Source organism: Prosopis cineraria, unplaced genomic scaffold (genome assembly GCF_029017545.1).
Source record: "Prosopis cineraria cultivar Desert tree isolate PC_DT_omini unplaced genomic scaffold, ASM2901754v1 PC13, whole genome shotgun sequence".
Classification (NCBI taxonomy): domain Eukaryota; kingdom Viridiplantae; phylum Streptophyta; class Magnoliopsida; order Fabales; family Fabaceae; genus Prosopis; species Prosopis cineraria.
The window spans coordinates 13,092,849-13,164,937 of record NW_026555344.1 but is presented as its reverse complement, the minus strand read 5'-3'; the positions used below and the strand labels follow the sequence as shown (position 1 = coordinate 13,164,937).

The 72,089-nt window shown below is 31.1% G+C and overlaps 1 pseudogene; it reads right to left on the bottom strand.

Moving 5' to 3' along the window:
* Nucleotides 1-54,685: 54,685 nt before the first annotated feature.
* LOC129289910 (probable LRR receptor-like serine/threonine-protein kinase At1g05700) lies at nucleotides 54,686-62,959 on the bottom strand (annotated as a pseudogene).
* Nucleotides 62,960-72,089: the final 9,130 nt, after the last annotated feature.

Here is a 72,089-nt window from a genome sequence, read left to right as displayed (position 1 = left end):
TAGATTGATGGTTGATTGCTCTTATGACTAAATCCCAAACATTGGAGAGCTTAATTAGTTTGAGAGAAATTAGGTTTGAGATTTAGTCACAAGAGCAATCAACCATCTTGTCATTAGTACAAAGTGGGTCTTTAAGAACAAACCTAATAAAGGAGGAGTCATGGTCAGAAATAAAGCTCTCCTGGTAACTAAAGGATACAATCAAGAAGAAGGAATAGACTATGAAGAAACTTTTATTCTAGTTATAAGATTGGATGCAATTCGTCTGCTTCTAGCCTACGCTGTTGTGAAAGACATGAAGCTTTACTAGATGGATGTAAAAAGTACATTTCTCATGAGTACATCCTTAAAGAAGTGTATATTAAATAAATACTTGGTTTTAAAGATTCTCAGAAGCCTGATGTAGTATACAAGCTTAAGAAGGCTCTCTGTAAACTCAAGCAAGCACCTAGAGCATGGTATGACCTATTGAGCTCTTTCCTTTTAGAAAAGGATTTCAATCAAGGTAAAATTGATACTGCCTTATTTATTTAGAGAAAGAAAATTCATTTACTTATTGTTGAAATTTATGTTGATAACATTATATTCGGTGCTATTGATGAAACTCTATACAAAGAATTTTCTGAGTTAATGCAGGGAAAATTTGAAATGTCTATGATGGGGGAAATGACATTCTTTCTTGGTCTACAAATCAAGCAAAGAAATGATGGAATATTTATCTATGAAATGAAGTATCTCCGAGAAATGCTCAAGAAATTTAAAATGGATCAAGCTAATAGAATCGACATACCTATGAGCTCATCAATTAAGATGGATGAAGATACTGAAGGAATTGACTTTAATTGTAAATCTTACAGAGGAATGATTGGACCACTTCTCTGTCTCATTACAAGTCATCCTGACATATCATTCATCATAGGTTTGTGTGCAAGATTTTAAGTAGCACCTAAGGAGTCACATGTTGTAGCAGTAAAAAGGATATTCAAATATCTCAAGGACTCCTGTACCTTAGGATTATGGTATCTTAAAGCAAGAAAGGAGTATCTGATTGCAAATTTAGATGTTGACTTTAGTGGATGTAAGACTAAGATAAAAAGCACAAGTGGAACATGTCACTTCTTTGAAGGATCACTTGTGTCATAGGCTAGCAAGAAATAAACTATAGTTTCTCTATCTTCAACTGAGTCAAAATATATTGCTGCTAGACTAAGTTGCACTCAAATTCCATGGATAAAGTAGCAACTTGAAGATTTTGGAACCAAACTTATAGAGATTCCAATCAAATATGATAATATAGGTACAATATGTTTGACCAAGAATCCAGTGCCAGTCACTCTCGAACTAAACATATGATATTTGTCATCATTTTATTAGAGGCCATGTTCAAAAGAAGGATGTTACAGTTGAATTCATTCTAACTGATCTTCAACCGGCTGATATATTCACAAAGCCTCTTAGTGCAAATCAATGCATGTTCATTAAGAGAGAATTGGGTTTATTAAATTTAAATGAATTGTAAGATCTCTCAATTTTTTATCTTATAATTTATTTGTGATTAGTAAACTGACTTAAGCTTTAAAGTCTATTAAGTTTGTCTTTGCAAGAACTCAGCTGTGTAGAGTAAAAGTTATAGAAGTACATACCAGTATGTCTTATACCTACTAGTAGAAATCAGACATTTAGGTAGAAGAAGAATCTACCAATATAAATGAAGGTACCAGAAACAAGAAACCTGCCGATATCTCTTATATTTACTGATATATATATGTTATCTGCTAATATATTAGGCACGTATTGTAACCCTCCCTTATATCCACCAAATATAGGAGAAGATTAACTAAATCATCACTCTAAAACACCACACAGCAATGAAATACTTTATTTGAAAAGTTTAGGCCCAAGACTTATTTTGAAAGATTATCAAAATCATATTACATTTGAACAATACGTAGTGGAAATAACCCATATGCATTCATATAAACTCTTACATGCTTCCAAAATAAAGAAATAAAGTTAGTTTAAGGGCTATGCATATGGCATGTGGCACACAGGCACACACCCAGACCTTCTCTGTGTCATGCATTGTGACATGAAACACCATGCGTTGTGGCACACAAGTCCATATTTGCTACTGTCATTTGACAATAGAAATGACAAACTTCTGATATGCATCATTTTCACATATAATGTCCGATCGGAGTGATTCAAGCGCCCACATGTAGCTTATCTCATAAGTTAACTAATGAGATAATTTGGACACGATCTAACAATCTGATCAAAATTTAGACACCCGAGTGCAAAAAGTCACTTTTACAAAAATTTAATGCACCCAAGTACTCAAATCAATCTTGTTGTCTCATTAAACCATACAAGGCCTTGAATCTAGTTCAAAAGACCTAGTGCACGTAATTGACCAAATTATATAGCAATACACACACACACATATCATAATTTGGCCACTCAACAGCCCATTTTCATAAAACATAAATTTGTACAACTTAGCTCAAAACTTCCCTTTGGCCCTTTTCACTACATTTTCACTATAAAACTCTACTTTACACATTCAGAATATATTCACAACTTAATCTTAGCCCCAATTACTCATTTCATCACATACTTACACATAAGGGCTAAGATTCATAAAAAATCACTACAATTCTTTACAAATCACCACTTAGACTTGCATGCAATCCTTATGGTAGCTTATATATATAGAATATTCACATCTAGTTAGTTCATTACATAAACTCAAAGGATCTCATAGCCACAGCACCCCTATACCAATCTAGACTCTTTTCCCTTGCCCAGATCACTGCTTTATCTTGTAAAACTATAACCACAGGGGTGAGATAGTAATCTCAAAAACTGAATAACTCACTACTATTGACTATCACATGCAAAATATATGAAACTAAAGCATAATATATCATTTAATATAGCATATATCACATGTTCACTTTAAATTCCACCTATATAAATCATTACATAACTTTTACCACTTGTTTTACCACTTTTCGACATATAGCATGATCACTACCGACCGAATCTCCAAATCACCTTGACATGAAACCATAGACTTACCTTAGACTAATATACACTCTCATTGGTTTGAGATCACCTTCAATAGTAGAATCACCTGGCTAAAGGTGTTTTATCTCACTTTTGGACTATGGTTTCTCCCAATACACACAATGGGGTGTTGTTGACTCCAAGTCTATATCACTTTAATACTAAGAAGTCTAAATCTCCAACGCCACATCTCAATAGGCATTAAGGAGATAATCTCCAACACTGTACCTTGAAAGACACTAAAGAGATATAATTCTCTAACACCGCACCCTGTCGGGCACTAAGGAGAATGACATCATATAGTCTTATCACTACACTTCATATAGGTGAACTCCCACCCATATGATCATGCTTTTCAAATCAATTATAGGTTTCGAATCACCACAAATCTCATTTATACACATATATACATTTCTATATCAAATTACATAATTTTATTTACTTGTTTAACCAAAGTTTCTTTTCATGCAATGAATATATAATGTTACAAAACCTGCTCAGGTTAAAATGATTTCCTACACTATATGTTGAAAATTGTGCCCTAGGCCAATCATTGTACTATGCATATTATTATTTAATGAATTTTTCTTTTGTTATCAAATCAATTGCATGTTTACTATGATAACTATATCCTTGGATAAACTTTAGTGATTGTCCTAAATATCCCTAGTCAGTCATCTATGAGGAATCATAAATGAAACAAGACTAGTATAACTTAATTAATTATAGAGATACAAATCAAAGTAATAGGTACTTGAAAGAGTACAAGTTACTGGACCAACCTGTTATAAGAAAGTTACATGGTACAAGTCATAAGCTTATCTCATATGTAACCATATCTCTAAGCCCTTTGACCTAAGATCATCATAGATTCTTACATGATTACCACTGAGCTTTGACCTAATCAAAAGTTACCTTTGATTGGGTGATCATAAAGGCTATGATTGAGTTTAGTGATATTCATGCAGAGAAATATGAGTGGTGGAGGTAGAATTTATCCCTTACATTAAGTGAGAGATATTACTAGGTTCCTCGATGAGTATGACTGAGAAAATATATGGCCATACTACAATGAAAAGGGTTTTTTCATTGCTACAGTCAGTCCACCCAGAGATTAAGAAAGTACTGGTCAGGTAAAGGAGAATGACAATTTCATATTTCATACTTAACTAAAATATCACATGACAAAAGGGATGTGATACGGTTACATGATAGGTTATATCGGATCATCGATCCCTTTATGAATTGGATAGTTGCAATGTCTTGCTAAAGGCCACTTGTGACTTGTGAGCTAATAGCGTAATTAGCCTATTGCTAACTTCATATAGGCCTACAAGGTCGCACATAAGAATAGCCCAACTCAAATTATAATGTTTAAGTTTAATGAATCTGGAATATGTCTAGATTTAATGAATGTAATATAGGGTGAATGAATTATATATATATATATATATACATATATTTAAATATTTATTTGATAAATATTTATATATATTTATATGAAATATAAAATTTAAAATATTTATAAAATTTATATAAAATTTAAAATATAAAATTTCATATATTTAAATAAATATATTTCATATATTTATATATATTTTATAATCTATATGCTATTATATGGCCGCTTTTCAGTAATCGAAGGGTAGCCTTATCCTAATGTTTGTCGAGGGACTTAAACCTAACTATTTTCACCTATTTATTGAGGAGACTAGCTTAAGGTTTACGACACCTCAGGGATTTGAAAATAGGGAAAACCATGGTCCAAGAGTGACTGTAGTAATCTTTGGCTGAGCCATTCCACATAACTGGTGAGCTTGAATAGTCTATTCACATGAATGGAGCCCTAATTGTATTGTATGTTAAATCATGTGTTTTGATGATTACAAAACTAAGAGAAAAGATATTTGTTACTTGTGCATATATTAAAGATCCATAGATGTGACAAACCCTCCAAGAACTTGAAGAACAAGAGAAGAAGAAGATCTATAAGTTTAAGTTATTTATTTCTCTTAGATTGAATGTGAAAACTATGAGAACTTAATTACATACTGTCAATTTAAAAGTGAATGCATTGTCTTAAGCTCATAAGTCTTTATTGTGTATTATAGGATTTGTCTTAGTCAATTCAAGTTTGAAAGTGATGTAAGTCATGCTTGAATTGGATTATAGAAGTTAAACTTTTCATTGCATGATGTTTCAGGCCTGAATCAGAATGGATCCACAAGTGATTTATCACCTTAGGCATACTACCTGGCGTTTCATGCTTGAATAAGAAATAGTCCATGTGTGATTTTTCACCTTTGTATCTGTGATACCTTGATGAAGTGTTTGTGCTTCAATTCATGCTTGAAAGGTTTTTATGCATATGCTTGAATTGTCATATTGTATTAGATTTCATTTTGAGCAATGATGTTTCATGCTTGAAAGGAAACTTTCATGCTTGATTTGTCACTTGGTCACTTGAACACATTTCTAGCTTAAGTGAGCCTAAAGCTAATACAAGCTTGATTTGTATTATGTACTTGCATGCATGTGTAAGAGGTAGAGTGTTCCACATATGATTTGTCATCCAGAATGGCTTAAGTTTTACAACCAGCTATCTCACACGTGTTAGATAGAGTGTTTCATATGTGATTTGTCATCCAAAATAGCTTAGTTTTTATAACTAGCCATTTCATGTGTGATAGATAAACTATTCCATGTGTGATTTGTCATCCAGAATGGTTTAAGTTTTGTAAATAGCTATTTCACATGTGATAGATAGAATCTTCCGCACTTGATCTATAACATTCTGATTTCCTAACTTTGAAACTAATTGCTACTCGAGGGTAAATTAGTAAATTAGTGAGTGATTAGGATTTTAGGTGACAATTTAATATTTTGACTCTTCAAAATGTTGGATGAGCATATACTGGTGAAAGGATCACATTTCAAAGTGAAGCAAAAGCACGTGGTGAGGATTTTTCTCACTATGCCATATGTTGTGGCCCATAACATAGATTAAATGATTGATATACACGGTCAGCTTGTGAATTCTGAAGAAGAAGGGAGAGGAAATGCGAAAGGAGAGGAAGAGAGGAGTATTGGCTAATAGGGCAAGAAGATTTGAGGCCTTAGGAGACATTTTTGACTAATAGCTTATTGGGTAAGTTTTGTACCGCCCTTCACTTTAATTCTACATTAATTTCTTTGTATAAGTTATAGAGAAATTGAATCGAAAAATTTTAAGGGGTTTGTTTCATACCCTTTGGTAATGAATAGGTTCTTGGGAATCAAACTAATGTTTTGCAACTAGTTTAGAGTTAAACGATAAAGTTTTGAAATTGTAAGCTTAAATTAACTCTTAACTAAAGGGAATTAGAAGTGATGTTGTGAAAGAGGTTTGATGGGATTGGTTGAAGTGATAGAAAGCAATGATTGGGTTATAATGGACTTAAATTTCTCACTTGAAAGTAAATAAATAGTTAAATGTGATTTCTCAACTTGTAGTCAGTTTGATTAATTGGCTAATAATGCTAATTGTGCGTAGATTATCACGTTGCGAGTATGGTTTAAGGAAAGGAAGCGTGTGGTGACATTATATGTATAATAAATCCACAGGTAACCCTTTTCTTGTGACAAAAGGGTTGAGATAATTGAATAGCTTTCTCTATGTGATTATCTATTGTCACTATTTGTAAGTATTATAGCTATTGTATGAAATTGCTTTGGATTGTGCATGTTTTTAGAAACAAATATTTATGCATGAAAAAGAATTTTAAGGAAATAGATTTCAAAGAAATGGTTTTTCTAGAAATATATGACTATACAACTATTTATATGAATTTGGAATTCAACCTACTTGTGGTATGTGAGCATGATCATAGAGGGTGGGAGTTCACCCATAAGGAGAAGTAATGAGAAGTCTATATAGCATCATTCTCCCTATTGTCTGAGGGGGTATGGTGTTGGAAAATCTCATCTCCTTAGTAACAATTGAGGTACGGTGTTGGATATTATCTCCTTAATTCCCATGAGGGGTGCGGTGTTGGAGATTTGAGCTCCTCAACATTAGTGAGATGTAGTGTTGGAGTAACAACACTCCGACCATTATGTGTGATAGGGGAAATCATAGTCTAAAAGTGGGATAGAACACTTTTGGCCAGGTGATTCTACTATTAAAGGTGCACTCAGGTTAATGAGTGTGTGTTGGCCTAATAAGAGCCTATAGTTTCGGTCAGGGTGATACGGAGGTTTGGATAGTGGTTGATCATGCTAGTGGTGGTAATCTATTATGAAAAAGGATTTTGTGGAATTGTATCTCATGAAATTATATTATATACTTTATCTAATTACATATATGCAATATTTGTTTATAATTACTTGTGATAGTTACTTTGTTACTAAGATTATTATTTCACCCTATGGTTACATTTTTACAGGTGTGAGTAGTGTGATGAGCAAGGAGGAAGACTCAGGACTGGCTTAGTATTGCTATAGCCATGTGATCTTAAAGTTTGTATAATGAATCTGTTTATTTGTACATTCTAAATGGAAAGTTGCTATAGGAAATCATGTTCATGTTTTAGGTTGTGACAAGTAGTGATTTTGTGTATCTTAGTTTGGATTTGTGAATGTGTGTTATATGTGGTGAACATATGGCAATAGGCTTAGATTTGGTTGTGAATGTGTTATGGATATGTAAGTATTAATTATATGATGACATGTGAATCCTAGCCCAATTGTGGTGAAAAGTGATTTGCGGTTAGGATTGTATTGTATGAAAGAGTGTGTGTGTGTGTGTGTGTGTGTGTGAAAATGTTTGAAGTGATGATTATGTTGTGAAGCTATGAGTAATTTGGTCAAGAAGGTGCTTTTATGTAAAGTTATCAAAAACAGCCCTTATTGTGTAAAATGTTGATCGACTAGCTAAATCTTGGCATGTGTATATATATGTTGATATTATTGTTCAATTAGGTGTAAATGGTCCTTTTGGACTTGGTTATAGGCCCAAAACAACCTAATGAGACAAAGTGTGCGATTTGAATGCTTTGGTTCTTAAAATTTTTATGAAAAGTAACTTTTTGCACCCTGAGTATCCAAATTTAGATCAAACTATTGGAGCATGTCCAAACTTATCTCATAAGTTAGCTTATGAAATAAACTTTGTGTAAGCACTTGAATCACTCCGATTGGATCTCGTGTGAGCACTGCACACTCACCTGTGTGTGTGATTTGTGGGAAAAGTCATTTTAGAAGGTATTAGCCTTGCTACATCTGTAGTGGCATAGGCCATTTTGTAAAGGATTGCCCCAAGAATTGAGGGGGAGCTTCTGATCAATGGCTGGTAGTGCCAAGTTGAGTCTACACTATTTCTCAGGAAGAGGCTCAAACAGTACTGAATCTAATCACAGGTACAATTTATATATTTGAGCTAAGAGTTAAGGCTCTATTTGACCCGAGAGCTAACCATTCGTTTGTGTTGCATGATTGCATGAAAAGGTTAAATTTTCTTGTGCATGAGTTACCTTATGTGGTTAAAGTGTTTACACCTTCTAGGTTACTAGATAAGACTAGTAAGGTGTGTAAAGGGGTTGAGTTATGCTTTGAAGTCAGAACTTCTATGATAGATCTAATCCTGATTCCTATGCAAGGACTAGATGTGATCATTATAATGGACTGGATAGTAGGGAACAATGCTACCTTGGATTGTGCTAGAAAGATGGTGTTAGTACCAGTTCATATGGTACCAACTGTTATTTCTACAATAACTACTAATCAACCAAGATTGTTATCAGTGGTGCAAGCTGAAAGCACTAGTGCAAAATAGAATTTTAGTGACACATTTTTTGTCACAGTTTCTCAAAAACCTGTGGCAATATATGCGCAAGTGGTTTTTTCGTAATTAAATACTTATGTATTCCATTTATAGCCACAGTCCTAAGATTAACTGTCGCCATAAATAAAATTAGTTAAAGTAAATTAATTAATTTAATTTTAAAAAATTAAATCATTTAATTTAATTAATTAGTTAAAGTAAATTATTACTCAATTGTTTATTGCCTAAATATAATTAATTTTAAAAATAACTATAATAAATTAAATTTATTAAGACATAAATAAGTAAATTATTTATTAAAAAAATTAATTTTAATAAATTAAAATAAAATTTAGTCATTAATAATATGATTCTAATAAATTATGTTCATTAAGTATTTCTTATTTTAGGTAAATTAATTTTTCTTAAATAAATTAAATTAATTAAGTATTTCTGAAATTAATTTGTCTTATTTTAGGTTAATATGTCTGAATTTCAGGCATTTTTAGGTTAATATGTCTGAATTTCAGACATAATTAATATGCCTGAAATTCAGACATCTTCGGCGACAGGCTCCCTCATGCCTGTCGCCAAATATGTCTGAATTCAAACATCTTCAGACAACACAGCGTCGCGCCTTCGTCCATAGCTCCATTTCCCTCAGCTCGTTTCTCTCAGCTTGTTTCCTTCAGCTGCCGTTACTACCATCATCCCTCAGCTCATTTCCCTTTAGCTCTGCCTCTTCTCCAGCTCCGCCTGTAGGTTTTAGCTGCGCCGTCCAGCTGCCTTTCCCACAACTCACCTCCAGCTGCATTTCCCACAATTCGTCTCTCTACCTCTCTAGCTGCCGCCGCTGCCAGTTGCTATCTCTTTCGGATTTCTTCTATAAGGTTTTTTTTGGCAATTTTTTAGCTACTTTTTTGTACTTAATTATTTTTAACTTCTAATTTTTTTACTATTTTTTATTTCCTTTTCCTACTATTTTTTTTCTTTTTAAGTTTATTTGTTGGATTAAATTTTGATTGTTACTAATTATTATTTATTACTTAATTATTTTATTTTTTTTATTACAACTCGCCTCTTGTTATTTTTTAAGTTTTTTTTAATTTTTTTCAAAGAATTATACTATTGATTGTTGATTAGAGTTGATAATTATTAAAATTTCAATTAAAATTTACTTAAATTGATCAAATTAAGAGTTTGGTGCTTGAGAAATCTCATTTTATAAGTTGTTATGATGCCGATTTTTTTTAAAATTTTCATGATATTAATTTCCTTATGTTTAGTATAATTAATTTCTTTTTATGTTTGTTTGTTGGGATGAATTGTGAACCCCATTATCATAAATTATACTATTAATTATTTATTAGAGTTGATAATTATCAAAATATCAATTGTGGTTTACTTAAATTGATCAAATTGAGGGTTTAGTGCCCAGGAAAATCTCAATTTATAAGTTGTTATGCTGCCAATTTTTTTTTAAATTTTCATGATATTAATTTCTTTATGTTTAGTATAATTAATTTCTTTTTAAGTTTGTTTGTTGGGATGAATTGTGAACCCCATTATCATAAATTATACTATTGATTATTGACTAGAGTTGATAATTAATTATCAAAATATCAATCATGGTTTACTTAAATTGATCAAATTGAGGGTTTAGTGCTTGGGAAAATCTCAATTTACAAGTTGTTATGTTGTCAACTTTTTTTTTTAATTTTTATGATATTAATTTCTTTATGTTTAGTACAATTAATTTGTAGTTGAATAATTGATATTTTTAAAATTTGTTGAAATTGGCATTTTAGTAACATTAAATTGATAGAATTGAAGGATTTAGTATCTCAAAGATCTCACTTTATAAATTGTTATGATGCCGTAGTTGGATAAGATCTTGCTTTTTTGGAATAGGTAATGATGGACCGTAGTTGGATAGATGCTTTGCGAACAAGTGATGAATATGAGAAGGGGGTAGATCAATTTTTGGAATTTACAAAGAACAATGTTCCTAATAGCAAAGGATTGTTCTATTGTCCTTGTGTTAAGTGCTTGAATGGGTTGCGACGAAGTTCTATGGAGATTAAGGATCACCTAATTTGTTTTAGATTTTACAAAGCGTATAGATAGTGGGTATCGCATGGTGAATCTAGAAAACATAGTACACCACAAGTTGAGAATGATGATATGGATTTTGGTGATCAAATGGAAGATATGTTATGTGACATTGGCATTGAAGCTGTTGAAAAGGTGCACAAATATGATAGCTTATGCACTGATTCAGAAACTCCTTTGTATCCAGGGTGTACAAAATATACACGACTGACAGCGATGCTAAAGTTGTTTAACTTGAAAGCCAAATATAGGTGGAGCAATAAGAGTTTCACAGAGTTGGTTAAATTATTGAAAGAGATGCTTCCCGAGGGTAACACACTTCCGAGTAGTTACTATGAAGCCAAAAAAATATTATGTCCAATAGGTTTGGGATACCAAAAGATATATACTTGCCCTAATAACTGTATATTGTACAGAAATGATTTTAAAGTGTTGGATGTGTGCCCAGTTTGTAGGGCATCACGTTACAAAGTAAAAGAAATAGACGGTAGTGATGATTCCATTACTAAGAGGCCTCCAGCGAAGGTATTGTGGTATCTTCCTATAATACCGAGGTTTAAGCGCTTATTCGCTAATCCAAATGAGGCCAAGAACTTACGATGGCACGCTAATGAGAGAAAAATTGATGGCATGCTCTAGCATTCAACCGATTCTCCACAATGAAAAGGAATTGATCAAACATTTCCTAAATTTGGCAATAAGCCTAAAAATCTCAGGCTTGGACTATGTACAGATGGCATGAATCCTTATGGCAATCTTAGCAGTCAACATAACTCGTGGCCTGTTCTGTTAGTGATTTATAATCTTCCTCCATAGTTGTACATGAAACGTAAATATATCATGCTGTCTTTGATGATTTCAGGCCCTAAACAACCAGGAAATGATATAGATGTTTACTTGCCACCATTGATTGAAGATTTGAAGATGATGTGGGAGGTAGGTGTGGATGTGTTTGATTCATATTGAAGTGAGTCTTTCAAGTTACGAGCTATGATTTTTTGCATAATAAATGATTTTCCTACATATGAAAATCTATCTAGATATAGTGTGAAAGGGTATAAAGCATGCCCTATCTGTGAAGAAAATACATCCCATCAACAACTAAAACATGGGAAGAAGACAATCTATCTTGGTCATCAAAGATTCTTGAGACGAGACCATCCTTATCGTAGGCAGAAGAAATCATTCAATGGCTATCAAGAGTATGATGAAGCTCTAAAGTCATAAACTGCAAGCTTGGTATATGAATGGGTCAAAGACATTAATGTGGTATTCGGTAAGAGCCAGAAAAGGCAAAGCTCAAAAGAATCCGTGGAAGAAGAGGTCAATTTTTTTTATCTCCCTTATTAGAGCATCCTTGAGGTGAGACACAATATTGATGTGATGCATGTAGAAAAAAATATATGTGACAGTCTCATTGGAACACCGTTAGATATAAAAGGGAAGACCAAGGATGGAGTCAAAGCAAGACTAGACTTACTTGACATAGGAATACAAACAAACTTGGGTCTAAGAACAGAAGGAACAAGGACTTACATGAGCCCAGCTCCTCATACTTTGTCTAAAAGAGAGAAAAGAAGTTTTTATGAGTGTCTACATGGTGTTAAAGTGCCACAAGGATATTCTTCAAATGTCAAGAACTTTGTATCAATGAAAGATTTAAAATTGGTTAGTTTGAAGTCTCACGATTGCCATGTACTAATGCAACAATTGTTACCAGAAGCCATTCAAGACATATTAGAGGAAAAGGTTAGAAAATCAATCATTAGACTATGTGTCTTTTTCAACACAATTTGCAATAAAGTCATTGATCCTGAGAAATTAGATGAGTTGCAAAATGATGTTGTCATTACATTGTGTCAGCTAAAAATATATTTTGTTCCCTCCTTTTTTGACATCATGGTACATTTAATTGTACATTTAGTGAGGGAGGTAGAGTTTTACGGTCCTGTCTATCTACGTTGGATGTATCCATTTAAGCGGTACATGAAAATTCTTAAAGGCTATGTGAAGAATCCCCTTCGTCCGAAAGCCTCTATTATTAAAAGATATGTTGCTGAGGAGGTTATCGAGTTTTGCACTGAATACCTATCTGAAGTCAAATCTATTGGTGTTCCTGAATCTCGCCACGAGGGATTAAGAGTTGAAGGGCAAGGGACACGAGGCATGAAAGTAAAGCGCATGACTCATGAAGAAATGCAACAAGCACACTTGTACATCTTGAATAACACCAATGATGTGCAAGATTATTTGAATGCGCACAAAAAGGAATTACGAGATCAGTATCTTAAAAAGGCTGATAAATGGTTGCTAAGTGAGTATAATAGACATTTTTTACTCTGGTTTAAGGCGAAGGTAAAGGAGGATCGCAAGAAGTCTAATGTTTCAGAAGCAATAAGGTGGTTAGCTAGTGGGCCTAGCTTTGATGTTACTACTTGGAGTGTATATGACATTAACAGATATTCATTCTATATATAAATACAGGATGACAATAGCACCATGCAAAATAGTGGGGTAATGATAGTAGCTGAAGCAACTCATTTTTCTAGTACAAAAAATAAAAATCCAACATTGGCATCCTCATCATATTTTGGGATCATTGAAGAGATATGGGAAGTTGACTACTTCAAATTTAAGGTGCTTATTTTCAAGTGTAGATGGGTCAATATTAAGAATGGTGTTCAAAAAGACAAGTTGGGTTTTAATTTAGTGGATCTTAATAAGGCAAAACATAAGGATGAGCCTTTTATAATGGCAACTCATGCAAAACAAGTTTTTTATGTCACTGATCCAGCTGATAAGAGTTTATCTATGGTTCTATTGGGAAAAAGTCTCTTTAGTCATGGTGAGAATAATGAAACGAGTTTTAATATTGAAGAGATTCCTCCTTTTGTGCCACGCCCCTATTGGATATGGAAGATGAAGATGATGCATATGATATTAGAACTGATCATGACGAAGGTTTATGGGAGAACTAAAATATTTTTATAATGGTTATAGAATATAATAGGACTTTTTTGATTTATTTGATTTTATTTTTTATACTTTCATTTTTACATTAATTTAAATTTATTATATTTCTTGCCACTGACTTTATTTATCTTATTTGTTTCAGGAAAATTATGAAGAATCCAGTCACTGACAAAAAAAATTCTAAAAGAGGTAAAAGAGGGGCCACACAACTTACTAAGTTAGCTCAAATTCATGGAAAAATTCATCTTGATTTTAATGATAATGGCCAACTAATTGATAAGAAAAAAGGAAACATAAAGATTTGTGGGTTTAGTGGCACGTCAAAAAATTAGCATCTTGGAGGAAGAGTGGGATGATGTCAATGAAAGTGACAGAAATGATGTTTGGGAATCCATACTGATATTTCCTATTGCTATACGTTATATCTATTTTTTTAAATATATGTTGTTACTAAATTCATTATTGATAAGTATTATTTTGTAGATTACTTATGACATCAAGGAAACTCCATTTTTAAAAGACAAGTGGTTAAAGTATGCTGGGAACCGATGGAGGGACTTTAAATCCAAGCTTACTAGAAAATATGTCTTTCCTAAGAATGGCAACAAAAATGATGATAGTGACAATGATGCCAACATAGAAAAACCTTGAGAGAAATATCCATTTATTGATTATGACACATGGATAAAATTTGTTCACAGTAGACACGATCCCAAGTTTTTGGTAAGTAAAGGAAGAATATGACAATTTATTTAATGTTAGTGAAGATTTATTTTTAACAAATTCTTTTCATTATTTGTTAATAGGAAAAAAGTCAAAAAGGTCAAGAGCGTTGAAAGAAAAATCTATACAACCATACTATGTCTCGAGGAGGGTATGCATATATTTATGATATAATGAATCAAGAGAAGTGGGAAGCTAAAAGACAAGCGGCGGGAGTTAATAATATTGAAGACTTTTCTCCTCCATCTCCTATTAATCATGCTCAAGCATGGAAGAGAGGATGGATGAATAAAAAGGGAGAGTTTATTTCCCAGGAGGCTAGAGAAGTAGCTGAGAAAATTGTAAGTATTTTTACAGTCAATATCTTAATCATATAATTGAAATTTATTACTTACATTGATTTCTACTTGCTTGCATGTTCCAGGATGCTCTTACAGAAGCATTATCCGAGGGGACCTTTATGTCTACTGGTAGAAAGGACATATTGACCACGGCCTTAGGGAGTGAAGAGCACCCTAGCCGTGTTAGGGAGGTTCTTAAAGGTATGGGTATAAGACAATATTTTAGACCTCCACCTTCTAATCTTGTACCAATCCAGCAAGTGCAAATGATGATAGCGGAATGCAAGTCAAGCATGATGATGGAAATGCAATCAATGATTAGTAATTTACAAATGCAACCACAACAAACATTAAATTATGGTGGTGCTACAAAGTCAGTGTGTGATCTTAGTCTATCAGATCAAGGAATGCCATGCATACTTTATGAGAAAGATCATAGAAAATGAGTAGTTGCATATGGAAATGTGTATAACCATGCAACTATAGTCCACCATCAATAGATACAACATAACCAAGTAAAGGTGATGGTTGAAGAGGTTGTGGATGCTAATGCTCCTGTACTATTTCCTACTGAGGAGGTGGAAACAATAGGACAAGCTCAACATAATTTTATTATTTGGAAAAAGCTAATCCGACAGGTTACTGAAGAGGTATAAAAATGTTATAATTTTTTATTTTTTTAATTAATAACATAGGTATTTTTAATTTTTATTATATGTTAATTATAGGAACTCTTACAATCAAAAGAATCTTTGGGTTCCAATCCCCAACCGATGCAAGATGATTTGAAACAATTAGCTTCAGTAGTGGTTGACATGAATGAATTTTCTAATGAAATTAACGTAATCGAAAAGATTGTTAGGAAGCCTATTACTTTTAGAGTTGTCAGAAAAGATATTAGTGACCTCATTATTTTTGAGTGGTTGGACTTTTCAATAATTCAAGTTTTTATCATGTAAGTATTCTTTTTTATTTCTAAATTAATATTTGATATTTTTATTTTATTACTAATGTATGTCTAATTATCAAAGGTACCTTCACAAGATATGCACCGAACTCAGTATCGATGAGAATTATGGGTTCTTATCTCCACTTTTGACCTCCATTGGCAAAGTGAATCAAAGAGCTTCTTATATTGGAAAGACGATGTGTAAGCAAAAGAAGACATGCTGGTTTTTACCAATTATTGAGAGGTATCAAATTTTAAATTCGTCGCTCAATTTATAAAAATATTTGCTTAATAATGTGATATTAATATAAATTAATATATTGTAGTCATCATTGGATGCTTCCTGTCATTTGCCCATATGAAAATACTATACACTGGTTTTGTTCACTGAGAAGGAAAGTAAGCGACGACATGAAGTCTTTGGTTGAATTGTAAGTTTTTAAATAATTCCATTGTGTTATTAATAATATATATTTAATATTTTCTAAGTGTGTATATTTGATAAATAGATCTTTAGCGACATATTGGAAATTAGCAGGAATGGTTGACAAGAAAAAAAATGAAATCAAGTTTGTACTAATGCAAGTAAGTATTTCAAATTTATTCCTTAATTAAAATGAAGATTATAATATTGGTTTAATGAATTTAATTATTTCTATTTTCTTTATAGTGTCCTCAACAACCAGGAAGTGTAGAATGCGTTTATTATGTGATGATTTTTATGTATGAAATCATCACTCAAGGTATTGTTCACTCATTTGATCAGGTAATAATTTATAAATAATGATTTATAATTATGAAGTTTTCCATATACTTGAGTTATTATTCATACATATATTGTTATTGAATTTGCAGCACTTTCAAAGTTTAGAGCCATATTCTAAGCAAAAGTTGAGACATATATGTAATTTGTGGTCTAGTTTTTTCTTATAATTAACAGGATTAGAGTAGAAACTTTCTAGATATTTTGTATTGAAAATGTAAGTTTAGTTCATGTACCAGACATATTTGTATTGTCTTTGGAGCTGCTGTTTCTTAATTAAAGCAGGTTTTGTAAGTAAGGGAATGTATATAGATATAAGTGGATGAGCAAAAAAAATATATAGTTTTTATGGCCATAATTGTTACAATAACTGTGGTAAAAAGCCATTTATGGTGACAGTTGTTGATAGAACTATGGCCATAAATGATCTCTAGAATAATTTTTCGCCACAGGGATCTTTCGCCATAGGTCCGAACCCAGAGATCTTTCACCACAGGTCCGAACCCACCTGTGGTGAAAAATATAATTTGTTGCCACTATGTTTTTCAGCATAAGTGGTCTCAGACATGTGGTGAAAGATCTCATCTTTCGCCACAGGTCCGAGACCACCTGTGGCGAAAAATTATATTTTTCACCACTGTATTTTTCGCCACAGGTCAGATGGCACCTGTGGCAAAAAATATTTTATTTCGCCACAGTTTCTTTTGACCTGTGGTGAAAAATGTCTATTTACTACTACATGATTTTCTACTACACAGCATCTTCGGTCGCCAAAAATGCATTTTAACTATGGCGAAAAATGATTTTTGCACTAGTGAAGGTTAGTCTTTGAAGGCTGTTAGGTCTATGCAGTTTTCTTCATGGTGGAAGGCAGGCTCAGTAGTAATATTGACGAGATTCAAGTTGCAAATGAGTTTCCAGAAGTATTTATAGACGAGGTATCGGGTTTACTACTGGAATGAGAAGTAGAATTCTCTATTGATTTGGCACTTGGTATTGAACCTATATCAAAAGTACCCTATAGAATGGCTCCTTCAGAATTGGTAAAGCTTAAGAAACAGTTGAGGAGTTATTAGAAAAGGGCATTATACATCTTAGTGTGTCACCATAGGGTTCGCTAGTCTTGTTTATGAAGAAGAAGGATGGCAGCCTATGATTATGTATCAATTATAGGCAACTAAACAAGGTGATAGTAAAGAACAAGTACCCACTTCGAAAAATAAATGACTTACTGGATCAACTAGTCAGAGCTTCAGTGTTCTCTAAGATTGATTTTCAATCTAGGTACCATCAATTACGGGTTAATGCATAAGATGTGCCCAAGATGACATTTCGTACTCAATACAATAATTTTGAGTTTTTGGTGATGCTGTTCGAGTTAACAAATGTGCCTGTAATTTTCATGGACTACATGAACCTTATATTCTGTCCCTTCTTGATTCATTTTGTTGTTGTATTCCTAAATGACATACTGATATATTCTAAGGACGAGGAAGAGCACACGAGACTTTTGAAAACTATACTAAGGATTTTGAGAGATAACAACTTGTATGCCAAGTTGAGTAAGTGTGAATTCTAGCTGCAAGAGGTAAGATTTCTTAGACATGTGGTGTCAGCTGAAGGTGTTTCAGTAGATCATCACAAGGTGGATGCAGTATTGCAATAGGAATGACCGAGTTCAATGATTGAGGTGCAGAGTTTTCTGGGCTTGGCAAGTATTATTAAAGGTTCATTCAAGGATTCTCACATATTGCTATTCCTTTAACTCAATTAATGAGGAAGGATCAACCTTTCATTTGGGATGATCGGTGTGAAGTTGCTTTTGTAATGGTTAAAGAAAAGTTAACCTTAATGCCAGTGTTGATAATTCTTAATCCATGGTTGCCATATAAGGTTTACACAGGCACTTCTTTGAAAGGTCTAGGGTGTATGTTGATGCAAGAAGACCGAGTTATGGCTAACATGTCTAGACAGTTGCGACCTCATGAAGAGAGTTATCTAACACATAACCTAGAGTTAGCAACTGTAGTGTTTGCTCTTAAAATTTAGCGACATTATCTTTATAGTATAGAGTTTAATGTGCGTAGTGATCATAAGAGTTTGAAGTATCTTGTGGATCAAAAAGAGCTTAATATGAGACAAAGAAGATGGATGAAATTCTTGAAAGATTACAACTTTAAGTTTAAATACCATCCCAGGAAAGCCAATGTCGTGGCTGATGCTTTAAGTCAAAAATCGTTATATGTGGCTGGATTGATGGATCAAGAACACTAGTTATTGTTGTCTTTGCCAAAAATGCAACTTGAGGCATTAGATTATACTCTAAATACAATTCACTCAATAATGATTTCCAGTGAGTTTTGGAAAGAAATACGGGAAGCTCAGTTGAAAGACAATTTAGATCAAGAATACGAGAAGATATAGAGGAAGGTTGTACTACCTTATTTTAGTTTAGTGATGACGGTTTTGTCTTGTAGAAAGACCAAATCTGTATACCTATGAGTGAGGATATTAGAAGGACATTGGTGGAAGAAGCTCATTAAAGTAGATACACGATGCATCCTGGTGTAACCAAGATGTACCATAACATGAAGAAGCATTGGTGGTGACAAGGTATGAAACAAGATGTTACCGAGTTTGTGAGCCAATGTCTGATATGCTAGAAAGTGAAGATCAATCATCAGAGACCAACCGGTACACTACAACCTCTAGAGATTCCCCAGTGGAAGTGGGACAACATTTTAATAGACTTCGTGTTTAGTCTACCGAGAACTCAAAGAAGATATGACTCTGTATGAGTTATTGTAGATTGATTGATAAAGTCAACACACTTCTTACCCATTAAGGCTACCTACGATGTGGAAAAGTGTGCAAGGGTATATGTAAGAGAGGTGGTAAGATTACACAATATACCTAAAAATATAGTGTTAGACAGAGATTCCCAATTTACTTCGAGGTTCTGGGGAGCGTTGTAGAAGGTAGTGGGTACTGAGTTGAGGTTTAGTACCTCTTACCATCCACAGACTAATGGACAGACCTAGCACACAATATAGACCCTAGAGGACATGTTACGATTGTGTGTCCTTGAGTGAAAAGGTAGCTGGAATAGCCATTTACCATTGGTTGAGGTCGACTACAATAATAGCTTTCACTCGAGTATTCAGATGGCACCGGATGAGGCATTGTATGGGAGAAGGTGCAGATCACCCTTGTGTTAGGTTGAGTTGAGCAAAAGAAGTGTGATTGGTCCTGATATTGTGGATCAGACCACCAAGAAGATCAGGGTTATCTGGTAGAAACTTCTTACTGTTTAGAGCCATCAAAGGAGTTATGCTGATAAGCGACGTCGACCATTAGAGTTTGAAGTGGAAGATCATGTATTTCTTTGAGTTTATCCTTTGACTGGTATTGGTAGGTCGATAAGGGCCAAGAAACTAATACCTCGTTATATGAGACTATATCAAATTTTGAGTAGAGCAAGTCCTGTAGCATATAGAGTCACTTTACGTTCACCTTTATCTAGTATACATGATGTATTTCATATGTCATAGTTAAAAAAGTATCAATCGGATCCATCACACTTGATTGAGCTAGAAGAAGTAGAACTTCAAGAGAATCTAACTTACTCAACTAAACCAAAACGAAAAGTAGATGTCTAAGAGAAGCCGTTACGTAGCAAAACTATCTGATTGGTTGAGGTGTTTTAGCGAGGAATGGCTCCCGGTAATGCGACATAGGAGATAGAGGAAACTATGAGGAAGCAGTACCCTCACATGTTCCCATAAGGTGAGTTTGTGCTTGTGTTTGAATTTTTAGAGACAAAATTCCTTTAAAAGAGGGGAGAATTGTAACATCCTGAATTTTAATCCCAAAAACTAGTTGCTAATTAGGGGTAAATTAGTAATTAGTAGATTGATTATGGTTTAGGTGTTGAGTTGATGTTTTGTGTTGATTAGATATTTTAATGAGAGGATTGAAGGGTAGAAAGACAATTCAGGGCAAAACACGCGAGCACAAGTAAGAATTTTCTCACTGTGCCATACACCGTGGCGAAAGCTGTTTGTGCCCCGGCACACTGTCTAAGAATCACTTAAAGCTGACATGAATAGCTTGTGAAAACAGAAGGGGAATTGTTAGAAAATGTGTTTTAAGAGGAGAAGAAGCTCTCATCTGTTAGGGCAAGCCATAATTAGAGCTTGAGAGTCTACTTTAATTAATAACTTACTAGGTAAGTATCGCGCATGCGGGTGTGCGAGTATTGATTGAAATGAATTTAAGGTGGCACGTGCATTAACATGCATCGCATTCACAGAATACCCTGGATTATGGTAAGGGGACACCACTTTACTGTGAGGAGGTCCAGGAAGTTTTGATGATCTAGAATGTAAAGCTTGACTTCGCTAGGATGGGCCTAGGAGAAGAATTCTAATGATCCAAAGTATAAAACTTGACTCCACCATGACAGACCTAGGATATTGAATGATCCATAAGGTTGCCCTAGACAAGCATAGGGGGTTGTGGTCCTACTTTATATAAGGCTAGGAAGTCCTGATGATCCAAAACATAGAGCTTGACTCTGCCATGACAGACTCAAGAGACCACCCATACGAAAAGAGAATGACTTAGTCTGAGCAGTAGTAAGGTAGGCCCTATTCCTTGTGACTGGAATTCCTAGTTCAGGTGTAGAGATTACTCTACTAGGGGGAACCAAGAATGCATTTCATAAGCATAACGAGATTGATGAGAGTGAATTCCCGTATATGTATATGATATTGTTTTGTGGATACATATGCTACTTTATCGCTTGCTTATGATTTTGCTTATTAATTGGTAATTGGGGTTACATCTAAGTTATTGAGATGTATGTCTCACTCTATTACTTTTGAACATAGGTGAAGAGAATGTGAGAAGGCTAGGAAAGGAAGTGAGGAAAGAATATCTTCATTTAGTAGTGATATGACTACCTTTAAGTAAAAATGAATGTATAATGTTTTGATAGAGTTGAGTTGCCAACTAAGATGCATATATGTATGTGAATATGAGAAAGTGGTTTATGTTATGAAAATTGCTTGGATATATGTATATGATGTTGCATTGTGCTAAGGATGCCCCAATGAAGGGTACGTAGGTAGGTTTAAATGCAAATTGAATAAGTATGTGTTGTGTTGTAACTTGTTCCACTTGTGTATATATGTGTTGAATGTGAATTGAATGTGACTTGTGTTATTATGTGAGAACTTGATGCAAATGGTAAGAAATTAACATAGATGGTGAGGCGGAGCCTTATATGTAAGAGTCGAAGGATGGAAAGTGGAACAAGTTTAGTTGTAATTGTGATTATGTGTTATATATATATTTTCCTTGTATAAGACCATAATTATGTTGTTGAGTCATTTTTGCTACGTTTACACTTCTGCTAATCCTCTTATTTGATTATATATTTTAAGAATTTGGGATCTCGTAATTTGAAAACAAATAAAGGGCTATTACTCTGATTTTAATTTATTGATTGTGTGATGTGGAATGGTAAAACTCATGTTTAAGATGAGACTTTATAATCTGTCTCAAAGAATGGGTTATGTTTTGAATAAGCTATTTCACATGTGAAAGGTAGAGTGTTTCACGCGTGATTTGTTATCCAAAATGGCTTAGGTTTTGTAACCAGCCATTTCACACGTGTTAGACAAAATGTTCCTCACTTGATCTATTACCCAGAATGGCTTTGGCATTTTGCTAGCCATTTCACGCTTAAGAGATTGAGGGAACCACGACTAATTTGTCACACAAAAATTATATGTATTTTTCACCTTATAAATCATACATGAGTCATCCTTATGTTCACGCTTGAATTGTCATATATGCTTGACTAAAACTTGCCTAAGCTCTATTTCATGTGTGAATCTCTTGGTTGCATAGAAGAATGTCACTAACAGCTACATTCACTAATCTAATGGTCTAAACTTAGCAAAACTATACACAATTCATGTCTAGAACGAAAATTTTGATAATTGAGTGAACTTTTCTAAGTCTAAACATTCTTGAAAACATTCAATTTGTCCATTAAAGGTCTTACATTCATTAGTATAACATCTCTTGATAAACTTAATGAAAAAGCTCTCATTAGTTCTTAAGCTATCATTGTATTCAATCTACTCTTTATAGAGAACTTTTGTTTGAAACAAAGTTGAAATCTTGAAAAGAGATTTTTTAAGTGATTTGTAACAACTTGTTGGTTGTAGCAATATTGGTTAATTGAAACAAGACTAGTCAAGTCTTGTGAGTTGTACTAAGGTTGCAAACACCTAATTAAGCTTGTAATTATAGTTGAAATCTGAAGAGTGACCTTGAAGACTGGATGTAGGCCAAGTTTTAGATTGAACCAGGATAAATTTTTGGTGTCAAAGTTTTCCTCCTTGAATATCTGTTCTACTCTTCTTATTTTTGCAAAAAAATTTAGTGTCACCCAATTCACCCTCTCTTGAGTCCAGCCTTATCCAACATTATAGCCCATGAATTCAGACAGAAAGTATAAGAAGGATATAATGTAGTTCAATCATGCATATTATTTGACATGTCATATGGTTTTAAGATTGTGGCAAGTCATGAATAATATTTGCCATTACCACAGGATTATTAATATTGTGGCAATGAGCACTATAAATGATTGTGAGATGTAAGATGAATTTATACTCATGTGATATGAAATAAGTGTGTTTAAGTAGCTATGTTCTTGAATTTCACATGTAATTATCTTAAATGTCAATTGATATGTAACTGCATAGGATAGACATATCTTAGTTACTGAGTAGTTGTACTCACTTATCTCTTAATATTTTATAAGTTATAGTTTAGGTATTGATAGGGAAAAAGCTCTAGAGGCTTAGGAATTTTATTATTCATATTGTAAAGCCTCCCAAACTTAAATTATTTTGTGTAATTTATAAGATATTTCCATTTAGAAATACATTTTGAATATACTTGCACTATAGAGATGTTTATGATTAATTGTAATATTTTAGGCCCTGCAATGTGTGTATGTAAATTTGATTGTTACAAATAGGGCCAAAACACTAGTACAAGTGCAGAAATGTTAAATTGTTATAACTAGAGGAACTATTTGATCAAATGCAATGCTAAACCTCTCCCTTCTGTTTTTGTTATTAAGGGGTTGAATAGTGAAATTGAGAGTTTTGTTTTTATTATGTGCATGTGATTTGTTGCACAGGTTGTCCCAAGTTCATTGAATATGGTCTAGGTGTTAGTGATAGCTTTTAGTACATGTATTGGTTTTTGGACACCCTTGTGATGTAAAAAGTATGAAAAGTTTAGAAAATGTGTATAGGTGTCTAACTTCCTTATGTGAAATTATTTAGGAGTCAAACCTGCTAGGTTATGAAAGAGCTTTCTATAGACACCTAAATCACCTCAATTGGACGTCGGATGAAGATATGAGGCATGACAAAAGTTACCCTATGTGTTGACAAATGACAGCTCTTTGCTATCAAAATTCTGCATAGCACATCATGACACATGGCGCCTATGCCACGGCATACAGCACAAAGAGGAACAAGCCATAACGCATGTGCACAATGCCGCGGCACGTTCCTCTGTTTTCATTCCCTTGATGTTTTTCAATTAGTTTTGAGTCTTTTTGACTTCCAAATGGTATCTCATGCTTCCTAATCATTTTTTCTTAATTTTTGACTTAATAAAGTCATTTTTTACTAGTTTTATTAATGCTTAAATTGGGGATCCTAGTTTTTGAAAGAAATAATATAATCTCGAATTACTTTTGAATGGTTAATCATGATTGGGTAATTCATCTTGGGTTAATACCAATGATTACCCTTATAGAGTTATTATGTAGTTGGATTAGTAAGGGCAACTTTTTAGTATATTTTCACAAACAACTTTTAAACAATTTTACAAGGTAATAAATAGTGTAAATCATCTAGTTATCTCAACTCTTTTGAAACAAAAAGGATAACCCATGGCTACGTAAGCTTCAATTATTTCATTGAGTTTGAAGAAGTACTAAATTTCATTAATCTACAATTGCAAGGACTATATGTTAGCTTTCAAACCTAACATGAATATTCATTAGCTAAATTTATTCTACCTAAAATCCCTAACTTCTATTGTTGAGCTATTTGAAGCTACAACCAACTCACACTATCTTCATTTAACAACTAACAAGTTAACCCATAATCATAATCAGTTCTTATAGCTTCACAACTTCAAATCTCAAGTGAGGGTTCATCCAACCCCTTCCAAACAACAACTAAGCTTCACATTAACACTTATTCAAGGTAAGAAAACACAATTCAAACTCCAAAGTCACATGCAAATACTAGGGTTCAAGTTAAACCCTTCTCCAACTCAGAACTCATTTACCCATTCTTCAAAACAAAAGAAAAACGTGCTAGAGAGGTAGGGGAGAGAGCTAAGGAGCTTACTTGGAAGATTGAACATCCAAAATACCTCCCGAATACTCCAATCTTCATGCCCTAGTAGACGTTTTAACCTTTTACTTTGAGCTCCCCTAGAAACTTAGCTTTAAACTTGATTTTTTAAGCTACTTAAGTCATGACCTTTTGCTGTTTAAAATGTGCCACACGCCGTAACATGTGGTATAAATGCCGAAGCATGTGGCATAGTGAGCAAAGTCTTACTTTTGCTCACTTATTTCAACCCGATTCGATCAAAGTTCTACCCTAGCCTAATCTTGAAGTTATCCATGATCCTAAATGTCACTTAACAACCTGTAAACATGATTAACTTAATTAATATACTAATTTATTAATTTAACCTTAATTAGTAATTAGGCTTTTGAATTGGAAACTTGAGATGTTACATTTTTTTATAAATGAGTGCTTAAACTATTTTGGTTTTCATAGAGTTTAAATTATATGGTCCTAAACTATTCTACTATAGGGAGCTTCAATAAAGTTATAATTTGATTAGATTAAACTATGTAACCATAGTAGACATTTGATTTAAGTCTTTTCTTATCTATTATGGTTAGTTACTTTTATAACTGCAGTTAAGGTATTTTACTATAGTATGGTAATTGTATTAGGTTATTCACTAATTATCATGGTCGATTAAGAGGATTATAGTTAAGTATTGTGGAAATCAGGTCGATATTACAAGGTGTGGAATTTTTGGCTTTTGGCTTTTAGCACTTGGAGAAGCCAAAAATTAAAAGAAGAAGAAGAAGAAGAAGAAATTAGGCTGGAGGGCCTCTTGGACCAGAGCTCCTTTTTTTAAGGACTATCAAGGCCAGGCTTTGAAGTTCAATTTGTAAAAAATAATGAAAATTCTCAAGCTCAAACATTTATAAAAACTGGCTTAAATCAGCGACTTTACAAGCCCGACCCTTATTCTTAGCTCTAGAGACAAGTCAATGTATTCTCTTTGATTTCAATTAAAAGGCTAAGTTTTAAACTCGTTATAAATATTGGACAATGATGTAATAATTATTTTTTTTTCAAATTTACACTTCCTTAATTGTAACTAGTGTTGATATGCTTTTAATTTCAATATAGCATTTTATTTTGATCATTAATTACAGTGAAAAGTAAAATTTGAAAATTATATACTCCTTTTAGAGTCTCTATTAAGCCACTTTTAATTACCTCACCGAAATTAAGAAGAAGCGTAATTAAATTATTATCTTTATATAAAAATAGAATAAACTTTCAATTTTGCCTCTATTTAAATAAAAAATATTTATATTTATATTAAATTTTGCTCTCATAGTCAATGAGTTTAAATAAGAATAATATTAAAAAAAATGTAATTAACACATCATCAAATGTCTTTTATTAATGATCACACTAGAAGGCATCCTATAACATAGTAAAGATCAAAGGGACTATTTTTCTATAAGTTTACAGTTTTAACTATTACTCCTTAAGAACCATAAAATTAGTTTATTTTATCTTATAGTTAGGATCAGAAGGAGTATAGTGATAAGTAAAGAAAGTTAATTAGAGTGGGGAACCAAACAAAGATACTACTTTATTTATACAATGTTTATCATTATTTGTTGTTGTTATATAAATTTAGTCTTGATGTAACATGGACTTGATTAGGATCAACCCCTTAATTTACACAAGTATATTCAAATCAATTAAACTTTCATGCATGGATAAAGTCAAATGATACCTTTCGAACCTTGAATGTTTGCATCTTTTTTCCCTTACTACCCCTTTACATCTAACAAATCTAGACCCTTAGTTTGTGGGAAGGTAGATATTAGTTTGCTTATTAGAACGATGTAGTTTTATTCTTTATATCATAATTTGTTAAGTCTCATAAAAGTCAATGTCATCTGTAGATATATGTCAAAAAATCATCTTCTTTTGCAATACAATTACTTTCACACTACACAAGGAGAGAGGAGCTTAACAAAAATAACAAGAAAAATGCCTCACATAATGAAAAATGGCCCAGGTAATGATTTTAATTAGAAACGGTAATTCAGGCTAATAGGCCAGTCAAAACAAGATTGAAAAATCTTAGGGTTGAACTTGAAAGTTTAAAAGATTTTCTTTACTCCAAACTTATTTGAGCCACTCAAATAAATTTGAAAAAATTTGGGCCAAGCCCGAACCCAAATTCCTTTTTTATTATTTATAAAATAATATTAAAATAAGATAAAAATTCAAAATATTAAATTTTTCAAAATAAAAATAGAAATTGAATAAAAATAAACAAAATATAATATAATATTTAACAAATTGAGTATTTGGGGCCAATCCAAATAAGCTCAAAAGCTTGAAAATTTGGGCTAGAGCTTGATTATATGGGCTGTTTTATGTTCGAGTATTTTAAACCTAATCCAAATAAGCCGACGTGAATTGAGCCTAGTTTTAATAAATCCTGCCTGCTTGAATTATCAGCTATAATTTTAATAGGTTTGATGTGCTTTTAGTTGGCATTTTCATCCAAGTCATGAACTGATCGAGTGTTTAGACAATAATGTTAATGCCTCAGGTACTGTGAGAAAGAGGTTTAACAAGAACCCAAAAAAAGAAATCAAAACAATTAGTACAAATTGCCCAAGGAATTTGCGTAGGATCTGAGACTTACATTTATTGAGAGTTAGAGTTAATTTTGTAATTTTGTTTCAATGACTTTTGTTTTGTTGGGCCTGCATGTCCATTGGGCTTTTTTCTCTTTTTCTGTTTGATTTTGTCAGGTAGTATTTTCGTTTGTTTCAGTCTTGTTTTCTTTATTTTGGAGGGCTACATATCTTTTCGTTAGTAACCCATTTTATTTTAACCAAGTCTAATGTAGTAGTTGCCCATATATACAGTAGTTTTACAGCCCAAGTGGCTTCTTCTTTTTTTTTGACCAATAGCCCAAATTGCTTTTTAGTAAATGCATTCTTTAGTCTAATTTGGTTTTCTATACCCATAACCCATTCTCACTTATTGAAGCCCATCCATCTCATTTTCCCCAAGCCTTGCTATCCTTCTTTGCTTCTTGATTTTATTGTCGTCTTCCCCACCATCATATTCTCCCATTCTTGTTTTGTCATCTCCACCATCATCAAAGATCTTTCTGTTCTTGGTTCATCAAGATCTGCCATCTCAATCTTCCTCATGATCTTTAGCATGCCTAAATCTAAAGAGAATCAATCCTCTCCTTCTGATGGATCTCAACCACCTACTCTTTCTTTATTCATTAGATGCTCAAGCCACTAGTAATTCTATAAATTTTTAACTTGTTTTATTTTCTCTATAAGAAGCTTTCCTCAAAATACTAACTTTTAAACACTTACCATGATAACGTAGAGTTTACCATGGTAAAAAAAGATTAAATATACTTTTCAAAAATCCTACCACAATAATAAAGAATTTACCATGGTAGAAAAATAAAATTTATTATTTTAGAATTTTATTATGGTAGAAAAAAGTTTATCATGATAAATAAAAATCAACCAACATAATAAAATACTACCATGGTAAAAAAAATTGAAAAATTAATTATTTGGCCTTTATAGTTTTGACTTACTTGTAATTTAGTCCCTGAACTTCGACTCGTTATAATTCAATCCCTGAAATTTTAATTTAGTTGTAAATTACTCCCTGAACTTTGCCTCTTGCAATTTAGTCTCTAAAATTTTAACCTTTTAAATATTGATCCCTATATTTTAAAAAATAAAATTTAAAAATTTAAAAATATTTTAAAATTTATTACTAATATTTTAAATTATTAAACCCTTTTAATCTTTATAAATATTATAAATATTAAAAGTTTATAATTTTTTAAATTTTTTAAATTTTATTTTTTAAAATATAGGGACCAATATTTAAGAAGTTGAAACTTTAAGGACTAAATTGCAAGAGATAAAATTTAAGGACTAATTTATAACCGAGTCAAAACTCCAGGGGCTGAGTTATAATGAGTCAAAATTAAGGGACTAAGTTACAATTGAATCAAAACTACAAAGACCAAATGATTAATTTTTCTAAAAATGTTTCTCTTAGAAATTGAAACAATTTTCCAAAACAATTATCACGGTAGAAACAGAATCTACCGTAGTGGAAAAATTTAATTGAATAAATAAATCCTACCATTGTAATAAGAATTTTTCAAAACAAAATAGTGTATCCAAGTTGGATCCATTCTAAAATAGAGGTTTGAAAACAAAAACATTTATATAAAAAGCAATTATAGTTGAAACATGGTTCTGAAGGGCTATTTCATCCAAAACAATTTTATTAAGGGTAAAATAGTCAAAAGGACCTTTCTAAAAACAAAATAAGTTAAAAGGGCATTTTTAAAACTTTTAACTCATCCACCACAGCCAATAACTCTTGCACCGTGGCAGAGGATATAGTGGAAGCAAGTTGTGGCCAAAATATTGTTAGCCGTAGCTAACTCTTTGCTATGTTATGTGCCATGACTAAATGACTATGCACCATGATGGACATGGCCATATCAACTTAATAATAGAATGAATAATAATTGTAAATTTCAAACATGTATGACTTTTTACATACATCCAAATTGAGTGATTCAAATTTAGAAGTGTCGTTTTTCTGATAAATCAAATTCCTTCTAAGGTATTAAACTACAAAACTTCGTGTGAAATATTATATAAGGAACAACTTGATTTGTCCATTTTTAGAGTTTTTGGCTATTTAACATATGCTAAATCCCTAAGGAGACATGAAAATTTTAAGGCTAGATCTGAGGCTTGTGTGTTTTTAGGTTACCTAAATAATCAAAAAGGATATATTCTTTATGATACTTAGAATGATCATATTTTTGTGAATTGAGATGTCATGTTTCTTGAAGATAAGTCTCTTTCTTAGATAAAGAATTAGTTGCTCATCATCTAGATCAAGTAACTCCTTAAGACGCCCTTCTCTTTGATATAAACATTACTATAGAATTTAAAATATTTGATGGTTATGACTATGAACATTAAATAACGGGAGGCGAAAAATGTGCAAACATATATTTGACGGTTAATTACTTAACTGTCAAATATATGGATAAAAATATATAATGGTTTTCGTTAAACCATCAAACTTATGGCTTTAGGAAAATTTTAAACTTAAGTTTGACGGTTTTAAGTGTTGACTGTCAAGTACATCATAAACATATATGATAGTTAAAAGCTTTACCATCAAACTTAAGCCTTTATGATTCAAATTATCAGTTTGCCCTCTCTTTAGTTTCACAAATAGAACCCTCCGAGAGCTCTATGATTTCTTCTTCTTGGCTACTCTCCCCCCCAAAATTGAACCAATCTGTACTTGCCTTAGAGCCATTATCCTAAAGATTTAATTTCTTCGTGCCTTAGCTTCAATTTCCACTGAGTGATTGAGCCACGAACGAGACCCTTCTTGCCCGAGGTCTCTACCCTATTGTCACTAGTACTACAAAGTCCCCAAGTGCCCCAAATGCCATTCTTGTCCATCAATAGTTGATTTTCGGCCAAATCTATCCATTTTTCTTTAGGTCTTGAAAACGTGAATGGTGTATGTGCTTCAATATGTGAACTTCAAGTGCTCGAAGAATCTCTCTAGGTGTATTTCTATTTAATGGGTTATCATCCTTCTTCTTCCTTCTTTATTTTTGCAATGCAGTGTCTATTTTCATCCTCTTCATCTTTCTCTTTTAATGTGTGTATTGCTGAATTTTTCAGTGTGGTTGTGGCAATGGCTAGCAATTGTTGGTTTTTTTTTAACTTGGTGGATTGCAATTTGAATTCCATTTTGCTTAATTTCTAGTAAGTTATCTTACTTGACTTTAATTTATTAGTTTTTTTTTTGTAATTTATGTTGATAGTAGTTTTTCTCTTCTAGATTTTTCTTCAATTTATATGGCTGGAAGATTGAAATTGGTTTGGTTACTAGTTTGATTGAAGTTGTATTATGTTTAATTAGTAATTTATGTTGTTTAGAATTGAGTTATTACATTAACTATAGATTTATGACATCAGATTTGAATTTGTGTGGGTAGTTGAATTAGCTATTGCATTGTTAGAATCTTTGTTATGAATTGATTTGATTGCTATTGTGTTTGAGTTGGGTTGAAAAGAGGGAAAAATGCTTGGAAAACTTTTAATTATAAGTTGTTATGCTGTCGAAATTTAGTTTAGGTTGATATTGGTTATATTAAATTGTGAGGTTTTTTTTTAAACTTAGTTTGTCCCATGCATTTAGTTTGAACTCTTTAGTTTGATTTTAATGTTAGCTTGATATCAATATTTGCATGATTTCTAACAATGACCATATGATTCCTTTATCCTCTTTTTATATTTTGTGAATATGGTTGTTGTTATGACTGAGTATTAAATTAGGTTGGATTAAAAACTATAGGAATTAAAATTAATATGAAGAAAGGGTAAAATGTCTAAGAATATTTCATTTTTAAGTCGTTATACTACCCAATTTTTTTCATAGTAATAAAATTACTTAATAGTCAAATTTTTATTTGAATTAAGTTAAAGAACTTCAAGCATTTAACAAGGTTCTTTAACTTAGTTCAAGTGTTATAGTCAACAAAGCTTAAAGGGGGATTATGTCAGTGAAACAAATGTGACTCAGGATTGAAAGACTAAGTGATTAATAATTTTTTATCTTCCACTAACTTGGTCAATATCAATGAGTTAGTAATCATATTTTTTTCAAAATGATTGTTTCTAGATTTGGAAGATCGACAAGGAATAGATATCTTCCAATTGATTAACAAAGGAATACTTGAACGGGGTAAAAGAGTTTATTAAGTTTGCACTTGAGCACACCAACGATCATAATAGTGTTGTGTGCCCTTGTGTAAAATGTTTGATGAAGCGGGTTTATGTACTTGAATTGGAAGATCATTTAGTGTGTTATAGAATTGATCAGAGTTATACGTGTTGGTATAAGCATGGAGAGACAAGAGATACAAGCCATAGGTATAGCAATAGTAATATGTCACATGATGTTGATACAAGTACATATGAGATTGATGAGGAGGACCATCTTGAAGAGATGACCTACGTAGTTCAAGAAGAACTCAAGGATTGTCCTGAAATGCTTGAGAAGTTAAAAAGTGATGCGAAAAAGCCTTTGTATAGTGGTTGTACCAATTTCATATTATTATTAGGGGTATTGAGTTTGTACAACTTGAAAGCGAGCAGTGGTTAGAGTGATAAGAGCTTTGATGAATTGCTTGCACTTCCTAAAGTGATGCTACCTAAAGTAAATGAGCTTCCTATTAACATGTATTAAGCAAAACAAATGTTACGTGCTATTGGCATGAGCTATAAGAAAATTCACCCTTGCCTAAATGATTGCATGTAGTTTAGAAATGAATATGAATCATTTACTAAATGTCCAAAATGTAAGGCATCACGCTTCAAAGATAATAAGAAGAGTCTAGAGAAGGCCTTATGATATTTTCCTATTATGCCAAGATTTAAATAATTGTACAGTAGTAAAGAAGATGCAAAAAATTTAACATGGCTTGCAAATAAAATGATTTGTAATAGCCTAGAAATTTTGGTTTAAAACAATAAATAATAATAACTAGTAAAATAAAAATAAAATCCATGGTGAGTCATGTTGAGGGTATTTTTATTAAATATAGAGCAAAATTTACAAGAAGATTTGAGGGCTTTATGGAGATAGTGTCAGCAACCTATCTATTAGGCCTTGGTTCGAAACTTTTCCTATAATGTAGGGGGATCTTAAAAAAATATGGGAAATAACTATTCTGCCCTTGCTCCTCCCCTCAATCTATATATTTCTTTCTCTCTCTCTTCTTTTCTCATTTTCCTGGAGCTGTCACTCGTCAAAGGCGGTGGAAAACAGAAAGCTAGAAATTTTGAATCCTTTCTCTAGCCATCCCCATCTTTAGCCCTCATCATTGTTGCTCATCTTGTCGCTGGTAGCCGCGAGAATGTCGAAAACCTCTTCATGGGTAACACACTGATTACTTCATCTAATTCTTCCCTATTCTGAATCATTCTCCCTTCTCTGTCACTGGTGTACACATGTAAGTGTTCTAGCCTTCCTCTTTACCCTCTTCTCTCTTCATTCGCTGTGGGTGACTGGAAGAAAATGAAAATCTTCCTTCTTTGATAAGGCTGTGATATGCTTGCATTGAGCTTCTCTCTCCCTTATTTTTTTCACCGTGAATTTCTCTTTCTCCTCCCTCTGTTCGAGCTACTATAGCTTAAGATATCAGGTTCTTCCTTCTTCTCCATTTTTTTGTGTTGTTTCTCCTTGCATTATTGGACTGTCTAAATGTAGAGATTTTGAATGCTCTCTCTCGTATGATTTGGGTGTATGGGTGTTAAGATATTGAGTGTGAAATTCTTTTTCCTTTGTGTTGTTGCTGTGCATGCTGAATAAGAAAAGGAGAAGCTTCATAGAAAAAAATTAATATTAAAAGCAAGATAGTGGTAGCATAAGTTTGAATTTTATTTGAGTTTAAATTGATTCTTGGTTGGATATGGGTTTTATAATATATACGCATATCATAACTCTATATGTTGATGCTGAGGATTATTGGGCAAGTAATTAGAGGTCAAGAGACTTCATTAAATGGTTTGGAAATGATGCATATAAGGTGTTTGATAAAAGGCTTATGAGGAAATTTTGACCCAATAGAGTAATGACCAAGGACTAAAATAATAGAGAGATATTAGGGTATAGTGGAAATGAACTAAGGAACCTTTGAATTGTTTATGCTGCTTTTGATTAAATAAATGTTAAAAAGGGAAATTATTTGATTTGAACAAAGGCCATTAAAATTCTTTATAATTTTTATATATAAGATTTGGAGAAAGAGAAATTTGAAAGGAACTTTAAAAAGTAAAATTAAAGATTTAGGATAGATATTTGATTGAAATTTCAAGGATCATGTTTATTTGTTCTTACAATAACCTTGGGACATATATATATATATATATATATATGAAGTATTTGATGAAAGGTTGAAAAAGAGGAGGTTAAAGCAAGTGGGACAAGTTAAACTAAAAGTTATCTATTTTCTACAAGAAGATTTGGAAACTTTAAGTGTTGTTTATATAGATATTCTAGGTGTTTGTGAATTAAACTCAACATGTAATTTTGTTGTTAATGGTGACAGTCTGGAGATTTTCTTTTCTATTTCTCTAAATTATCTTGAAGATTTTGGATTTACATAGTATATAAAAGGAATAACAACAATATAACTTGGGCACTAGGGAATTAAGAAGTGGACGATGTTACAAAAGCAAGTGATTATGAGTAATTTACATACTCAAGAATATTTTAGGTAAGTGTATAACGTCTCAATCAATTTATACAGTTGCTCATTTCCTTTTATCAAATATTATTGTCAACAATTCACAGTTATTAATACATGTTTCTCTAGCACTGATTATTTTTAATAAAATTTCTTTAGCTCTTGAAGTTGTCATGATATGTACTTATAAGTTTGATGAAAATGCCTTTATAAATTCTAGTACTCTTTTATTTAATAAAGACAATTATGGAAATCGATGAAGAAGTTTACGAGACAATAGTTGTGAATTTTTATATTTAAAAAGATTGATATTTTAAACAGTTCATGCAAGTTTGATATTGGGAAAAGGAAATTTTATTTTGAAAGTGATGATTTTCTTGCATGTTTGAAAATGGATTTGAAGGGGATTTTATATAGAACATTGGTTGCTAACGGCAGTTCCATTAGGCCTTTGGTGCACCATGATAAATAACTAGCTAGTTTGATTTTCGTGAGCTATGTTCTCACATTTATTATTCATGGGTCTCAGACTCACATTTGTTTCATGGCTTTGAGCCACGTTTGGTTAGCCTTACCCTTATGGACTGTGTGTCCATGTTTGTTTTGTGGCTTTGGCTGCGTTTGGTTACTTACCCTCATAGACTGTGTGTCCATGTTTGTTTTCGTGGCATAAGTCATATTTGGTTGTTTACCCTCGTGGACTGTGTATCCACGTTTGTGAATTGTTTTAATAAATCTCCAAGAAATACAAAATTTTAATTAATTGATGATTTTATATTCTAATGGTTTTTAAATGGTAAATGTTATTTATTTATTTAATCTACTTATCTTGTCAAGATTATATGTTAAAGTTACTTTGTCATAAAGATCTGAAGGTTCCCGCTATTGTAGTTGTATAGAAAATTTTATTCCAAATTTACAAATTATATTGTATTGAATCATTTTCCCTTTAATTTCCATAAGTGATACAAATTATTAATTTTTATGCTTTCAAATATTATGGTTGGGATGTTATTCACTGAAAAGTATTTTGTTTGGTCTCAGATAGCATAATTAATGTGGTATCTCTTACTTATCTTTGACGGGGTTTATTGCTAAATTGACTAGTAGATTGGTTATGAGAATGTCTTCCTTTTTATATAAATTCTAGAATTTATGTAGTATGTTTTGGAAATATGATTTAGAATACTCCACATTGACTATAGTTAGGGTCCTAATTCGATTTGTTATATTGTCTATTTGTTGTTGAGCAGAGCTTTGTATTGCTAGATGTATATTGTAAATTTTTTGTTGTAGAGATTCGAGAGATTCTACTTTTAGGAGAGGTGCTATTGAAATTTTTATAAAAAAATAAATTTTTTATATGAAAATTAAAATTAGATACATATAATTATGTTGATAGTATGTTAGATGTACTAAAAAATTTTTTTTAAAAAAAACTTTTCTTAAATGAGGCTTTAGGGATGTATGTTTGTACAAATATCCAGTGCCAGTCATGTTAAATTTTAAGGCGTGACAGGATTAAAGATGAGAAACTATGGCATCCTGCTTACTCTCCTCAATGGGGAAGGATTGATCATGAGTACTCTAAATTTATACAATAATCAAGGAACTTACACCTTGTATTATCTACTGACAGAATGAATCTGTATGGGCCACAAAGTAGCACCCATAGCACTTGGCAAGTGATTTTGATAATTTATAACCTATGTCTATGGTTATGCATGAAACGCAAATACATGATGCTATCCATGCTAATTTCAGGGCCAAAACAATCAAGAAATGACATAAACGTATACTTGACTCCTCTACTTGAAAACTTGAAGTTATTGTGGGAGACAAGGGGTTGAGGTGTATGATGGGTATAGGGAAGAGAAATTTAATTTGAGAGCCTTACTGTTTGGTACAATAAATGACTTTTCAGTGTATAGTAATTTATCAAGGTACAGTGTAAAAGGAAAACTTAGATGCCCTATCTGTGAAGAAAATACAAATTCAATTAGGTTGGAGCATGGTATGAAGAATGCTTATATGGGACATTGAAGGTGGTTGCATCCAAGTATTTTAAATTATAAAAATGTATTTACTTTGTAATTTTGTAAGAAAAATTAAATACACAAATTGACTAAAATAATATTCAAACATGAAGTTAAAAATTTATAAAATAATAAGTTAATATAATAAATTGATCAATATAATTTATATTTATTTTTCTTTAAATTTCATTAGTTTTAACATAAATTTTAAATTTAAGTTATTTATTTAAATATTGATATACTAAATTATTATTATTTTTAAATTGGAAGAAATTAAGACTAACAATTACATCATAAGGGTAAAGTAATAATTAAAAATAAAAATTAAGATTTTAGAATCTTTAACTGAATATTCTTAATAAGTTAAAGATTGAACTAAAGTGTATATTTTGAAAATAAAATGAATATATCTATAATTTTAACAAAAAGAAAGAAAGATGACTATATTTTACCCTAAAAAATAAGTGTAAAATATAATATTTGTGATTTTTATATTATAAAAAGGTTAAAATATCCTGAAACTTTTCTTCTAAGACACCTGATATCATAAATTTTATTTTTGGGAGTAATGGTTGACCTAATGCTACTTCCACTGCCACTCAACTCTTGCCTATTCTCTCAATTCATCATCGACAGCAAAACAAATGACCCTGCCAAAACTCATAGTAGAGGGAATATTAAAACAAAAAGAAGTCTCACATATAAATATTAAAACATAAATCATAAATATATAAGCTTAAAAAATATCTAACAGAATGGCTTAAACTACTGTGGTGGAGTATACTATCCTTAAGCATACTTAATATAAGAATTCTAATACATTATACCATTTTGAAGGTTCCAAGATGATATTACTATAAAAAAAATTAGGATACCAAGCGCCCCTGGAGGAAAAGTTTCAGGACATTTTTTTTAATTTTTATCCTACTATAAAATAACATCAAAATAAATATTTATTGCACAACAAATTATAAAAATGGGTACTTTTCATTTAAGTTAAGTAATTCTTTTATATTCATATTCATAAATTAGGGGCAAAGCTAGACAATAGAACAAGTCACTTGGAAAACTCAACCATCGAATAATTTGCTGACTCTTCTTGCCTAGCTAATCTTGGATAATTCTTTTATATTAATTATTGATTTCTTTCTAGAAAGCTTAATATCATTTTAATTCTATTTATAAGTCATTTCTAATATGTTTTACCCAATATTAGAAAAATGCAAATTAGTGAGCCTATTCCTTTCTAAAATACCAAATTAGCGAGGAAAATAGTGAAATATGTTGATTTCATAGTTTAACTTAAAATTAGCAAGGAAAATAGTGAGGGACTATTAATCTCTTTCTAAAATAAGATAATTAGGGAGTAAAATGGTGAAAGGCTACCAATCCCTATGTAAAATAAGATAATTAGTGAGGATTCTATCCCTAGCTAATTACTACAAAAAAAATTTTTAACTTTTGATGATGACTTTTAATTAGATATTTAATTATTTTTATTTGAAAATAAAAATTTAATTTAAAAATTAACTAAAATATTTATAATAAAATTATTTAATATTTAATATTTTCTTTATTTTCAGTTCATTTTCAGTAATGAAATATTATTTTATTAAAAAAATATAATATAAAGAATAATTTAAATAAAATATAAATATTTTTAACATATTACTAATTGAAAATAAAATTTTTATAATATATTATTTGATATATTTATATAGTTAAATAATATATATTTAATTTTTTATATAACAACTGTAGGTACTTTTCAGTTCAACTGACAAAGAAGGAAAGCATAAGGCTTGAAAGGTTGGAGGTCAAGGGTTCAAATTTTGGTCTTGGCATAAACATAATAAATACTCTTTCCATTCAAAAATGTAAAGCATTTTTAACCGAATCTCACTCCCTAATAAAGTAGTTACCTATTTTTAAACTAACCCTATATTTTTATATTTACCCCTGTTAAATATTCTACAATAAATATAAAGTCATTATCAATAAGAGCACTTTTAGGAAAAAGGTAATGATTACACATCGAAAGACTAAGAATACCTTACATTTTTAAACATTTAACTCCTCAAAAAATGTTTCACATTTTTAAATGGAGGGAGTATGTGACATGGCATGAAACGAGTGACATGGCGTGAGGTGGACATGACATCACCATTTTTAAATATAATTATTCAAAGGAAAAGATGGAAATAACTTTACTCATGACTCAACATTATTGCATCCAGTTACCACACTATACTGCTTCCAACATTCAGAGTCACTGCAATTTGTTTTCCACCTTTTTGGCCAGAACAGAACAGATTTGGAGGGTAAGAAAATCAAAACATAAATTAGAAAACTAAGTAAGAAAGGGTATTTACCTTATGATTCGCAATGCTTTAACACGTTTTCTTCTTCCCTTGTATCCTAGCTTAAAGTGCTCTATATTGCCACTAACATATAACACATACATACATAGCATAGCATAATTTATTGAACCAAACTTGGAATAATAGCAATCCATTTAGGGGGAAAAAAAGAAAATAGTTATTAGGCACTACATTTCAAATAACATAAGATAAAAATAAGGATAACAAGTAGAAACAAATAAAAAAAAATACAAATTAAAATGACACGAAAATAATAAAAGTCTATGTTAATTTGACCGTTATTAGTTGTTGAGGGTAGTTAGGTTGTTAGACCATATTCTAACGCTGTTTCCTAGCATTTCCTGAATCCCATAAATATTAGGATTACTCTCTCAATTGTAACTAGACTAATGACATAATAATACACAAGTACTATTCAGATCAACCTCTGATTATATCCTTTGATTTCCCTTTGGTTTTCTCTACTTCTGAGTTCCTTTCTTTTCTTCTCAACCTATTATACTTCTATTTCTCACTTGACCCAGTATCACTAATTATTAGTACTATTGTCCTCAGCTACGTCTCTTGATGAGTAAGTGGTGGATGACACGATAATTAAACGTGAAAAATATAACTTTTGACCAACACGTGAATCATATATTAATTAGCAGCTACTATAATAACATTAATTATTATATGAAATACACTTTTGACTAAATAAATATCATGATATATCAGTGTATAATATTAAAATTAGTTCGACAGAACAACATTAAAGAAAATCAGTAAATTAATTGAAACCAGTATTACTTTAAAGAAGAAACATACAAAATTAGCGAGAGTAATTTCAACTTACCAAAAAAAATCCAGGGTGCAATTAACAAAAATGTAAAAATGAGCAGTGATATTTCAAGATCATCTAAGCACCATCTAAGCACTGCTATGAAAAAAATGTGAACAATGTTTATACAGCACATTCATTGTTATAGTGTAATCAAGCAGCATCCAATCCATAATTCTGAGACACATGCAAAGGCAATGCAATCATCTCTAAACTAGAAAATGCCAATAAGAAATTAGAACATTCTGATATTATGAAATTCAATCTGTAACATAGATGAAGAATAAATAAGTTTGTTTTCCCTATTAAAATTTGGAACACAAATTTTAAATTAGTCATAACAAAATTCTAAAATTGAAAACCGAACTTACAAATTCTTGAAGTTTGATACTTGACATCTAAGTTGAATTAATTAATTCTCTTGGAACCTATATGTCATTCTCCCTAGAAATTATTGAAATAACATCTTTTTTATTTGGGAGAATGACAATTAAGGACCTTCTAAGAACATTAATCCCAATTACGTACCATGAAATTTTGAAATCTCAGTTAAGGACCATGGTCCTTAATTGTGATAAAAAAATGTAGTTTGTGAGGTGAAATTCACTAATGCGACTTAGGAATTCACTAACCTAACTTTAGAAAATTACTAATGTATATTGTGAAAACATGAAACCCCACTTGGAAATGGATTATTTAACAAAGAGTTTCATTTAGAAATTCACTAACCCGACTTGAAAAATTTTTTAACGTATATTATGAAAATATAAAACTCCACTTGAGAATCGAATATTTAACGAAAAGCGACTTGTCCAAATTGGTGTTTTTTATTAAACAATCGATTCCCAAGTGGAGTTTTATGTTTTCACAATATACGTTAGAAATTTTTTCAAGTCGAGTTAGTGAATTTTCAAGTGGCGCTTTTTGTTAAACAATTGATTTCCAAGTAGGGTTTCATGTTTTCACTATATACGTTATAAATTTTCTCAAGTTGGGTTAGTGAATTCCCAAGTGGCAATAGTGAATTCTACCTCACAAACTACATTTTTTTATCACAATTAAGGACCATAGTCCTTAACTGAGATTTTAAAATTTCATGGTCCGTAATTGGGATCAATGTTCTTAGAAGATCCTTAATTGTCATTCTCCCTTTTTATTTTATTTTTTTCTGAATAACACTGAAATATGATAAACAACCAAATTTCACCAATTTAAGGTGTCTCATTGTCTAAATCTTAAAGATTGGACTGTGGGAGCATTTCAGCAAATATATGTGGTTACCATATTTAGTTCCTATATAGTTCTTATAACTTTATACATATCTAGTTCCTGTAATTTTCTTCAGAGAGGTTGCATTAACTCTCTCAAGCCAAGTTCATCTACTTAGAGATTGATAAATAGCGTTATCTCTACCCTTCTACTAACACTGTCAATGGAAAAATTGGACAGAAAAGTTCAATATCTTAAAATGAATATACTATTAAACTCAGATATAAATAAGCAAAGGCAATTAGTGAATAGATAACCAATATACTGCCAAAAGCATAGCACTAATATTGTAGAGAAAAATTTTCATCTCAATGGAAAAGGCTCAACAATGTTTCTAAAGAAATAGTAAAAAGATAATCTTTAAAACAAACAAGTCAATATGACCATTCCATGTTCTCACCTATATATCTTTTTCATGTCCTATGCATCACAAAGACCAGCAAACGATAGATGAATAACCTCTAATGAATCCATGTGACATTGAACCTTGGGTATATCATATTGCTTACATAATTGTAATCCCATTTTCAAATCCAGTAGTTCAGCACCAGTAGGCAGGTAATAGCCAAATCTACTCTGGAAACCGAAAAAATCCAAGTACCTGCAGCATCCTTAATAATTCCTCCACCTATGGCGTGTCCAGTTTGACTCACTGAGCCATCCACATTAAGTCTGAAAATAGCTATCAGCGGGGGGAGTCCACTTGGGATCATTGCTTTCAAAGCTTTGAAAAACTTGGTGTTTAATCTTTCCATTGTTCACGAACTGCCTTTGAAAAACTTGGTGTTTAATCTTTCAATTGTTCACGAACTCCATCAGTTGATTTTTTTGACACCACAAACAATTTCCGCAGTTTCAAGTCGATGACCCTCAAATGCTCCCTTACGCCTATTTTTCCATATATACTGTCCAACAGGTGATACTGAATATCGTCGTCCATTTCCAACTGCTCACTGTTGGGCCACCAAATCTAGTTGTTGTATTTCTCCTTAGCCAACCCTATAAATCACAAGAGAATAAGGATTGGACAGATATGGTGTTAGTCAAGCAAAGCCACGCTGATTTTGCACTCTCACAATCTCGAGGGATATGGAGAATTGTTTATTCACTCTTGCACTCAAAAGGGCACATATCACTCTTGCTCATTCCTCTCCTGGCTCTAAATGAATTAGAAGGGAGTCTCTCATGAATAACTTATCACAAAAAGTGTTTAAATTTTCGGGGATCTATACAGTTCATCATTTAACCTATCATTACTAGTACTACTATCATTATGACATGCTTTCTGTGGGCTTGTCGTTACAATATAAATCAATTTTTTTAAAATGAAACCCAATTACTTTAATGAAATATTAATTAATTTATTGATTGATAATATTATTAATTATAATATAATTTATAATATAAATAATAAATTAATTATCAATTAATGTTATATACTACATAAGAAAAATTAAAATATTAAATATTAATTAATAAGAAAAATTGAAATAATTTATTTATGTGTATATTATAAAATTTAATATATATATTATTAAGTTAATTAAAATATTGCATTTTATTTTTTTACTTATTTATGATGTTTAATTGATTACGGCGACAGTTGAGTCTTATAACTGTCACCAAAATAGCTATAATTTGTCACTTATCTAAATATTTGCCATTACATGTATTATACCAACAATTAATTATGAAATTGTCATGAAAATAGTTTCGTTAAAATTTCATTTTACACTATTGAATTATTTGCGTAGTTATACTTTTTATGATATTATTTTCAAAATTTTATGCATTTTTATTTTTATAAGTTGATTTTAGTAGGTAGACTGTAGAGATGGACGAACGTATAACACTAGTAGGTAGAAATATTCACTTTTATTTATGGAAGAATATTTCATTAGTTTGGTCATTAGGAATCATTCCAGTAAGGTGTCTCAAATGGTTCAAAACAACCAAACTCGCAAAGTATTAAAAAGTTCCATCCCATATAAACGAAACCTTAGACAGTATTAAGAAAAACAAAGCTTAAGGAGTGTCCATATACACCAGTATTTATGCACAAAAATTGTTTAATACACAAAGGCAAAATATACAAAAGCCTTAAGTGTTTGTAAAAATATTTTGAAAAAATTAATTTTTTTATTTAAAAAATTAGCTTCACTAGAATGCTTTTGAACAAAACACTCTAGCAAATTAAAGTATTTTTTTAAAGAAAACAATTTACTAGACTTGGTAATTTTTAAAATAACTATTTTTTAAAAAAGAAAATCACCAGAAAACCATATTTTTTTAAAAAAGGGTTAAAGTACAAATAAGTTTCAACACAAGCATACTTGTTATCTTCTAGCTTTTCTTTTTTAGTGTAACTTCACTCCAATGTTTTTCAATTGGGTACAATCTTGCCCTATTGTTTAAGGTTTAACTATCACGTCCTATAAATTAGATGTAATTGGCACAAGATATATGTACAAATATATATCCCTCAGCCTTGAAATTAAAACTCTTTCTATTTCTAAGACATAATTAAATTATACCAAAATTATAGCATACTTAATAATATATATTATAACAAAAGTTTAATATTTTCATAGAAATTTTGGCAAAACTTTTCTTGTAAAGAAGATTTCCTAAAAATCCTGCAATACAATATTTCAATCAAAATATCAAATCAATCAGGAGCAAAGCTCATTTCAGCCAGCAAACAGAGTATATAACAAAATAAAGGACCTAACTATAAACTATGTGGAGCACCTAAAAATAAGTTTACAAAATATAATTTTATAATTAAAACTTTACATCAAAAGAAAGCTTAATCCTTAGCTCCTCCACTTCTAATTAGTAATAGACTCCTCAATATTTGGCAGGTGGTTCAGCATCAGCTACACTATCTGAGACTAAATTTATTTTCAATGAATAACATCCCAATAATAAATAATTAAACATGAACAAAAGGAAAGTTAAAAACAATTATGTAAATAAAAGAGAGAATGATTTCCATAAAAATTCAAATAAATTCAAAATAAAGGATTCTATATAATTTAAAATGAAATCTTGAACCATTAAATTTTCATATCAAATATTGTTATCACTTGATTTCAAGGAAGCAAATAAATAAAATAAGTAATTATAAATATATTATTAATTAAAAACAAAGGGATATAAGTAACATGGACACACAGTCCACGAGAAAAAATAACCAAATGCAGTTTATGCCACAAAGACAAATGTGGACAAACAGTCCATGAGGATAAGTAATCACACGTAGCCGAAGCTACAAAACAGAGGTGGACACACAATCCATAAGGGTAACTAACCAAATGTAGTCAAGGCCATGAAACAGGCACAGGTACGAGACCCACAAATAACAGACATGATAATAGAGCTCACAAAAATCAAACTAGCAAGTAATTGACCATGGTGCGGCAAGGGCTAATGGGAGTGCCATTAGCAACCAGTGTTTTGTATAAAGTATCTTTTTAAACCCAATTTCAAATATGCAAGAAAATATTCACTATTAGAATAAAATTTTCATTTTCAATATCAATCTCGCATGAATTACTTTTCATAGCAATTCAGTAATTTCTGGAATGAGATCCCATAATTAGAATCCAAATTTGTATTTACTAATTAACTAAAATTTTTAAATCTAGTAAAATAATTTCACAAAATAAAGTAAATTAATCAATAAAACATCTAATAATCACATTGCTATTATAACATGATTTGCATAAAAAATATGTAATATTTTAGTAAAGGAGATTTTATTGATAAATAAATCAGTTGGGACGCTATTCACTTATCTAAAATTTTCAAATTGCAAACACTCCCCTCTAAACTTTAATCACATTTTTTCTTTTCCAAACACCCTCTAGAAGCCAATGAAACACAAGCAAGGAAGAAGAGACAGATCTGGTGGCTGAACAGGGAGGGAAATCTAATACATCACTCGAAAAAAAGAAGAATAGAGCCAACAAAATCAGATCAAGAATCAAAAGGACTTACAAGCAGCACCTCAGCTTGGTGAACTAGCTCCTCAACTCCAGTGAATCAATTCCCACACACCAGCAACAGTGCCACTGTGATTAGAGAAGGTAGAACAGCAAACAAGGGAGATGACTCAGTGACGGTGACGTCACAGCAGCTCAACTCCCTCATCACAACAGCAAGGAATGAAGAAGAAAGACCACAGGTCGATGATGGTAGAGGAAACAGGAATCACACACCAAGTTCCAGATTTTTCTCTCCCTCTCTCTCCAATGCAAAAACCCAATTCAACTAAGAGGAAGCAGAGAAAATTTAATCTGATAAGTTAATGGCATTTCGGTAATTTTAGAGGCTGAAAAAATAAAATAAAAAACTAATTCCCTATGTGCACTATCAGATTCAAACTTTAGACTCAGATAAATCATGTGCACACTTCCACCTTACCAACACCCCCTCTTGTCATAATTGTCCCAAAATTAATATAACTACAATAAAAACATAATAATATATTTTTAATTTTTGCTTAAAATTTTTGGGTTATTTTAGTTTAATTGTGTTGACCATTAAGTTAAAAATTTTGACACTTAAGTGCTTAGATGGCTTGCCACATTAGCTTCCACGTGTAACCTTTTCCCCTTTCACTTCTCTCCCCAAAACTCAGTCCCATTGAAATTCCAAACCCAGATCCTGTCATGAACCCTCACCCTCATCTGATTAGGTCTCTCTCTCATCTCTCTAACTTTATCTCTCACTTTCACTCTCTCATCTTAGTCTCATACTCATAATAGAAAACCCCACTACAAAAAAAAAAGCAAATTACCGGTGGAATTTAGCGATGGAATAAGTTTCTGTCGCTAATCTATCGCTATGGAATTAGCGATTGAATGTTCTATCACTAAATTTTGTCATTATTTTATCGCTAATATGTCAGAAATAATTTAGTTTCATGATATCTTATTCCAATTTAGTGACAGAATTTGAGATGGAAAATTCTATCATAAAACTTTTTGTCATAATTTTGTTAAAAATTATTTTTAATTTAAATTTTTTATTTATAATATATATTTATATATAATTTATTTAATAATTTATTGTTATGCTATAAATAAATAATTTAAAATTTTTAATTTAAAATAATTTATTATATTAAATTATTTGTATATTATTAATAATAGTAATTTAAATTGTATACTTAATTATTATTATTTAAAAATAAAAATATTAATAAAGAAAAAATTTATAAATTTAAAATATTATATATAATATAGATAAAAATTATAATATAATATATAATGATAATAAAATATTTTTCAATTTAATATTAAATTTATTATCAAAAATAATTTTTAAAATAAAATATAATAGAAATAATTATTATATATAAATTAATTTTACTAAATTAATAAATAAATAAATTTAAATAATATATTTATTAACATATATGTGTGTCATTAAATATTATATATTAATTTATCAATTAAAATTGAAGATTCATTTCAACTCAACTAACAATAAGGTGGGTGCAAAGGCACTAGGAGTGTAAGGTTGTGAGTTCGAGTGGCTAAGACATAATTGAAAGTAATAATATTTGACATGACAATAACAAATGAGATACACCACATCATTTATGTATCCAATTAGACTGCTCTAAATCATCTAAATAATATTACGTGACTTATTTCAATTAAATTTATCTTTATAATAGAATACATAATTAATTTATTTCCTTTTCTCTCTCTATTATCATTGATATTAGAATCAATTTATATTTAATGTTATCTGAATGTCATGCTTTTATTGGGCAAACCACAAATGACATAGCACCCAATCTACCTAAGAATTTCTCACTTAGTGATGAGGCAATGTTGAGATGGTAGTGAGGTGGCATTGGCCTGCAGATAGTTCACATATTTTACATATTTTTACCTCATTTTTATTGGCTGTTTTGCACTTGTTTTGGACTATTTGGGTTTAATTGGTTAATAAATTACAATTAAAGGGAAAAAATATTTTTAGGGAATTGTTGTGATTTATTGCATATCTTTCCATATTATATTGAATATTATTTTAAATTTCTTAAAATTCATTTTCTATTGATTTTATAATTTTTTGTGTAGGTGACTATATGAAAAAGAGAAGAAGCAACAGGATAAAGGGAGAAATTCTTCTCTCCAATTTTCCTTCCCTTTTATTTTATTTTTTCCTCTTAGAATTCTTTTTTTTTATTTATTAACCATTTAATAAATTTCCAAATCAATAATATTTTCCTCCAAAAATTTCAGAAACCTCACGTGCTTACCCTTATATGTTCGGATCATCATTATCATGGTTTCATCTGATCTCTTTCTTCTTCACTTCCACCGCTTCACTCTTTCTTCTTCTTAATCTTGCACATGTCCTCCACTCAATTCCAATTATGATTTGATCAAAATCATCTCCATATTGTCCGATTCAAATTCTTAAATAAATTCGGTCCACATCTCAATTCGTCCATAAAAATCGCACAGAATTTTACTTCTCACAATGGTCGAGCTTCTTCGTGGATTTGGAGATTTCTTGGGGGGAATGATGCAAGGCTAGATCACTTGGATTCCAAGAGCAAAGTCGATGTGCATGAGTTCTTGATCTTCAAGGAGGCTAATCGATTTTAATTCTAGTTTTCTTCTCTATTATTCTAGTTGCAATTTTCCAGATTTTCAAATTTGGTTTGTAGGATTGTAACTAGTACACTTTAAGTATTTGATTAAATGCTTGAGACATTTGATTGAGGAGAACTTGTATTTTGGCTATTGGAATGTCGGTTTCTTTGCTAGATTTTTGAGCTTCATTGTTATATTCGCATGCTTGCCTTGTTCTAGAATTGGTCCGATGTATTAAATGGTGTGATTGCATTGTTAAATCATTGGAAACTTAATTTGAATTTAATCAATTGTTTAATTTCAAATTAGGTACTGTTAGTGGCTACTTCTAACAAGTCCAATGGCAATTTACACATTAAGAACTTAATGAAGCAAGTTTAGTTAGTCATATGATTGCTAGATTACAGGATTGTATGGTAACTATGCTTGCTAATTAATATAATTATTATATAATTAATATGAACATATATATTATTACTAATTACTATATAATTAATATGAATATAATAATATAATAGTTATTATTTTAAATATTCTTAATAATATAATTATTATTATAATTACAATAAATATATTTATAATACTATAATATTTTTATTAGTAGTATAATTATTATGCTTGATAATTAAGAGATATATGGTGAGCTAATAAATGGCTAATTAAGTTTAATAAATATAATTTGATAAATGCTTTGAACCCTCAGATGTTGTTTCCCTAGAGTCACTCAATTTTTTAATTTTAAAATGAATAAAAATAATGATAAATATAATATTTATTATAATATTAACTTTATTATTAATATAATAATAAAAAATTATTACTGTTAATTTATTATTACTATGAATAATATAATTATTATAATTTTAATAAATATAATTATTATTTAATATGATCATCGTGATTATTGTTATAATAATTGTTTAATTACTATTAATATAACAATATATTAAATATTATTATTATAATTATTATGAAATTATAATACCTATAATTATTATAATTAAAATAAGTACTATAACTATTTTATTAGCATAATTATTTTTATTGCTAAGAGATAAGTAGCTTATAGCTAAAATAAAGATTGATAGCGAAACCTTCAGGTAACATTTCTTAGTGGAAAAGCTACTGAGGATTATTTAATTCTTTTTTTTTTTTTGGAAGAACGTTTTTAAGCAATTCTCAAATCGTTTTTAAATAACCCTACAAGTCAGGTTAAACATGAGACTTAGTTGATTTTTCTTGAATCTTTTTAATCTATCTAATTATAAATACTCAAGTTGAATTTGAGAGATTGATAGCGAAACCGTTAGGTAAAAGTAGAGCCGGTAATTCGGGCGGGCCGGGCTCAATTCGGGCCGGGTTTATTCGGATCGGGCTTAAAGAATCCTACTCTTTCTAAAAAGCCCATATAGCCAAGCCCGACCCTAACACCTTCGGGCTTATTCGGGCTGGCCCGAATACCCGAAACTTTTTTAAAATATTTTTTATTTTTTAATCAATTTTAATTTTTAAATAATTTTATTAAGCATAAAATATTTTTTAACTTAAAAGGAATAAAAAATAATAACTTATTAACTTTGTAGTTAAGTACTTAAGTAGCTCTGTTACTATTTTATTGTCTTATGTGTAATTTATTCATGAATGTTTCCTTTACTTGTAAATTGATGTCTTATTTATTTAAATATTTCCCTTATCATGGTTATATAAAATATTTATATATTTTAATTGAATCATATTATTTTAATTACGATCAAGTTAATCTCAATTCAACTACGATTAGACCACTAATTTAAAATTATTGTCCTAATTAGTTCAAAGTTTTTAACAACTATTAAATAAACTGTACTTTTTGTTTTTAAGAATATGAGAAAATAGCCATCATTATATTATATAAAACAAAATCATTTAATTATGGGTAAAATATTATTTTTTTAAATTTTTTCTTTAAACTTTTATATTATTTAAGTCTTATATACAAAGGTTATTTACTTTAATTCATTCTTAATTTTTAACTAAGTCTGACATGGATGATAATTAAATAATTATCTAAAAATATTAGTTTATTTACTATGTTTGTTTAGTAGTAGAGCCGGAATTTGTACATGCCCAAATTTTATTTTTAAAATTATTTTTAATTTAAAATTAATTATCTTATTTTATAAAAAATATAAAATATAATTTTTGAACAAGAAAATGGTGTATATGACTCAATTTTTCTAAAAAAAAGATTGAGTCTTAAAGTATAAAAATTAATATTAAAATATATTTTAATTATTATTTTGAGATATTTTATTTGATTAAAAATTATAAAAATAGGAAAATATAATATTTTTATTTTTTTTAAAATAACTATAGTAATACACTCAAATATATGGTATTTTAAAAAAAATGATATAAAACTTTAAAAATAATTAATATTTATTTTATTATATATATTTTTAAAAATATATTTTTTCTATTCGGGTATTCGGGCTAAGCCCGAACCTGATCGGGCTTGGCCTGAATTTTCTCGAGCTTATTCAAGCCGCCCGAATAGGCCCGAACAATAAAAAAATATTATTTTATTCGGGCTCGGGCCTAAATTTTTCGGGCGGGTTCGGGTTGGCCCGTCGGGCTTAGCCCAAATTACCGGCTCTAGGTAAAAGTATTTCAGGGCTTCAAATTATTTCTATTTTAGTTTCAAGGGTTTTTTATTTTTATTATTTTTTATTATTACAATTAGGTAGTGTTTCGCGTTAATTGAGATGCTACCTAAATTATTCAGAAACATCAAGCTGTAGCATTTTTCAGAATAAACGCTACCTCTTGTTCAATTTTAAAAATTATAAATAAAAAATAATAATTGACAAGCAGTACCATTTCATATTGAAAATACTGTAACATCCTAAGTTTTTAAATTAGAAATTTTTAGTATTTCCAAGGGTATTTTGGTCAATTTAGATAAATCATTGATTAATGATGTTTATGAGAGACTAATATAGTTTTTGAATCCTTGGACAGCCTCAGAAGAAGGCTAGATTGATATTTGAGCGAGTCATGGCACGGAGTGAAATTTAAATTGTGGAGGGGCTCTATGCTGGCAGGCCTGCAAAAATCAGCATTTATCAGTTCGCGAAACCCAACCGAAACTAGAGGGAAAAAGGAAGGAAAAATGAGAGAGCAATGGTGAGAGCTCGTGTACTCCTAGGGCATGATCCTTAGACTACATTGAATGTATTTGAAGTTTAAATCATCATTGGGTAAATTTCACATTCCATCTCCTCCCTCTTTATGTGAAATTTCTAACTTAAGAGGTATTGTGGGGCTTGTTTTCAGTTTTCTTGGATTTAGATCGAACCCATTGGCTTACTTAAAGTCATGAAGAGTTAAATCAAGCCTCTAACTCTAGGTTTATGAGTTTTATGGTGATTTAGAATTTTCGTTGAGGGTTTGGACAAACCCTAAGCATAATTTGAGAATTTTTGGATAATGTGGATAGTTGGATGGTGATTTTAGTATGTTGGAATGTTTAATAGGATGGTTATAGTGTTTTAAGAGGGTTAATATTGTTAGATAAGAAATTTGAGTGTTATGGGTACTTAAAACCTAATGAATTTGGGGTTTTCTGGAATGATAATTGACAATTATCACTTGATTGGGTAGATTGAATGTTGCTCAAGATATATCATGTATATAGAGTGTGTGGAGCTAACGTTAAGCCATAGTAACTCTTTTGTGTGATAAAGAGTTGAGGTAATGGAATAATTTATACTATTTGATTATATTGCCTAACTGTTTGTGAGTAAATATGTTAAATTTGTTACTTGGGATTTGATAACCCTGCATATTACGAAATGTAATTTTGTGCATAAAAATTATTTGCAAACAATGAGAATGGTGAAAGTTTACATGGATTGGTTAAGAAATTTGAAATGTATGTGTTATGTATGATGAGTATGAGCATGATCATATTAGAGGGTGGGAGTTCACCCGTAGGAAGGAGTAGTAAAAGTTCATATGATATGTATCTCCTTAATATCTAGTGAGACACAATATTAGAAATTTTCTCCTAGTATTCATGCAAGATACGGTGTTGGAGAGTAACGCTCCTTAGCATCAGTGATGCAGTGTTGAAGTAATGACACCCCGATTCATGTGCGATAGGGGGAGACCATAGTTCAAAAGTGGGATAGGATACCTTTGACCGAGTGATCCTACCACTGAAGGTGAGCTTAGACCATTGTGAATGTGCACTTGGTTCAGGAGCCTATGGTTTCAGTCAAGGTAATATGGAGGTTTGGATGGTAGAATGATCATGCTAATGGTAAATGATTTGTGTTCATAGAAAAGAGTATGTTATAATATACTAAAAGTATATTTTAATGCTTAATAGCTTTACTTTTCTATGGTTGTGCATGTTAATTAATAGTAGTAAATTATTTTGTTACTGAGATTTTTATCTCACCCTGTTATTATATTTTACAGGTAAGGGCTCCGATAGGGACAAGGGGAAGAAAGGGGTGACTGAAAAGTGAAGAGTATTGTTGTATAGCTCTTTCCTTTTCTCTTTTTTGGGTTTGTAATGAATATTGCTATAATTTAATGCCAACTTAGGAATATGCCATTGTTTTGTTATCACTTATATAAGAATATGTGAAGTGTGCGTATCTTGACCCAAGATTAATGTTGTTATGATTAAATGAGGGTGCTTGGCCAAGATACAATTACAAGTGATATATTTGAAAAGATTTATGCATCAAAATGACCAAATCGATATGTGTATTAAGTTTTATCCACCCCTTTGTGTTGTTGTGAATTGAGGTTTTGGTGGTCATTTTAAGTATGAATGCTTAATAGTGTGGTATAATTGACTTGTTATGTTGTGTGTGGTCCATTTAAGATGGTAAAGTGGTTTTGAAGCTAATGGCATTTGGTAGTACGTTTTGGACACCTTTGAAAGTGTTTTGAGGTGAAAACAAACCATTTTGGGTTTAGGTATCCATCTTTTTAACGGATGATTATTTGAATGTGAAACCAGTGCCATTATCTAGAGGGCTCGAAGAGTTTCATGTGAACACTTGAACCACTCAAATCGGACGGTGAAACAATACGCTCCAAAAGTTTGAAATGCTATCATGACAGTAGGTGCACGCCGCAACACATGGTAGTTATGCCACAATACAAGTGCCTTTTAAGGAACTCGTCCCTCTATGCCATCTGTCGTGGCAGGTGTGGCTTGTGTCGCTGCGGATGGACCAGATTTTTAAAAATATTTCATTTGTATCAGCTTATTTTAAGTGCTATTTGATTTCCATGCTTCCATTACCATATTTAATTGATTTTAAACTTTAGTTTGAGCTCAAACAATACTTTTTTTAAAGGGTTTTCTTAGAATCCCATTGTTTTAAACTAATTACCTTTTTAAAGCCTTGGGTTATACTAACTTTTGCTTGGGATTTTATTTAATTCTGGTTATCACAACGGCTTGTAAGTGTGTTATTCTGATAATGTCAAAGCGGACATTACAAATATCACCTGATGTTTTTTAGTAGCAGTTTTTGCAAATGATTGTCTAATATTTGAACAATACATTTGATAGTTATTGGAAAATAATCATAAAAAGATATTACTCGATGGTTATTTTTGTCAATTTTTTGGTTTTAAAATCTCTATTCATCTTTGTTTCATTTCTCATTTGGATGCACACAGAAGCTTTGAAAACCACATTTTTGGCAATTCAACCACCATTTTACACCCTAATGATGTTGGGTTTATGACTCTTGGCTTTGTTTGCTTGTTCAGAGGCTTCGTCAGTTGCTTTCGTATTTTGTGGTTTCTTCTCAAATTCTTCCTATCTATTTTTTAGGATCCTCTCATCTTCCTAGAGGTTGGTTCTTGCTTTTTCCTCCTTAAACCAATCCTTCTTTTGAGTTTGTGGGTTTTGGATTTTAATTTATGGTTTTGGTGCTTTCAAATTTAATTTTCTTAGTTAATTCATCTTCTATTAAATTTTGAGTTAATTTAAATATCTCCATTATCCTTCCATTCATTTTCTTCCTATCCTTGGTGTTCCTTGTTATATATAAATTGGCTTTGTTTGTTGTTGTTGAGTATATACTTGAAAATACTTGTAAATTTGTTGTTGTGCTTAAGTGTGCTTGTAAACTTGCTATTAAGACTAGGGAAATACCTATTTTTAAGTTGTTATGTTGCTAATTTTTTTTAATATATAAAACAAGTTAAAAAGTATTTTAAGTCATTGGATTTAGTGTGGGTTATTTTAGAAAGAAACCAAAACCAATAGTTAGATCTTGAAATAAGCTTCATGCAAGTGCTTGAATCATCTTAATTGGATATCGAAAAGAGATGTTGTGTGGGTTGAAAATTTGATATGAGTTGTTGTCATACAACATGCACCACTACGACACATGGTACAGTGAAGGTTGGTAGCAACGCATGATGATGTTTGTCACAATGGATGTCCTCTATACCACATATTGCAATGCATATGCAATTGGCTACAGCAGATGTGCTAGAGTTGGCCCTTTTCACCTATTTTGAATTTTAGATCATATTTTCTTATTCTAAATGTTTACCCATACTTTCAATAGTTGATATAGTCTTTTTTAAAGAGATTTTAACTTGTTTTACATTTGAATTGAGATGAAATATGTTGTGATCCCATTATTTGATACCTTTTGTTTTAAAAAGATGCACTTTGGAACTTTACTACTGTAGTAGACCTTCAAATCTCGATCTTTCCTTTTTTACTGTGATTATTTCTTATGAATGATGGTTAGGCTTATCTACCATGGTAATGGTTAGTATAGGGCATTAATTTTAACTATCATGGTAATGTAGTTTAATTTGTGGGATAATTTAGAGACATAACACCTTAACCCTATTGAAATTGATATATTGATACTTATATTTTTTTTATTCTTATATGTCATTTCGCTCAAGAGTGATATTAAATGAAACTTATATATAAAGCCTTTAGAAATTCATAATAAAAAACAAATATTATCCTTTAACGATACATTATTTAAACCTGAGATGTAAGCATGATGCAAAGTGTTGTTTGGAGGAAACACAAGTATTGTGATTACCTAGCAGAGAGAATGGTCATTGATTCATAGTTCACAGTATAACCAAGTGAACTTCCTGTTATAGCGTCATGAGCCATCTCCAAAGCTAAACATTCTTGTAGTTCTTGCAATACATGACTTATGTCTGGCCTTTGCATTGCTGTTGCTGAAATACATGACATTGCTACTTCAACAGCTTTCCATGCTGATGTAATTCCAAATTCTCCAGCTAATCTTGGATCAACAATGCCTTCAATTTCCCCACATTCAATTTTAGGTTGAACCCAATCAAGAATGAAATTACTACTCTCAACTCCTCTTTTTATTGGAGGATGTCCAGTTATCAATTGAAGAAGAATCATTCCAAAACTATAAATGTCACTTTTTTTATTTAGGTTTCCAGACCTTTGAAATCTGCAAAATAAGAACTAATTAGGCTGAATTTTTAAAGTATAACAAACTATGTTTCAAATATTATGTTGTGTTGTTTAGTTTTGTAAAGAATGCCCTTAAAATTTTTCATTGATATAGTAGAGAATCACTTACTCAGGATCAATATAACCAGGTGTACCAGCTGGTTGAGTTGATAGATGAGAATCTCTTTCGTTTATAAATGCTCTAGACAACCCAAAATCAGCAATCTTAGCCACTTTAAATTTGTCTAATAAAATGTTAGATGGCTTCAAGTCTCTATGAATTATAGGAGTTTTACAACCATTATGAAGATATTCCAACCCTGCAACAACTCTTTCCAAATCATTATATTAGAACAAGGATAATATAATTAAGAATATAAATAAGAAGAGAGTGGATTTTAGTAATATATATTATAGTTTGTTACCTTTTGCAGCATCAATTGTGACTTGAAGTCTCTCATTCCACCTCAAAATATTTGGATTTTTTTCTGTAAACATAAAATTGACTCAATAAGATGTTTTAATAATAAAAAAAAGCATATATACATATATGAATATAAATATTTAGTTATTCAAATTGATTGATCTATCAAATTTAACTTAAAAAAACTAAATGATACTTTGAGTTGATGAAATAGATTTTATCTTGCCTTTATGATCCATGAATGGGATCTTATGAACTATATAATACTATTTAACACATGAAACCCATAAGAAAACTATCATCATCATTCATCAATGATACTATAAAGTTTTGAGCACAAGATATGAAACAAACCTGATAATAGACGGTTAAGGTCCCCATTATCCATGTATTCATAAATCAATGCCTTCATATCATTTTCATCACAATACCCAACAAGTGACACCAAGTTCCTATGATGAATAACTATTAAGAGTTGAGCCTGCTACAAGTTAAAAGTTAGATCCATCATAAATGAAAAATATTAGTTCGCCACCCAATTTGCCTAAATTTTAAATCCTTTGATTGAAAATTATAACTTGACTTTCATGTCTAACCTCTGACTCAAATTCCTTGTACCCTTGCTTTGATGATGGAGAAAGTAATTTTACTGCAACCAGAGTTCCATCTTCTAAAGTACCAAGGTAAACTTTCCCAAATCCTCCTTCTCCAATACGAGTTTTGAAATTGTTGGTGATATGAAGTACTTGAGAATATGAAAATTCTCTATTCTTGTGCTTTATGATTTCCATCTTTTTAGATTTGGTAGAACCTGAATCATTAAGTCAAGTGTTTTGAGGCCTTCAAAAATTAGTAAAAAATAACTTGGCTAAGAGATTAATTGGCTTTTAATTAGGTCAATAAATTAAATTCATCCAATAATTTGGCATAAAGCTAACACAAATGATAGGATTCCAAGTTCTGTAGAAACCATACAAGAATTGCAAACACATCTCTATATGCAACGAACATGTGCAAAGTTTCAAATAGATATATACCTTTTCTTCTCGTTTTGATTCCCCAAATTATCATCAAAGAAAGAAAGGCAATTATGACCAAACTTGCAATTGATACAATAAGAGGAACCATAAAATTGTGTTTTTTTGCATGAATCTGTTTGACAAAGGTCTAGATTGTTGTCTACCCTGGTAAAACATGAAGATAAACTATTAGAAAGTGGAGTAAATAAAGAGAAGTAACATGCATGTCTTGCATGCTGCATTTTCATGATATAGCTGCTAAATTTGGTTAATCATGAAAGTGCATGTGAACAACAATACAAGTTAGGGCTAAAGTGCATTTTTTCTTTAAAGTGTTTTTTAGAGAAACATGGTTATTTTAAAATAATTGCAATGTTCATACTGGCCCTGGACTATATGTCAATTAATGACAATTTTGACTGTTAACTGTAGAAAGAGAATCTAGTTTGATTGACATGTGGCAGCCTAGGTGGAGAAATATTTGAATTAATTAGGATTTTAATTTTCATCCATGACTTATTTGCAGAGGAACAACTAACACTAGTAAAGTTTAACCCTACTTTTTTTACTGACTATATAGAAGGAGTGTGTGTTCACAAAACGTTACCACATGACAATATGAATTTCCAAAGTTTAAGTCTTCTAAAACCTCTTGATTATTTTGAAGCATTCAAGTCAAGATGATGATGATGTTGAAACATACATGTAATGCTGCAAGTATGCATACACACACACACATAATATGGCATGGGTGTTGTATCATGTATAATGATATATGTACATGCCATAGCTACTTTTTTAACGAAAAAATAAAGAAAAAATTTAGGTAAATTGGGTTTCAAGAACTCATCAGGCCAGGACATGCCTGTAGGTTTAAAAAGTACTTACAATGGTACTTACAAATCGCCCATCAATAAAATTCTTACATCAACAGTAAAATTTAAACCCATGATCTTATAAATTATAAGCCAAATCCTTATTAATTGAAATAACATTTGTTGGTACATACCTTTTTTTAGTATAGGTGCCATGCAAGCTAAGGAATTCTTGTATAATTCTAATAAACTAAGGCTGTGGTTAGATGCGTGCATGTAAATTTGAATCAAATTCCTTGTTTGGACACCTAATTAAAGTCATTTTTTATCCTAATTCTTTTATATCCAAATCTATTTTTTATACTAATTCCTTCATAATTTGTAACACCCTCCAATCCTAGTTATTTGACGAACTTTCCACTTTATTATGTTAAATTTCTTCATAATTAATTTTTAATATTAAATTCATGGATTTTAACTTAGATTTTGAAAATCTTTTAAACTATACAACAAGATATTTTAAATACACTGATTTTAAATATGATATTTTAATTATAAAATTCAAATCAATTAATCCAAACATTATATTAGAGTATTGATAATTGATATATAATTTATAAGAAGTGAGAACTTTTTTTATTTTCATTCATCTGGTTTTTATTTCTTCCATTCTTCAAATTATCTAAGTGAAAATGACAATAAGGACCAAAGTTTTGCTTGATTTAGTCTTAAACTAGAATAAAAATAGATTTAGAATTTGATATTGAAGACAACTTAACCTTAGCTGTAAATTAGCCTTTTCTCTTAAAGCCTTAGGAATTGAACCAGTGAGCTTGTTTCCTTCCACATTACTGCATGATGGTAAAAGGATAATAAGTGAAAGTTTGAGGTACACGGCATCATATACAATTTGAGCATGAAAAGCTATTATGAAATTTATTAGGATCTTACATGTATTTTAAATTAGGAAGACTTGCAAGAAATTCTGGTAGTTGTCCAATCAATTCATTATTTGATAAATCCCTGTGAGCAAGAGGTAAGTGCTAAAAATATATGACATGTTAAATATGGTTTTGATGTTAAGAGCCTATCTTAAGCAACAACTTACAAGGACTCCAAATTTTCCAAACCAGCGAAGGATGTAGTTATTTGTCCTATAAGTTTGCTTGAGCTTAAGTTCCTACAATTTGTATTTCACAATTTGGTCACCGTTGTAAACAATTAACTAAAGGAGAGAAACACACACACACACACACACACACCCCTTATTATATTGTTCATACCTACTCTTCGCTTTCAAATAAGAAAAACTGCTATGTTTCTCCTTATTTTTATTTACAAGCAAAATCACAAATTTTAAAAGGAAGGGATTATATTCGAGCATTTAACCATCCTATTTGAATTTCTATCTATATGCAAGATATTGTTAGAGTTTTGCATTAATCATAAACTATGACTTATATTTAGAAGGACTCACCACACACTTATGTAGTTGTGATTAATTCTTATTGAATGATCCTCATTGAATGATTCAAATATACCTGATTATACTTACAATGAAATGATCCTTATATTGTTGTCATAGCTGCAAGTCAGACCAGGCCATGCAAAGTTAGATGGAACACATGGGTCCCCTTGCCAACTGGTTTTAGAGACCCCATAAGTTCGTTTGATTTCCATGATGGCATTGACTATGATCATGCAACAAATATAGAACCAAACAAAATATGGTAAAACTGCTGAAGCAAACAAAATGAAAAAGAAAAGGCAATTATTATATATATATATATATATATATTTATATATACCATCTTGTGTATACGTAGGGGAATTTGGTTGAGGGACAAGTTGGTAAATTTCATAGGCATTAAGGATAGGAGGAGCATCTGAATTAGCTGTTGCTGCAACTGTGAAGCTAGCATAACCTTTAGTTATATTATTGAAACGCAGGGTGACAGGCTTCAAGTATTCAAGACTAAGTTGTTGAGATTTAGAACAATTTTCATCATCACCATCAAAAGTGACATTGATAATCCTCTGGTGGCCAAAAGGAAGCTTTTGAATTTCAGCAAAATGAAGAAACAAATCATATTGTTCCCATGCATCATAACTCAGATTAGCAGTTAAAACATTGGAATTATTATATAGAGGCCTTGATGCAGTGTCTAATATCTCCAATGGCAATTCATAAATGGAATCTTCTAACTTTGATACACTTGTTTTTAAGCGATCATAATGGCCACCATCATCCAAAACCCATAATCGGTCATAAACGTCATCCTTGAACCTGCATTATATTTCCAAAAATATTAAGCAAATTATAAATCCTTTTTTTTGTTAAGGCTCCCCATATCCAAGACAAAGCTCTACTAACTAGTAGTTAACATAGCTGTATACCCGAGACTCAAATTTAAGACTATTGATTAACATGGTACTAGTTTAAGATTTTATTTGATTGAATTGGTGCAATTTTATTGGGTCGAGCATGGATGATGTGGTACACTGGATCCTTCTAAAAATATCTCAAATAGAAAGATAAAGTGTTTACCTGGCAACAGTGCGTGGAAGGCCAGAGCCCATATCCAATCTTGACCATAGTTTCAAGGGAAGAGGAGCAGAATAGAGATCATAGTTTAATGGCCTTAATTCCAAAGTGTTAATGAAAGGTGTGCCTTGTCCAGTGTTCACCAGACACACTTGTACCTTTTCTATGGTGGCTGCATCCTGCTGCATAATTATTTCGTAGGATTTGAAAAAAGACGAATTAGGCAATTGAACTGTGTCCCAATAATTGACCCCCAGGTAAAGGTCAAACGTTGGAAGTTGGTTGTTATAGTCATAATTCTCATATGCAAAAAAAGCTCTCATCAAATATTTATGCTTCTTCGGATTCTCTTGTTTTGGTTTCAGAGTGTAACAATTTCTTTTTCCATATAGAAAACTTCTCAATGTCATTAGTTGTCGTGCTACCGTTGGATCATTGTCGAAGTTAACTTGCGGAGGTAGTTTATAATTGATTCCACTTCCGATGAACTCTTCATCTGTTTGGTACCACAACCCAGTTACTTCATCTACGTAATCTTTGCTTGCTCCACAATCTATGCTTATGAAACCTACAATACAAGGAAACAAGAAATTTGATGAAAATTTGCGACAGAATATAAAGAGTCATAAATGCATTTCAAAATTATTCCAAATTCCATCCCAAATATTTATCCTGAATTTTGTATGGCCAACTTGGGACAACAAGTGGTGTCACAAAAAATTTTGGAACTTATATATTTTCCTTATTATTTAAGCTCCCCATCATTAAGCACCACAGGCCATATGTGCAAAAAACAATTTATTTTTATTATTAGACCAAAAAATAATTTAAATAATCTTTATCTTTTACGCAGGTGAGGTGTTTCTAATAACTAACTAACTAAATAAATCGATCTGTTCATATCATTCTCCATTATGAAGGAAGATTTCATCCCATTAATATTGTTTAGAATTATAAACGGAAAATACCAATTCAGGATCATGCACTCTACTTTAATCAGGTTTGTTTTTAGTCATACTAATTTTGTTCCATGATTTCTCATCGATTTTTGTTTGAAACGTTAGTCCCTTCATATATTTTGAAAAATATTCAAAAGATCATGAGTCAGACTAAACAATGTTACTTTTGCTTTAATCAATAGATCTAAACAATGTCAATTCTGCCATTAAAAAAAGGTATTCACAATTTCCACATCAAATTCTGATGGCAATGTGCAAAAAGCTTAGGGGAGTGATACCTCAGTTACGGACTAGCAGAAAGGGATGGAGACAGAAAACTGGTGGATAAAGATGTGAAGAATATCATTATAGATAGTAATTTGGATCAAGTTCAACAGGTCAACCCAACTAAATTCCAAAATTTTACAATTGGATTTGAGAGTTTAAAAGATTTTTTTTATTTCAAATTTATTTAGGCCATTCGAATAAGCATGAAAAAATTAGGGTCAAGCTCGAACCTGAATGAAACTTTGCCCGAATACCCATTTTTTTTTTAAATTTAGGTATTCAAACCAGCCTAAATAAACCCTGAAAACTCAAGGAGTTAAAGCTGGGCTTAGCTATATCGGTTTTTTTTATATGTTAGAGTATTTTAAACCTGATTCGAATAAGTCCAACTTACCTGAATTACCAACTCTAAATATCATTATGAAAATGGTTTCTCAACTTGGTGAAGGAGATGAACTAAAAGAACGCTTAGCCGAACAAAGAAAACTAGTGGGTAAAGCGGTGGAAGCAGTGGCTAAGCTTCGATGAAATCATCTTGCCTGAACACTGTCCGATAACAATCTAAAGGCAAAATAGATTCCAATGCAAATCCAAGAACACTCAAACTACAACCCAATATACTTAAGAATACTCACTCACAAACTCAATCAATTGCAAGGTTAAGTATGAAAACAAATGCTAAAATCAAACAAAATAAAGGAATTGAAATCCATCACCATGCGAAACAGAGTAGGCAGCAAAGAAAACAAGTTGAACCTTTAACAAAGCTGGGAGGAGGGATCGATCAGGTCAATGCAAACTAGAGAGAGGGAGAAGATGAATGACAGTCAAGGAAGAAGACGTGCTGAGGACGAATATGCTAAGAGGAAGGATTGCTTTTGTCCTCTGAAGATTACTATGAAAATAGTTGTGTTTCTTTTTAGTTTCTCTCTCATCTATTGCAGGGTTTATTTTAAGAAGCTACTTAGATTAGGTTTTCAAATAATCAGATATTTGATTTTTTTTTAGATTCTAATTTTTTTTAAATACACTTAAACTTTGTCTAAATGATTTTTTTTAAAAAAGTTCTTTTTTCAATTGAAAAAAAAAGCCAAAATAAAGGGCCCCTAATCCAATGCCTTTATGCTTTTTCTGACGTCATTCTCCCTCTCACTTGTGAACAACAATCATTTTAAGGAAGCGGACTCATTTTCCTATTTTTAATTAGACAAAATTTTTAATCAAACAATTTTTTTCAGGTCAGTAATTTTTCTTCCTAGTCATCTAATTATGTGTTTAACGGTGTTAAATCCCCTCAATAAAATTAACACATCATTTGGATCATCTCACGATGATTCTAAGTATTTTTCAAAATACAAAGACTAACAATTTAGATTAAACAAATAAAAGCGAAGAGAAAATATATATATATATAAATAAATTGTAAGGAGTAAAAACAAAATACAGTTAAAATATAAGGACCAGAAGTGACACTTAATTTTTCCCATCATAAAAACACACGCTTTCCCGCAAAGGTTTTGTTTGAAAGCTTATAATTAAAGAATGAACAGAACCCCACAGAAGAAATGAAAATCATAATTCTGAATCATGAAGAAATAATTATGCAGGAAAATTCACACCAATTAATCATCAATGCTTCAAATTAAAGTCAAGTGAGCAATGAACCAATAATTAAGGGACTTAGTCAAACACCCACATTTCAAAAAAAAAAAACAAGAAGAAGTAAACGTAAGTCCTTGCCTGAATTATTAGCTTCTGCAAAAACAACCTGTGTAGAGTGGCTAACGAGGATGAAGGAAACAAACACGTAGAAAACTCCGATCCACGTTGGTGTTCTCTTCATCATGTTTACAGGCAATGGGTAGCTCTGCTTTCAGAAGAAGTAGCAAATGAACGAATATAAATAATATCATTTTATAACCCAAGAGAAATAAAGTACCGTTCCCATGTAATGTAATAAAAGTACAAGGGTTTATTTTTGACTGGCCTTGGTCAAGTGTATAATGGGACCAATGCTTACTTTTAGAGACTTGAACTACTGCTTTGTGGTCAAGGAAAAAAAAAAGATTTAACTAACAGAGTTTGGATTTAGATATAGTCCCTCGTCAAGGGTGAAACCAGAACATTTAAAAAAATTTAAAAAGAAAAATAATACACCTTCCCTTAAAAATTATAAGACATTTTTTTAAGAGTTGAATGTTTAACAATATAATACATTTTTAGTGTTTCAAGGTGTAGTTAATGTGTTTTTTTTTTTCAAAAATGCTCTTAATAAGTAAATTATTTTATATTTATTTTTAAGTGAAACATTGTATTAAATAAAGATAAATATGAAAAGATGATGTTAGTTTAAAAATATATAATTAATTATTGGGATTCGATCTGTTCAAAATGCATTATATTTTTTAATGGTTGGAGTATAGTTGTTCAATAACCAACAATATCTATTATTTTATTTAGCACGTTAATAGCAAATAAATAAAATATCAAGTAATATGCTAATAACATAATATTAAATTATGTGTGAGAAATGTAAACTACAAGAAAATAATAGTATGATGGTGTGGGAGATTAAAACTTCTCATATTTGTCTCCCAAAAAACACACCTTCTCATACATGGGGCAAGGCCCCCTCCACCGTGCACCCGGGTCTATGAATATCTTTTATAATATGGTGAACCAAGATTCGAATTCTCGCTAAGAGAGAAACTTACATTTAGTCTCATTTTGAATATTACTTCTAATAGGAGGATATCTAAAAAAAAAGAGGGAAATGACGTAAATTATTAGTGATTTTAATTATATGAGAAAAATCAATACCACCATCAAATTTAATCTTGATCATGTAAATCCATATTAGAGGATTTGTATCGTGGTTACTTCACTAGATATTTATTCCCACTGGTTGTATTCACAGGATATTCTCAGAAAAATTTCATCATTCTTAATATAAGCCATTTTACAAAATGTTTGATGAAGCTAAGCATGTATGAATTTTTTTTTTTGGAATATACCATCCATAATTACATATACTCTGTAATTAGCTTCTTGAAATATGAGTTTCTTTAAAAAAATAAAGATAATAAACTAATTTTTTAAAATCAATGTGATATTATTAAAAATATCTCATAAATCAAATTGGACTAGAAGGAGTATAATACAAATTATTACTAACTATATTGTTGGCAAAAGAAAATACTAATTATAGTGCATCAATTTTTCAAATTGAATTGATCAACTCAACTAACCGTGTTCATGACAATTGACAAGAGAGTCATTTTACGAGTCCCGACGTTGCTTCCTGTTTTGTAACTTTCCACCGTGTTGAATGGCTGAGCACTTTTTTCCTTCCACTGATGATGGATGCTAGGGTTTGTTAAAGGATGATGAAAAATGTTAATCTCTTAAATTTGTTTTAATTATTAATTTATCTTTTTTAAGTTTAATTTTTAATTTAATTTTTTATACTTTTTAAATTATTAGATTAGTTCTTTAAGTTTAAAACATAAATGGATTCTCAAATGAATTTAATATGTAAAGTCTATATACTGATGACTTGACATGCATATATAATTAAATGAAAATAAATTATCTCTTAAATTAGTTTAATTTTTATCAATCTAATCTCTTATGAACATTTTATTCCCTTGCCTGTTTTAATTTTTAAGGTTTTTTTACTTAAATAATTATACTTCTTTTAATTAATCTACATGATTGCTATAAATATTCCATTATTTAGCCATGCCGGTAAATTTTAATAGTTTTACCTTCTCTTTAAACCACAAAGATCAAATTGATAATTAAAACAAACTTAAAAAACTAAATATAAATTAAATTTGAGAGACCAAATGGATAGTTGAGTAGCACTAAAAACTCTATTATCGTCCCTAAAATCAAGGAGAAATTGGGAAGAAGGACAATGAAATTAAATTATTTGTGAAAAAGGACTAACGTCCTTAAAGTGAATTAAGGTTGAGTGAATTAAAGTTATAACCTTAATTATCCTTCAAGTGAAAATTGAGAAGAAGGACAATGAAGAGTTAAATTACTTGTGAAAAAGTAGTAAGGTCCTTCAAGTGAATTAAGGTTGAGTAAATCAAAATTATAACCTTAATTTACTTTGAAAGATCTTGCTTCTTTTTCCCAAATGATTTGACCTCATGGTCGTTATCTACTTGTCTTCCAAATTTCCCCTAAAATCGTCAAGCACGCATAGAAATTAAAGTTGAAAATCTATCCATGCGGCGCCAGAATAGGTGAATTTTTTTAAAAAAAAAAAAGAAGAAGAAAACCGAAAGAGTTCATGTTTAATTTATTTTTATGAATAATAAATAGTCTTGTAATTAATGTTTAATTTCTTTTCTTTAATTTAACAATAGTATTAATTTATGAGAGACAATTTGAAAAAATGTAATAATATATATATATATATATTAAAATTTGTAGTTTTTCTTTAAAAAGATGATGAAACATATGATATTTTTTTATACTCCATTCCGATTCAGAATATAAACACTTTTTAAATAATAATTTACATATCAATAAAATTTTTATTTTTATGAAAAATATATTATTTTTTATTTTTAACCCCAATTATCAATTCTGAGTAAAAAAATTTCACAAGAATTTAGATTAATAAATATAATGAATAAATTAAAAAAAGTCTGCAATTATACTAAATTACTTATATTTTAAATAAAGATTAACTAAAAAACTTGTATGTAAGACCGAAAAAGTAATAAACAACAGAGGGAGTTCGTTGCCGTCAGGGCTCGGGCTGCTTAACGACGCTTTATTGGTTCATTCATTTACTTGGACTAAGTCAACCCATAAGGTTGTTACCATAAAGTTAACAACCAAGGCAAGTCCACTAGCTTTCTCCCCAGAGAACCATCGTCAATGCCGTAAGAGACAAACGCTTAGGCAATAGGAGAATTTGAGAATGCATGAGTTAAAGACTTGAAAATCCCAGCACGAAACCATTCCCATACGTAATTAAATTCAAAATAATGAAATTTCTTTAAGACAAGTAGAGTTGGGAAGCGAAAAAATTTACCTCATATAGGCTTGAGTCTTATAGGTCTAGGCCCTAGAGCAATGTTTATTTAAAATTGCTTATTTCCTTATACCTGGACCTTATTCAAGAGACTCAGAGCTAGAACAGAAAGCATGTTTTAGAAAAAGAAAATAAACTCTTATTTTATTTTCTATAATAAACTTGTATATAACTCAACAATAATCTAACCACAAATTGCAAACTAACATATTAATTAGCTAGATTAATCAACTAAAAACATCACTGAAATTAAGAAAAGAGCACAAGACATAGGGCTAGAAGGGAAATCAAATCATGGGTGTCTTTAACAACTGAGCCCTCCATGTTAGATGACAATAATCAACCAAATACCATATATACCCCTTGAAGAAGGAACTTGATTAAACTAAACTAATAACAGTAACTAAATTAAGAACTCCCAAACTAATAAAAATAATAGGGGACTAAGAAGAAACTACTTTACCAACTAACAATGCCAGCCAACGGAGCCGCGGGAGGCAAGCCAAATCTCCAAGGAGCTGTCTTCACGGGTGACGACAACTTACAAACCATTGATGTTGGTGGCTAGAGACACTACTAGAGAAGGCCTCCAATCTGTTGAACTAATTTTTACAAAGCTTGCTCATTCTATAAATAGAAAATGAATTAGAGTAACAAAGAGTACAAGGATTTCCTAGGTAAAGGGAGCACCAAAAGCCGAGAGCAAAAGGGACTGAGCTAGAGCAAGTGAGGCCTAGAATGAGATGCCAAGTTTTCATTGTTGAGATCAAGAGGAGTGAGCAAAGGGAGAGGAGAGCATCGAGATTGAGACATGACTACGTTCGCATCAATTTGAGTGAGGGAGAGGGAGTGACTGAGTGAGCAAGAATCATTAGGGTTTTATAAGAGGTGTGTAGCATTTTGAAATTTAATTTTTGAATTAAGTGAATTAATTAAGAGTAAATAGGTAATTTTAAATGTAAATTAAACTAAGGATTGTTAGAGAAAGCTAATGGACCTATTGAATTTGTCTACAGCTTTTGGATTAGGCCCAAAGGTGTATTAGGCTGCCTAGGCCCAACTATCAGAGTAGAAATAGGTTGGCCTTCTTTGTACCATCTATCATGATAGATGGCCAAAAATAAAGATTAAACGCCCAAGTTTGGCATTCAAGTGATATAATGAAACAAAAGGAAAGGAACAAAGAGGGAGAGAGAGATAGAGTTGGATATGCTAGGGCTTATTTTAGAGCTCTTGTGAGTAATTTAAGCTTGGTTCTACCTAGGTAAACCTCTCATACTCCCTCATCTCCCTATCTACACATTTGAAACTAGGTTTTAGGGCTTGGGAGATGTTGATTCTGTTGTGGTGATTTCTTGGTCAAACCCATTGGTTCCAATGAGATTATGGGAGTTGTTTTAAGTTTCTAAACATAAGGTTAGGGTTTATTTGAGGATATATGTGTGGATGCTCAAGTTTAAGTGAACCCTAAGGAACTTTAATGTTGAATTTAGAATGTTGGGGGTGATACATGTTGTTCAGCTAATAAGAGTTGGATCAAGTTAATGGTAAATAATGTACCTATGGTTGTAAGAAAATCCAAGAGATTAGGATTTTGGGTTGATTATGTGAGAATTAAAGTATTGGAAATGGTTTAGATATATGACATTATGATGTTTGTTATTTCTAATTGTAGATTAACTATATTGTGCACCATTTAAGCTTGACTCTAGCTTGGAAGCAAGTTTAGTAGGGAATAACCTTTGGTAACCCAAAGGTTTGAGATAACCGGATGAATCTAATTTGTGTATTATTGCTTGTTTGATTAATCATAGGATTTTGTGAACATGTGAATATATTTTCATAATTAAATTGATATGGTTTATGTTTTTGAAATTTACAAATGCAAGTGATGCTTTTAGAAATAGTTGAGAAACACTTATGTAATAATGACTATGATTTGTATTTTGGGTAACATAAATGCTAGTGTGACTTTTCATAAAAATGAATAAATTGATGGTGGAAGTGATGATAAATTATTGAAAATGATGATTTCAAAGATGATAAGATTGAATGAGATTTTGTTATAATGGTCATGATCAATTAGAAATTAGATAAGCTATGTGTGTTAAGCGTGACAATTGAGGAATGACATATGCTATGTGTGTCAAGCATGTGATTATCTGCATAATCATGATTGATTACTAGAGTTTTCCTTGAGGGAGAGGAGCATACTGAGTCCACGTGAATATTACCAATATCATGGTTGGCCCCAGCATTTAGTTTAGGGTAAGATATTCTTTAACATCACCTAGAAGTAGGTGTGAGGTAAGTTGCCTATACCCTTAGGCCCTTAACATCACCTTCATTAGGTGTAGAATAGGGCTACAACACCTCGAAGATTTGAGAAGAGCTACTCCGTGGTCCAAGAGTGAGTGTAATTCCTTTAGCCAATGAGTGCCTCACAATTAGTGAAGCTTGGGTTAGTTTATTCACATGGACACAACCCTATTTGGTTTAATAGTCCACAGATTCAGTCGGAGGAATCAAGAGGTTAGTGATCATGCAAGCATCTTATTGAATATTATGATATAATTGATAATTATGAAATTGAATGTTTTATGTTGCCTACTTGGCATACCTATGATTGCTTTACTTACATGTGCATGTTTTAAAGTATCTTGGTTACTGAATGATTGTACTCATCCTTATTTAACATTTCTAGGTACTAGCTTTGAACAAGACGAAGGGAAAGGACCTGAGGCTTAAGACTTGTGATTCCTACTGTAATGCCTCATATTATTTTGATTATATGTGTAATTTATAATGATATTTCCAACTAGGTTATATTTTAATATACGTGCATCATTTGTGTCTCTTTTGTGATTGATTATATTTTGGGCCCTAGGTCATGTATTGTATGTGATATACTTAATGCATAAGGCAAAGATACTGGTGCAAATATGTTGGTCGTTATTTTACAAAATGTGGTCAATTATTTTGAGAAAGAATATTGAAAAACATTCCCCTATTGTTTATGATGAATTTGGGGTTAAGGATTGAATTTAGCTTGTATGATGTGTTTGATTGATGTGGTACATTGTACAAGTTGTCCTAAATCCCTTAAATGTAGTCTAAGTGTTAGAATAAGCTTTTGGTACTTAGGATGAGTTTGGTTTTAACACCCTGGTTGTGAAAGAGTTTGAAAATGTGATTAGTTTGGGTTCTCATGTCCAACTTCATGGTATAAAATAATTTGAAAATGAGACTAGTGCCATTAGTTAATTTATTGAATAAGCTTTCTATAGACACCTAGATCACCTCACTTAGATGTTGAATGAAAATTTAGGGAACACCTAAAGTTCAACCCCTAGATCCGAATTCAATACCAAAGTATATCATTAAAACTATTCAATGCATATAAAGGAGCATTGGTGTAGTGCATCATTCTTTATTTGTGGCAGATAACTCGTTTTAGTAAAAAATGTAATTTTTAAACTTGTTTTAAAATGTTTCCAAATCTAATTGATATCACATGCTTCTATATGCTTTATGACTCTAATAAATCTTATTTTTGCTTGAAAATGTTATAATTAGTTGATAAGAACTTTAGGATTCCATTTTTTCTAAGGTTTTGTGTAATGTTCACCATGACATTATCATGAATCACTACACAATCACAACAAATAATGATAACTAGAAGTCAATAAGCCCTCCTAAGTCTACCTTAATCACCAAAGGGTTAAATAAATAAAAGCATGGAAATACTTTTAAAACATTTGGGATCCCAAAATCCTTTAAATATATAGTTTGAGCCCAAACTTATTTATATTTAAAAGTTTAAGAAGCATGGAACATGTAAGGGATCAAACCACAAGTAAAAAGGGCCAAAAATATCATTTTAGCACATTCTAGTACATATGCCATTGCATGTGATCCATGTACTAGAGCATACGGCACAGAGAGGACAATTTGGCCTCTATGCCATACATCGCAGCTTGTACACAACATGTCATGGCGCACATGCCCCTTCATGATAGCAAAATGCTATCATAAAAACTTTTTAGGCCAAATTTCAAGGGTGTACCATTTTTACATCTGATTGAACTTGATGGTTTCAAGGGTGCCCTTGAGTGTATAATTATATATGTGTGCAATTACATGTGAACTTTGATTTAACTCATTTAGTGATAAATGTAATATTTGTCATTGAAATAATTGTAAGTACCACATTTTTGTATTAAAATGGGAAGTTGACAACTTTATGAGATGATTATATTATTGTCATAATACCAAATGTAGTATATGAAAAGTGAATACACATATGTGATATGAGGTTCAAAAAAGAAGTAAAGTGTGTAAAGTAAAAATAATAGTGACGCTCATATGTGATAACTTAATGTATGAATCCAATAAGCATACATTGTATATGTGAAATAGAGAGTATGATTCGTTGCATGATTGTTTAGCGAGAGTTTGCTTAAAGAGAGGAGTAGATAAATTCACATGGCATTATATGGCCTCATTTCAGTAATCAAAAGGTAGCCTTATCTCAATGTTTGTCTAGGGACTTGAACCTAACTGTAAGGTATCCCTTATTATTCTCTAATTAACTCTAAATTCAAGATAATCAAGAGATTAACCCCTAAATAAGATTACCAAATTATAACATTTATCAAAATAAGATCTCAAGTTTTCAAATAGAAAAAATTTAATGTATATTTATAAATTAAAAGTTAAAGATGTATATGAAAGCATGGGAATCGAAAAAGAATCAAAATATTTGCATAAAAGTAGAAAACAATTAAACAGTGTAAAAAACAAGCATGCGTCTTTGGCTTGTCATACATACGCCACGGCATGTGTGCCTCTGTGCCATGCGCCGTGGCGCATTACACATTCTTAATAGCATTTCTACTATTATTTGATAGTAATAAGGGCAAAATTCCAATTCGTCTCATTTTTTTATCCGACGTTCGATTGATGTAATCTAGGCGTCTGAAGAGCTTTCTCCTAGCTCTAGCTAATGGCATTGATTTCACAATCATAACATTTTCAATCAAAATTTGAATATCCATTTTAAAAACTCACTCCTTTTCACTCTTACTACACCACTTGTGTGCCCAATTCACTTTTCAAGTGTCAAAAGCCAAATTCACACCCAATACTATACTCAAAAGACCAAAACAAATCTATGCAATACACCATACCTTATAAATAACATATGCAATACATTTTTAACTGCTTAAACCCTTAATTTCAAAATGGAAGGGGGAGCCACAATCTCATAAATCACCAATTAATCATCATCAATTACATGTCATACTCATCATTTACTTGAACTAGTATTTTAGCCCTGTTATAGATTTCACAATGAATATGTATATAATCTTAAGGCCCAAAATACAGAAGATAATTCAACATTTACATAGTACAAGTAAGCCAAAAGTGTGAATTTTTCCCTAGTTGGCAATATCATGCAAGATTATACACATTAACTACCAAAAGGAAAATGAGGCCAACAGATAGGATAGGAATCTTATGCCTCAGACTATTTCCCTCTGTCTTGTCCCATTGAGCTAACTCCTGTAATATTGAAGAGAAGGGGTGAGTACAACCACTTAATAACCAAGGTCTATGTAACTTATACTAATGCATGTCAATCAATTTAATGCAAGTGACAAAAATATCATTCTCGAATCATTTAGCATATTCAAGAATACTATTCACATTTTTCATTCATAGTAGCATATAAGCATGAGATAATGACTTGACAACACAATTTCAAATGGATATAAGACTAATCACATGATTTTCTTCATTAAGGTCACAGTAGAGGAAACCTTGTGCCCTTTTTATCACTATATGCATGATTACACTTCCTTTATATCCTTCTTATACCTCTAACATGAAACCATAGGCTAAGACATATTGGGCTTGT